Below are 72,089 nucleotides of genomic sequence, written 5' to 3' on the forward strand. Positions count from 1 at the left end.
GAATTTAAGGTAGTGGAGGAATATGGGATACTGAATGCAATATAAATAAAGGAAGTACGAGACATTTTTGGGGTATTCGCAGATATCGTACATAAGCTTTAGAATGAATGACCTTTTATCAGCGTACCTAAATAAAAAAGTGTATAACAACAATATTTTACCTTAACTCACCTATATAGCACAACCTTGGAAATTGATTAAATGGTTCAACTGAACCTGAGGGCAATGTAGCCAGCTAAGGAAAATAGGATAGGTCAACTTTAAATGAGAGTACGTCTTAAAACTAGCTAAGATCGAAGACGCGAGTTAATGATATTCTAGACAAACGTAAGGCGAACAAATGGGCATGGGCATCGAATTCGATGCGAAGGCAGGATAATTGATAGTACATGAGAATAAAAGACTGGATTTCAAGTCAAGGCAACCTTAGCAGAGGCGTACGAATAATAGGCGCGCGGGGAAAATAAGCAAGTTTGCAGGGATTACCTGCTCACAGCTTATGCAGGAGCGGGTTAATTAGAAGCATATGGGAGAGGCCTTTACTCGGTACTGAGTGTAATCACGCTGATGGTGATGATGATGGTGCAGAAAAAGAGATAGCATCAGTGAGTACAGGCCAATGCGCCTACATGCAGCTATGCAAGCATGCAGCTAGGCAGCAAGAGGCTTCTAGAAGACACGAAATTGGCAGTATTGCAAGCTAAACTCACTTTACAGTACTCATATGCGACTTCAGTACCAAAAACGTCGAAAATCAGGCTGGTGAGAAGTGGTGGATGCAGATGGCATAGGTTGTACGAGAAGCAAATAAGATTTATTTGAACAGTTCATGAGAGAAACAGTGCACGTAGCATCAATACCATCTACCACAAACGGGGAGGAGGAATTGCACGTGGAGCCGCCCATGGCCGAGATTAAAGGTAAAGTTTTCAAGGCGTCTTACTGATATCTGTACAGTGAACGAAGCAATCACAAACGAAGTTGCGCACGAGAGTTTCAACCAGCAACCTATATTAAAAACTGTGAAAAGAGTGGCGGAAAATTAGTGGAAAGGCAAATGCGAGCTGGCGGGGGTTAAGTAACTGCAGAATTGTTGAAAGCGGAGGATTGTGATGCAAGAACTATGCTATAAAAGGCTAATGCTCTAATAAATTAGAAGGGAATTTGAAGGACTTCTAGAATTGCAGGTAAGACATCTTACGGCACCTTGCCTAGCTTTATTTGCAGAGATACCCGCTAATAAAGTTACGACACCCGTACACTAAACTGTTCCTATAGGGCACACAACATACTGTCCTAGCAATAAGAGATCTTGTTAAAAACTTGGCCAACCATTCATATCCCTTTATACGTCTACCATCAAAACTGCAAACGAATTTTTCTTTCCCTGAAGGTGTCGATGTCCTCTCTCGTGTGCTAATCAAAAAAGTTTCCTTGCATGAATTTAAAATCTGTTTGTTCTTACTCAAACTAATCTTCTCATTACTATAGTTTCAGTCGCTCTCATCGTGCGAGCAGACGTAAGCACAGAACGTATAGCAGGGAAGGCGTACCGGCTCAAGGAGTTCTCATTTTTGCATCAGCACCTATCTCCTCTGAGGGCATGTTTAAGTGTGCACCGAAAATGGATATAATTTGGTGCCGTTTCATTTAATCGCCACAAAAACAGTGCAGATGGATTCATCTCTTGATTTTTGTGCTCATGACTGCATACTTGCCTAGCCTTAGCAGCGCTCCCACCCGTTTCAACGGAGTATACAGACCGCCCGCATATTCATAGAAAGGGCCGAAACAGCTGATAGATGGCGACTTCAGTCCTGCATTTGGTCCAGGCTTGAAGATATATAGCAAAATTTATCAGCTAACTGGGAAAGGATGTTTACAGGTCTCACCATAAATAATGGTTATACTGTATTTCCAGCATTCATTAAAATACAATCTGGAGTGATTTTCGCTGATCCCTACAAAGTAAACAAAAACTACTCTTTAATTGTTGACGTGGTGGACGAAGACTAGGTTCGCCACTGAATTTCGGGGTGTTAACACAAGGAACTGGATATTCCGCAATGATGTCTCACATTGCCAAATGCCAAAAAACATCCTTGTCTATTTTAAAAATAGACTTTGAATCACGGTGGGATTATTGACGATTGTTTATTTGGTTATTAAAATCAACTGAATAAAGGAAATATTTGATAATATTTGATTTACGAGAGATTTGTGTAATGTGTCTCTATGAAGCGAGTTCGTTTCCTTTACATTAAAAAAAGGAAATGAATGCACAACTGGAAGTCCCACAGCACCACTAACAAAACTTGAAAATCTTCATTGTCCGTCGCTGTCACAGTAAAAGCTTGCTAAAACAGTCTGTAAATGGAAGATCAAGAGCACAACTGAAAACATCTGTACATCTTCACTGTCCGTCGCTGTCACAGTAAAAGCTTGTCAAAAATGGTCTGTAATCCTTCAATGAGAGGTTTATTCTGAAAGGAAGAGAAAAAAGATTTAAAAAAAGCGAATGGGATGCCATGCTCACTGAGTCAGTAAAATTATATAACTCCTGACTATTTAAAGCAATTCGCCGGCGTATGTAGAAAAAAAAAAGCGTTTTGATCCACTGAAAAAAAATGTATATGGGCGGTCAAACACAGGCATCTTTCAGAAATGAAAAAGATGGTTGACGAAATCATATATGTAGCCCGCAAAGAAAAAGGATTGGCATGGGCAATGCCTACAACGCGTGCAAGTGTTTCTCGCGATAGTAATTTGTTAGGTGTGAAGCAAGCCGGCAACATCTTCAAGCCGCTGTGCTAAAGCTTCTGAGGAGCCTCGCCATCACTATATAGCTGCATAGAAGAGGGGGAGAGGTACCACGAGGGGTGGCTGGAAGGAAGTGGACGAACAGTAGAAGGCTCGTTTTGGTGGCCCATTAGGACGCTTCATTTTTGGGCCCTCCTTCGGCTCTATCGAGACGCGACAATATCGTTTCAATTAGGTACAAGCAAAGACGGTCTTTTAAGCTAATCAACAATTGTTGGCAATTAGGTACAGATCAAGCCGGTCACTTAAGATATGTAAAAATTGATGTCTTGCATATAATGCAGAATTAACTTGAGGTCCGGGCATTAACTTGCAATTCATGAATTTTAGAGATCTTTGCAGTCACATCTAAAGCATTTACGAAGTAAAAAAGCCCTGAGACTCTTACACTGTGCGAAAGGTACAGGTAAAACGCACAGTTTAGTGACGGTAGTCGGTAGTTTCTCTGTCTACAGAAGATGTCGATCCCGTATATTATCATTGTAACCAAGCCACTGAAAGCTCACTTACTCCGTGGATGGTGGAATCCCGTAACTGTACAGTACTTCCCACCATACTCCAGATATATCCTGATATTGACGGCAGGCAGCCTTAAAGAAAAAGAGATCGAAGTGCACTTGTATATATCCCTGCTCACAGTCCATGTTATATTAAAGGCTGCGTTCTTCAGACAAAAACCTCTAATTTATCTAAACCGCATCAACTTTCCTTCGTGGCCTAAATGTACATTATCCGAAGATCCTGGGTTCGATTTCTCGTTCTGCTGCCCGCCTGAAAGAAGCGGCCCGAGTTCGAAATCCCTATCAACTCGGTCATGTCGGGTGCTCTTGTGACGTCACACGAGCCGCTGGCCAAGCAATGCCCTGGCATGTCATCTTCTATCCGGAGCCAAAGGTGTGATTGCAATTTTTAATGCGACAGCATTATTGCTCTCATTACCTAAACATCTGGGCGGCTTATCTGTGGGCGAACAATCACTATCAAAGCCCTGGCAAGGAGTAATTTCTGGTGACATAGCCGGCACTGTTTTACTCGGTTGGTCATGTGACGTAAAGTGAATGCATGACATGCAGGTTCAATCACTTAGTGCTTCTTTAAACGTAGAGGGCAAGGCGATATCCAAAGCTGTCAAAGTTTTTCGATCCCTAGGAAGACACGCTAATCCTAGGCTACGGGGGTAAGTTTTAACGTTATCGAATTACCGAATATCTTAATATCCGTTTCGGTGTCGCCGAATATCTGCGTCGACGATAGCGTTGTGAGGAAATTAAAAAACCACGAGTATGGCGCTGGCAGATAGTAATGGCAGCTCACATGGCACAGCACTCACCAGAAGCCAGCTCGGCTCCCTCGTTTCATAAGGGAGGTGACATCAGAATCAGCCTGCCGGGACCCCTGATTTCACGTTACCCCCAGGCCACGCTGGCTAGATCGGTCAAAGCGGGGGTTTAGATGTGGACTGGTAGCGTACGCTACCCCATTTGGCCATTGAATGAGAAGCCTAAGTGTCTGACTTCTATAGTTTTTGCGCTTTAAATTGGGGCTTCGGAGCTGGGCTCGGGTGGTCTTCCGAAAATGCGGTAGTTTAGAGCCAATAGTAATGAATACGCATTATATAATACAGGCACAGATTAGGTAGTTAGTGATTAAGTCAGCAGCAAGCTATTCGGGCGCGAAAGAGCATCCTCAATACAAGCCGCAGACGAGTGCCATTAACGCCATCGTACGTGTCATTAGGCTCCGCCGCTTTCATATTGCTCGCTTAAAACGGCGAAAGCATGGCTCCGCAGGGTCGTGCGTAGCAAAGTCCAAAGCCTTACAGAGGTCAAGGAGGTACGGTAAATGACATTGAACGAAGGCGAACAGCAATATCCGGCGACCATCTCGTCATCTACAGTCGATCTCTTATATATCGAAATAAAAAAGCTCGAATTCAATAGCTAAAAGTTCTCAACATGAGCTTCTCTGTATTCCAAAAGCATTAATGTGTTGTGCACACTCTAGCCGCAATCTGGCCGCAGCGAAGGAATGCCTGCCGACACACTGACAGTCTAGCTCTTCTGCGTGACTCAATTCTCGTTGCTGTTAAGAAGTCACATCATAGCAGCTGCCAGAGATGGTTTTCGAAAAGCAGTTGCTAATAATAAAAGGTCTACATTTCTTTGAGATATACTGCAAACTCAAAAAGCTTGGTTAAATTATGGTAGTTTATTTTTAGCCTTCATCAGCAGCGAAGCAGTCCACGAAAAACCTACCGCAAGCCTTCAGTCTGCTAGGTAGGCTTCACCGTACGACTTCCGTGGCCTAAAATTCTGGTTAGGGACATGTCCCTAAAATAAAACATTAGGAGATAATCATTGGATTTTTTAAAATAGCGAGCAGATTTTAGCATTTTTTCCTTTGCCTGGTGTCCACCGTAGCCCCTCACGTAGCTTAAGAGATAAAAGCTAGTGACCTTTATTTGCTTTATTTACACCTTTTAAAAACACCCGGTTTAGTTAGTACGGCAGCGGCCGCATAAGCAGGTATGTTCTTGTCGCCGGGTGTTTACAATTCACCCAAGACCGGGAAGTGTTTTATTATAGCGAAAGCTACACCAGACTAACAGAAGCGCATTTCGGGCTGCCCAGCCGGAGCCACAAGTGGGAAAGCTTCGTTTGCATGACAACCAAATGCGCCGAGCCGCACCGCTCTCCTCGAGTCACGAGAATATGACGTCAAGCTCCGCTATGCTTATCACCGTCGTGATCACCATGCGTGGTCATCGTGATCGTGATGATCAGGCTCTCTAGATAGCCGCGCAAAGGATGAAGACGCAGACGAGGAGGGAAGTTACTGTGAACTGCATAAGCGGAGGCTACGCGAAGGAACGCCGACGGATCCAGAATAATCGCATGGTGCGAGGTCACCTGACAACTTGCGAATAGCCAGCAACGCTAGCGAGCGTCAGAGACGCCTGAAATGCGAGAAGAACGTCTCGCTAATCGCCAGCGCCAAGTCTCGGATTGCCAAAGACGCCGAGTCGCTGCGCAACTAGAGATAAGACCATCTAGTGGTACTGCAAGAAGTAGAAACTCAGCAAGTGTATGGAGATGAAGTTCGACATAAATTTACGTAGGATCATCACGTTCCCATTACCGAATGGGGAGCCGCCATTGAGCTTGTATACTAATGAGAGATCGTCTCGACTTGATGCTATGTATCCAGATTTGAGTCGGTGGCAGCCTTGTTTAGTGACTATCGGTAGCTCTCTGGAGCTATAAATCTTAGTATTGAATAAATATGCGATTTACACACATTAAAATGACGACATTGTTTCAATTCCTAAACCGTCGCAGTCTAAAGTACAGGATAAGCAAACTCTGCCTTGCCAACTTCTAGCTTTCGCCACGTGTACCCTGGCCCAGCTAAGCTAAGCGTCTGCATTGTTTTTATTTTTATTAGTTCAGCTGCCTACAAGTGTCAGAGGCCAGACAGCTCTGAATCCGCAAACAAAATTCGATATGTCAGAGAGAGGGCTGCGGGATTATCTCGCTAAAGTGGCGTAAGCATTAAAATACACTTTACTTTTCCTCTTCTATTTTGTTTATCTTGAACTGCTTCTAACCTCCGCGTAGCTCTGGTGGTTTAAGGTTTCTTGTTTCGTTTATGCATTCTTATAAGGCACGTCCGTGTCTGCGCTGCAATGCGTCCAAGAAAAGTTCGTATTGTGGCATCCACAGACGGGGCCTTAGGGCGTCACCGCAGGGTATACAGAGTGAACGCAAACATTTGTCAAAAAAGACCCTCGAAGAGTAAACGAGTACAGCGGGTTTGTATGCACAGAAAGAAGCAAGGACGAATAGCACAGGCAGTCACAGAGTAAAGCATGCCACGTATGATAAATTCAGACAGTTAACTCTAATATCTGTCCTGAGATAACCAGGCGAGATATACGGTTTGTAACAAAACCAGAGCGTAGGAAAGGGATAAGGCACAGGACAATTGTGTCTTGACCCTTTGCTAAGCGCTGTTTTTGTCACAATTTGATAAGCAACTTGCCCAAGCTGCTGTTCTGGAGATATGTTGATAGTTCATCATCAGCCGGGATATACCACTGCAGGGCTAAGGCCTCTACCACATCTCTTAATCATCACCGTCATGTGCGAACTCCATTTACTTCACCCTCGTAAGCCTTTTAACCTAATCCGAGCACGCAAAATACTGCCGTCCATTCCTACACTTGCCTACATTCGGGATCCAATTCGTTACCATTAGCGACCATCTGTTATCCTCTCTTCTCAGCATATGTATTTAAAATGCCCATTTGTTCCCGAGTGCCTAGATGTAGCGACAGTATATTTTTGACTCATAATCATCACCACGAGCGAGGCCACGCCCACTGCAGGACGAAATTAAGGTATATACATCATTGTTGTTTAGTTTGGCCCTGTAGGAGCTTGGCGCCTTCTCATATCCGGGAACTTCTTAAGACAGCTCCTCTACCCAGTACGTTTTTCGCAAAACGCTGTATGTTTTCCTACTGAAGTTCTCTTACAATGCAGCCCGTTAGTATTGCATGTTTATCGCTAACCGTGTCTTTCCATTGCATTCCTCGCTCACATCCATCTTTTGTTCATTTCGACAAGCAGGTAAATCATAAAATTCTTCCTTCAAGACCCTCTGCTCTCTTCCTCTCTCTTAAAGCTGCAGATATCGTTTTCCCTTTCTTTGCCAGCTGCACTGCAGTCAATGCATGTAAAGATCTACTGGTAGTCGCTACAGTTTCTGATGTTAGGGGGAATGTCGCCAGACTGCTGTTATGTCTGGAGGACTTCGGTTCCGGTACACCTAAGAGTGTACTTTTACACTTCTCTCTTCAAGAATACTGATAAAGTGCCAGTCATGATCTCAATGTACGTACTACTTTTTGTAGTGCGGAAGAGTACCAGACCAAATATGTCATATTTGAGTATTAGAAAATATTATTAAACAGCATTGAATATCACTTTGGCGATCATGGATTTACAGAGTCGATCCCACTTATCTAGAGAGCTTGAGTAGTCTGCAGTGGAAGCAAATGAAGTGAAGAATTTTCGAAGCGTCTCTACACTTAGTAAAAGATTTGTTCTCTTGCTGTCCTATGGTCAGTTAGCCTCCCCGCGAGCGTAAGCTTCATCAGCGAAAGCCAGTAACCGCCTCAAAATCCAGCCTGATTTCATCCTCAAGATAATGCTCGAACGTTCTAGACAAGTGTGAGCGATTCTATATTTATCTTTTCTGCTTGCGATTGGCACTGTGCTCTTGCGCCTTGAGACTTCTGTGCAACACTACTGCCGGCAATATCACCAGACGTTTTCGAGTGCAAGCCTAGGTATTCTACGTCATTATGATGGCTGGGGTCGTCATGCATCTCCAGGCGTGTCTCTAATGAGTTTAAATCGTGAAATGCGTGAAGCTTGCATAGTCGGCAGTCGCCGTTAACTTTAGATATAGAGCGGAGGTAAACACGGAGGCAAACCGACGACAACGCGAATGCGAATCTAAATAGTGTTATGTGCGTCGCTGAATGGTGGATACGTGCTACTCTAGCTCTGGAGCAGCGCAGCGTGACGGTTGAAGCCAGCACATGAGAGGAGGGAGTTTAGGCTTTACCCCTTCAAATCGACGCACAAACAATCTAGATGGCACATTACGTAGGAGCGGACAGAGCCGGGTGAGTTTCCTTGTTCCAAAGGCCGTTACAGAACGTGCTTCTGGCGAAAACTTTACTCCTCTCGTTCTGTGGTGCCATGTATCCCACTGCCGATAAAGATGTATAACTTGTTTAGCCTGTTTCTACCTTACGGCCTGACGTGAAAACGCTTCGAGTGATGTTGAGCTCAATGCGCCCTATGTTCTGTGCCTGTGATAAACTCATTTCGTGCTTACATCTACCTTGAATTACGAAGGCGGCAATCTTTTTCACTGGGTGCGATAAATGAGGGGGAATTTTCCTGCCCCCAACGCTTCCATTTAGTGTCCAGACTTCAATACATGCTGTAATTCACCACGTGCAGGAACACGAGGATTACAGCTCCGTGCCGGGACTGCAGCATGGGCGACGGAGTCATGCTTTAATACCGATCTTGGCTTCTGCCACCTTCGTTAGTTTGCCTGATCCTGCTCCTCGTATAATACTCGCAACGTCGCTGAGCACCCGCGTTGCCTTCGAATTTATCTGAGAGCTGCTTGTTGATGCATCGAATTACTCTCCCTAATTATCGTTTTGTTCTAGAATTGATAGCGCAGAGTATGTATTTTCTCTTACTTACGGCTGGTTATGTTCAACTGTCATGCTGATTTTCTTCGTGCCATTTGCCTTTTTCACAGTGTCTAATATCACTTTTCTCGGGTTGTGTTTTATGGGTTTATTTTTTCGTTTTTGCGCTGATTTACTCATGCTAAGTTTTGAGGTTATAAATTTTATTGTTGGCTTCTTTTTGAGCTGTTAATTTATTTTAGTGTATCTTCGTTCTGTTGCAGTCTAAAGTGTATGCCTAATTCTAGCATGTATAAATGTACAGTTGTCCCCCCCCCCCCTATTCATTGGTACGAACTGCAGCCTACAAGATATTTGGAACATAATATCTGTAACAGATAAATAAATACTGTCCAACAGTGAAGGCAGAGGTGGCGGTGTTTGCCATTATATTAGTGAGAGCAATGAAACGGGTTTCTCATAAGAGTTTTCCCGAAAACGTACGACAGCTTTCCTCTTGAGCGATTATTCAGGTTTTACGTGTAATGCGACACTCCGCTCTGAACAGTGCGACCTTTTTTTACAAGGTTTACTATAAAAGCCCCATTGCTGCTTCCTTAAACCCAACGCCCTCAATAAAAGTTTAACGGACGATATTTTTTTTTTTCAATTTCGTGAAGCCTCTACGTGCTTCTGCTAAAATAGACTGATTTTGTGGCGGGGGGGGGGGGGCGAGGGGGGGACCTCCTTGCATTTATTGGGACGTATCTCAGTAATCGGTTCTGGTATTCCTTTCGACACCACCTTTATTACCGCACACTCTAAGTGTGACGTCTTTGCGAAGCGAAGTAAAAACCACAGCTCGGTGCGCACTAGATAATGGGGGCTCCATTTTGGAGTCTTTCATTCGTAAGAGGTAGGAAAGACTACTTGTGAAAGCAATTATGTGCGCAGCAAGGCCAAACTGCGAGCTGATTCTAGGTGTACAGCGGCCGTATTAAAGTGGATTGCTTCCACGTGAGTGCATTCAAGTCAAAAATTGCCGAGCAAAGCAAACCAAAGTTAGCATGTGTTGAGATATTTCGCTGCCCACATAGGACAGTAGTTCTTTCTTCTCATGTGGTTGACATATAGTACAATGGAGGCTACCCACCTCCGCAAACAGGATGTACTTCATCCAGTGGCTGTACTGCCGAGGCAAGCCTAGGTCGACTTTCTCGTTTTTCAGGGCTCCGTAATCCTGTTACGTGAAAGGTTGGAGACAAAATGATGTAGATATAGACTTTGTTTGGCATGCCTAAATAAATAGCAGTTGATCACAACTCTAATCAACACAAACATTTGAAGTAATGTTTTGTAATTAAAGCTGCATTTAAGATCGATGATTTAATCATTTTTTGAGCACCGATGTGGGCTTGGTAGTACCTACACCCTTCTATATTTCTAAGTTTACATGTATATTGAATACTTTTGATGAATTTTTGCAGCATAGTTGATATTATTCATCTATAAAATTGATACAAGAAGAGGAACTCACTAAAGCATATTGCACTAAGCTGTCCACGCGTGCCAGCTAACTGCACGCACGCCATTTGCTGGAGAAGTTATGATCGGACAACATATACCATAAAAATGGTGAATGGAATTGGTCGCGCTCTTACCAGCCCGAAAATCCGGAAGAACCACCGGGTGGCCAGCATGTCTGCCCATAACCATCTGTGATCCTAGAAACAATATGAAAGAAAATTGAAAATAAAAGAACTTCTTAGCGCAGCGTTCTGCATAATTTTGTAACAGTTTCAAGGATAATCAAAATAATTTATTTTGCGCTCAATAACGCCAGCTGGAGATTGTTACCACGAGCCAGCGGTATCTGAAGTATATACACTCATACTACTGCTTTTCTATATCCAATAAATTTATGTATCCCATTATTATCTTTCCTGGACGTTTTTTGAAGTACATAGACCGCATATTTCAGCTTCACTGCCTACTTGGACCTAAAGCTACAAAGCCATTTGCTGTATTTCTACATATACGATTTACTTATGCGATCTCTTATGTTGACGACATTATATGAAAAACTGTTAAGGCCGTAGCGCGCTATTTATCTTACAACGACTTCGTTTTAAAACAAAACATCTCAAACAATTCTTTTTGTTTCATGCGAGGATGAACGCAGCTCCGAGTCTAATACGGTTGTCGACCTTTTTTTTTTAACGTTGGCATGAGAACTGTTAATCGTTGAACCATTGATTCAAATTTATTTGTTTATATAATTTCCATCGGCCTCCTAGTTATGCTGTCCGAATGAGAGAACAAATTGGGAGAATCAAAAGGTCTGCCCCTAAGGATATAGAGTGGCTACTCTTTTGGATACTCGTTGGCATGCATTCACTTCGCGAGTAACTTATTCACTAATCTGAAAAATGTTACCTGCCTTATCTCAACCATATGAACAGCACCCACGATAGAGGAATCGTGCGAAGAGAGAAATATCGAACAACACAAAGCAAGATAAACATGGGTTGAATGGAAGGAAGGCGACGGCACGCTAGTCAGCGTTGTCACCAAGGGCTTGCCTTCTTCTGTGCCTTGTCTCCACCCAGTCGGTAACTAGTTCACATCAGGAAACGTTGCTGTTAACATCTAGGCTTTCCTGAACAAATTTTCGTTTTGCTTCCTGGTATTTTGTTTTTTTACTATTAGAGTAAAGTCGTGATTTACAACATTCGCTGAAAGGCATTTATAATAATAAAAGGTCCAATTTAAGCACGCTGTATATGAACGTGCATACGTCCATTAAGATTAGCTACTACGATAAGGGATTCGAGAGTTCCGTAGAGTTGGATTCCCATTTGAGTAGCCCACCGGAAATGAAGAGCTCGAACTGACAGCATCTGCAAACTTTGACATGTCATGCAGTATAGGGACGTCACACAGCATGCCGACCATTTCAACTCAACTGAAACCTTCCAGAAGCAGGTTAATAATTTTTCCTTTGTAATGCTGACACCGACAACAACAACAATTATTTTTCTTGAGAAAAGGGGTAAAAACAATCACATCACTAAGGTAGCCCCGCATTGGACAAACTCGAAAGCACCAATTTCCTTATCAGTGATTTATTTATCACTAAATTTTTTACAGCTCATTTTGTACCCCTAATTTCTTTCACATTTTCATATTCCTAATTTCCATATCACTCACTTTCTTTCCACTAATTTCCCTATCGCCATATTTCTTTTCAATAATCCTGTAATCCGTGATATTCCTTTCACTCTTTTCCGTCCCACTAATTTTTCTCGTTACAACATACCACTACGCCACACAAAATTGTTTCTCGTTCCGACACAGCAGTATGGCACACGAATTTGGATTTCATTATAACATACTGTTATACCATTCTAAACTCTCTCATTACGATGTACTACTAAAATACAGTAATGGATTCATAATAAGACACGCTGTTCTAACACACTAAGTTTCCACACACAGTCATGGCTTTACTTTTCTTGTCCACTTTTTAGCTGCGCTGTTTGGCCTCACCAGGATGCCGAATAATGCTTTCAAATAACATTGCCTAGTTAACATAAAATCGTTTCATTTATGGTGGCCTTTGGCTCCGGCTCAGTGGTTAGGCCGCACATTCCCGCATTCATGAACGCAAGTTCGCCCACGTTCGTGTTGGCTGCTATTCGATGGAGGCGAAATACAAGACATCAGTGTTGCTTTAGAAGGTCAGCGAAGGGTAAAAGATATCAAGCAGCGTAAATGGCTGAAGTGGTCTGCTAAGGCGTGCATCAGGGCAGGTTCTCTTTAGAATGGTACACCCTATTATCCAAAACATTGCTTAGCAAAAGTGCTTAACTCGTGTGCCGTTGTCACGATCGTGCCTAGGAGAAGAAAGCATCGTCTAATGGTCAACATTATAGAAGAAAAAAGGAAATATAGACGGGCGAAAACGTGACGTGTTAACCAAATTTCTCGTTATGGTGCTTGTACCCGCACTATGACAAATAATTAGGGGCTTTTGATGTTCTAAGGTAACATATTAGAGTGACCGAGTAATGCCTCCGGCCTGTATCTTTTCATTCTTATCCTCATTTGCGTAAATAGGTTTAGGCTGCTTACTTTTCCACTAATCACTTAATTTGCTTCTGCGCGGCGTCATCCGAACTCACTTTGGTACAGTTGTGAATTACTAATGTTTGTGCAAACCAGCCAAAATAAACATAACCCAACACTTTAAAGGGCCACTGTTCACCCTCCGTTCGAAAATATTTCCTCTCCTGGTGACTGGCAGCCTTCGCCCCAAGAACGCAAAGCCGCACAAAGTTCTTGAAAAGAGTAATTAATAAGGCAGTTACAGCCAACGCAATAAAACAATTTCAAGTTTCGCTCTCCTTCCACTCCCTCTCCGAGTTTTTCACTGTCCTGCCTGGTGATCTAGCCTCCGCAAGACAAATTCCCTTCTTCCTCCGCTCCACGTTTGGCGGAAGGTGAGGGCGTGGTACTCTGCGTGCGCGAAAACGAAACGGGCGAGGGAGCGCTCGCTGCTGCATTCACTCCGGCTGTGGCGAGAAAAAAGCGCGCAGTGAGTGGCGGACACAATTAGTCGTGTACGCCCACCTTTTACCCATCAGTCAAAGAAACGGACCAATGGATGTTGTAGCGACTCTGACGTCGAAGACGTGAGAGCTTTCATTTGTATCTTTGCTGCTTTACGGCGCGCGTACCGCTGTAGCATTTTGCAAGGACTGTCTCCGGTACCTGATCAACGCAGTGGGCTCCTTTGCTTAAAAGGCAATGCCTTGAACAGTGGTCGTTTAATGAAACCGAACGAACGTACCAGCGAAGCCTAGGGGTAGTGCGCGTGGTTTAGGATTCAAGGGTTCTGGTAGAATCAATTCTCACCACATTGCAACAAACCGTGTTTGCAGCTACTGCACATTCGCTCATTTAAGTCTACTTCGCACTAATAATTGCAAAGCAGTGTTTTTGCTCATTTTGGCTTCTTGACTTCTCTGATCAGAAAATCATGGCAACAGCCTAATGTGACGGCGAAGCGATATCGAAAGTACAAACGACGGGAGTTTGCGCTCCAATCTCCTTTGGCTGCGCCCCCACAGAATTCTGTGTTTCGTGAAAATCTCCAATGGCGTTTGATTCCCGTCCACAGTGGATGATCCGTCCTTTACTGCTTTATTCCTACAGCTCCGTTCAAACTGTAGTAAAGCAATTAGGCACGCATCACGTGTCAGCTTAATTATCACAAGTTAAAAGCAAACCATACGTGTGTACTAAAGCTGAGGTATTGACAAAAGGCCCAGTTGGCCTGGGCTAACTGCATTATCTATTTGCACCTATCTGAAGGTCAATCAGCCGGGCAGGCTGATCTTGGCTGATACATGGACGTTGTATAGGTTTGGCTTCAAAAAAGGTTGCGATGGCAATGATGTCTTAAAGCAGATAGAATTGGAACGAAATACATGTGATGAAAATGAGAAAAGCAGCCTTGTAGCACGCAATTTAGAATCAGAGGTCTACTCTACACACTGCGACTGCAAACGTAATGTGGCGCCACAAATTTAACCTGGCCGAGAGACGCCGTAGTGGTGGGCATCAGGAAGCTTTGAACGTTGTACTGCAACTCCGGTCATTTTCTCGTGTGTTTGACCTGGAGCCAAAAGGCGCTGTAGTGGAGGACTCAGATAGTTCGAAGCACCTGTATTCAAGGTCACTCTCACATTACAATTGAGTTAAGGGACGCAGTAGCGAATGGCTCCGGAACTATCGATTCCCTGGGGATGAATGTGCAGCGACCATGCGACTATGTGGTGTTTAATAACTGCTTCGAGAGCACTTCTCACGACTTTATACCATCGCCTGAATTTATACTGGCCTCATGATTGTGTTAATTTTTTGCACCAGTTTTAAGAAATCCTAAATTTTTCTTTTTTTTTTTTTTTTTTTTGTTCCGGAATCAAGCGCTGCACACGTGCTCTTGTACCTCCGTATTCGGTAACGCTCCACAGCAGTGTTTCCCACGCCGAGGAGTTTGCGCTTCAGAGGATCAACGTCGGGATTGGCCTAATTCGTTTGTCGCTCGAACGGGGCCTCATTTTCGATACTTATAACAACGCCCAGGGTGTCCTATCTGTATCTTCCAGAATACTGAGTTATATATTCACCACTGATTGTGCGCTTGGCCTACGCAAAAGCGGACGAGAATTTGGCACCTGACAGCAGTGGGTCACTCGCCAAATAACCCGTCATCTTTTATTGCTTCTGCGTAGTGGAATGTAATAGATCGACCAAATTTTTTATTATATTTAATGCCCCTTTTTCATTTTTGCGTGTTTAAGATTGTTTATTGCCAGAGGCAATAAACAATCTTAACAAAAATACTCTGACATTAAATGTTTATCTTAGCACGCCTCTTTTAGATAAATGTAGAAGCTTTCAGGCCCTCTAGATATCTTTTTCTTAGCCTGTACGAATAAAACAATTTCAGGGAACACGCAGTGGTGAAATGGTTAACGTTGTATATTAGAAATCAGCTAATAATTTAACAGTTAACCTGTTGACGCATTCGTTTTTGTTTTGTTTTCGAAAAGGCTTTTCTAAAACGCGCTAGGCATTGAGGCATTATCAATATTTCCTTTCTTTACACAAGTCGTAGAATGTTGAGCTCTGTGAACTACGCTATAAACGCAAAATTCATTCCAGATCGCTTCCGATAAAAAAATATATTACAGTCATCAGCATAGATAACAAAGCGATATGATTTATTAATTAGCCCCAAATCATTAATATAAAATAAACAAAGGACCGGACACAGAATGCTACCCTGTGGTACCCCAGATTTTATGGACCTTATATGCGATTTGTGTTCATTAATCTCGACGTATTAAGAGCGCGAGGATAAATATGACCGGATGAGTTGCGAGCACGTTCCGCAGAAACCATATTGTTCTAATTTATGTATTAACAGGTCGTGATTAACGCGATCAAAGGCCTTACTGAAATCTAAGTAGATTCCTAAAGTCATGTTTCTTTTCTATATTCTCTAAAATAATTTCCTTTTGGGTAAGCAATGCTCCTTCAGTAGACCGTCTTTTCCTAAAGCCGTACTGACATTCAGTTATTAACATGTGTTTTTGGGAAAACGTTTCAATTCGCTTATTAATAATTTTTTCCAGACCTTTAGAAAATATTGGTAGAATAGATATTGGACGGAAGTTGTTTTTGTCCCCTTCCTTGTATGTTAGTATAACACGTGCTATGTGCATATTCTTTGGGAAAATACCAGTCGATGGGCAACATTATATATATGGGTTAGCAGTGGTGAAATAAGATCGATTACATGCTTAATAGGCCTGACTTCTAGGCCGTCTGCATCTATGCTACGACTATTTTTAAGGCTGTGAAAGAAAAAACTTATTTCGGTGGGACAGGTAGGTTGAAGGAACATGCTATTAGGCGTGATTGGAATGTGAGCAATGGATTCATTATGGCACTGGCCGTTTCCGCTTTCACTGAAAACGTCGTTAAAACGGTCTGCTAGCTCCGAGCCTTGCTTGACTTTGCCGTCTATGACAAGGTTATCAATGAGGGTGGTACTATTTCTTGCATTTTGAATTTCGTTTAATTTCTTCCATACTTTATCACTCCTCTGAAGGCAATCCGCGTGAAAAATACGGTGATAATAATCTCTCTTAGATTTCTCTTTTTCGCTATTCAGTTTATTCCGAAATGCTTTGTACTGTAGCCACTTATTCGAATCGCGTGTTTTAAGAAATTCATGGTATATCTTATCCTTCTCGTTTATGTTTCTAATAAAATTCTAGGTAATCCATGGTTTTCGAGCTTTTTTGGGTTGATGATGGCTTCTAAAAGGAAAGCAACCAAAATACAATGCTTGAAACCTAGATATAAATTTATCGTATGCGGTGTTCACGTCTGAAATGTGACAGATATCCGCCCAGTTAGTTCGGATAATTGTTTCCCTGAAATTTTCTGTTTCAGGAGATATAAAGCGATGCATTTTCTGTTGTATATTTTTATGTTGAGTGGTTTTGTTCTGTAAGAACAAAAATATTGGAAGATGATCACTTATATCGCAGCTCAGTGTCCCTGATTGTATATTTTCATTAGATGACTTTGTAATGAACAAGTCAAGTAAGGATGACGATGATGCAGCGATGCGTCTTGGTTCGGAAATAGCATTGTAAAAGCCATTGCACTCAAGTATTGATAGTAACTCTGTTCCTTGGAGGGATGCTTACTTTAGATCGATATTGAAATCACCCCTGATAGTTAATATGTATTTTCTCTCATTTGCGTATGAGAGAAAGTGATCAAAGAATTCAAAAAAAGATGTGATGCTTCCCCTTGGAGGAGGGTATAAACTGGAGAAAAGATTACCGCCATTTTTAATGCACAGTATTTCGTAGTCTTGGGTAATAAGGCTATGGTCATTTAATATTTCACACTGTGATGACAAGGTCTGTATGGCCACGCCTCCTCCTCTTTTTTCTTTGCGATTTTGCGATTTAAATAAAAGTGCTGAGAACCAGGAAGCACAAAATATTCTGAGTATTTATTATACCAGGTTTCAGTAAAATAAATGACATCAAAAGGTAAGTTGCAACTTCTCAGTAACGCAAGTATATCATCCCTTTTTGATTCGACTGATCTTGCATTTAAGTGCAGTAGTTTCAAACACGTGTCTATGTTTTTTCGTCCAACAAGACTAATAATGTATTTTACCCCATGCAAGCTCAGTTTGTTTTAAAGTACAAGAATGGGCCCAGAATAGTAACGTATTATTGAATGAGTCAAAAACAAAATGCGTTCTATTTCGTGCACTAGGTAAATCAGTTGAAGTGCCTGATAGAATTATTGTTGGTCCATATCTTATTGATACAGCGAAATCTGTGAAAACACTTGGCGTTGTTTTTTCTGAATACATGCTTTGGAACGCACACATTGCTCCAAAGTGCAAAAACTGGTAGGTATCCTGAATAGAAATCGCTATTTATTTCCAGCAAAAATTAAAAAGCCATTGTATAAAGCCTTGTTCGAGTCCCACCTTACCTACTGCACCCTGGTATGGGGAGAAACGACTTCACAAAATTTGAACAGACTAATCTTGTTGCAAAAAAAAAAAGCCGTTCGAGCAATAGAAAATGTACCGTTTTATGATCATAATGAAGTTCTTTTTCAGAAAAATAAAGTAGTAAAAGCTGACAATATTTACAAATACAAACTCATAAGAAATTACTCTAGAGCGGTACAAGGAAAGCTCGATTCTTTTCTCACACTAGCCAATCTAGAGAAACAGCATTATACTTACCCTCACCGACATCAACTGCCATGGAAAATTCCTTTCTCGCGGACTAACTATGGCCGTCAACGAATTGCTCGCACACTTGCAAACACACTAAACGACTTCACAAAAAAAAAGAACATAACCGCAATGAAACTGAGTAAAAAGCATATTTTAGAAATATTCCTGTAAAGAACTTGCCTCAAAGATTAAAAATGTATTTCTATCCTGTATGTTTTTTTCTCATTGTGAATCAGCCTATAATATTTACTTTACTCATTGTATAATATTAAATGTGTTTGCGTACAATTTTGTGTTTGTGTTTGCGTAGTTCTGCGTGCAATTATATATTATTTGTATATTGCATCTGTATGTGACAGTGTAATGAATTTTAATCTCTGCAATCATTGAAGAAAATGTTATGCCAAACAGTGTGTCCCTGTTGCCTGGGTGGCCGGAGCATTGTCAAGCTGCTGCTGTGCAGCTTTTTCTCCTGTCCCCCTTTTTCGCCATGTATCCCTTCGTTGGCGCAAATAAAATGTGCGTGAAAAAAAAATAAATAAGATTAAGAAGCCGTTTTGCAAGATATTCGTCGTCGACTTTGTAGCGGTCGATGCAGGGAGCTCGAAATAACAATTATTCGTCTAGAAGGTAAGTGGCAGGTGCCATGGCCAGAACTTGTTTGTTTTGTGGGCTTTGTGACGTGCCCACACCACGTGACAAAGCTTCCAGTTGGCAGGAGGTGTAATCCCGGGCTATCCTAAGAGATGAGCGTGTGAGATCGAACTCAAACCAAACCTTATCTCGGCCATCATATACGGTACACATAAAATGCGCAGGAATGCTCGTTTGGCTTGGTGAAAGCTACGTTTTATACCAATATGTCGGGCTGTCTTGCCCCGTAATGTGGGAGCATACCACTCTATGATAAGGAGTATGAGAGATAAATTCAGGGCTAAAACATAAGAGGTCACTCCAGAGACCTACCTGGGAGAGTACGAAGCAGTAGCACTGTCGCGACGTTTTCTAATATTTGCATTTTTTTGTCGCGTTTATTTTATTTTACGTTATATTATTTGCATACTTTATTTTTATGTCATTTTCGTTTGTTGTTATTTTTAAACTTTATTGTGCTGTTTTCATGTGCCACTGATTATTGTCCCTTCCTTACTTCTTGTCAATATTTTATTGCTACGAATGTTAGTTAACATAAGCACTAATTACCATTATTTATTCTTACATAGCCACTGAAGGCTCTCGTAGTAATTTTGTGAAAGCATTAGTAGGGTGGGTATAGTAGCATTTGAACAGAAGTAGAAAAGGACCAGTAATTGCCACACTTGCCAGTGGATACCTTAATCGCGCCTAAAGGAAACCTCATACCACTACACGGCACTAAGACTCGTGGCTCCAGTTTTTGGGTCAATGGTTTAGCCTCACCAGCATAGTCTATAACGGCTTTCTCATAATGAACAATATGGTGGTCATTAAGCGGCTAAGAGAGTGCATGTACAAGAACGACCATTCGCTGAGGCAGGTGCAGAAGGGTGCCGTGTGCGCTTTGAAGGCGTTTCCTAATAGGAGGATCTTCAGTGTCTGTCATATTTTTATAGGACGATTAGGAATTATATAAGGAGGCCTAATCGTTCCTTTTTCGTTGGCTGTCGATGTTACCACGGAAGTGTGACCTCACCACTTCAAGTGCTTCAGTTAAATTCAGAGCCGCCCGGTATTCCATTTCCAGTGCCGTTGCGTTCTGCCACACAATGTCGATGATTGGCACACCACGATGAATTCTCGTGGCGTCGTTCGCGCCTATAAAGAGAAGTACGAGAGCGGCAATTATTCATATCAGATATAAAACACCTGCCATTGATCGGCTGCTACTGCATCACATCTTCCATGCTAGTCAGGCGTTCAATGCGAAGACGGGAATAAAATGATTTCTGTGCAATTATTTAGTTTCTCTAAGCTTTGTTTGAAGATAGTAGTGCAGAATAAGCGTGAGCAATATGGTAATAGAGAACAGCACAATTCTAAACGACGTAAAAGTAAAGGACCTTGTGCACACATAGAACAGAAAGCCGTGGAATATCGTGTCCGCCGATAAGGGATAGGCGCAAATAAATGTCCACAGGTAGGGATATTGTTCCTTAAAAAGCATTAGGTACACGGTATCACCCAGTGCAAGGTGCGCCAGAAAAACCTCCCACGTTTCAAGAATGCATAATTTTGCGCATGAAAAATGACATGGCCAGTAAAAATCTACCTAAACACACCTTATTAATCCTTGCTGCCGACGCTCAAAAGATCAAGATTACTTTTCAACTAAATCTTAATTATTGTCAGCTGGAAATTGCATTGATAGCAATTATTCCGAACTGAAGGCTTTACAAATTTCGAACGTTTTTGATGGGCGCTCAAATTTGGAAGAAACACGCTTTCTTCTCTAACCGACATGGACCTCAAGGATTGCAAAGGTTTTCAGTAAGAACTGTTGATCCGATTGAAAACCTAATACGGAATTCCGAACGGAGACAGTGGAAAATGCGATAAATCATATTGCATGTTTTCACCCACTCGAAGTGGTATTTGCGCAACTGAAATACAAATTTGTCTTTCATTTCAACACTGCTTTCAGCTCACCTCTTTAGAACTGCTCTAGGCAATGAATTTCCACCAGTGAATCTGGCTGGCACACGCAATTGAGGCCAAAGATGTTTTGAACGTATAGAGGCACACCGCTTTCTAACACGGCAATAGCTATGCTGCAAAAATTCCTTCAGTGAAACGCAGCTATTCATCCACTCGAATAAGCTATATAAACTTATCTGCAAGATCGACCAGCACTCCTACATTACTGTAGACTATAAAATTAATCAAGGCCAGTGGAGGCAATAAACAGAATTTATTATTTCTGATATCTCGGTGTAACATTCAGTGTTTCGTTTTTGTATTATTTGGTGCATAATTCCTTATCGTCTCACAAAAGTACGTGGTGTTCACTTATATTCAACATTGTTACCATTTTCGCATATGATAAGACGGCTGCTTCCAATCCTCCCAATTCACGTCTGTATTTGCATCCTGCTTATACCAGTAAGTTTGTGCCAGTATTTCTTGAATCGTGTACTTTGCACACTTAAGAAGTAGATGTGGCGGCTTTGTGCTAGCAGAAACAACAAACGCTTGAGTACTAGCGGCCCAAATGGTGCTCGCATATTGGTTTCAAATGGAGTGCTCAAGTAAGGATAGGAATGATACAATAAATTCCCGAAAGCAATAAAGCGAACACACAGATACGCTCACCAGCACCGACAGATTTCTTCTTTGTGTCATTGCTTTCAGGCTGAGAAAACCCGTCGGAATGAGTACGAACCAGCCGTGTTTTACCTTCCACAGCTGACTTCAATATCCGACCATCTGCGCCACCGCACCAGGTGCTTTTGCTCACTATATCCACGTTTAATTATGCATAAACATCCACCACTTTTAATTCCTGGCCCTATGGGCTAAAAGCCGCATACTATATTTGTCGGGCAAAGCAATTCAATTTAATTTTCAGGTGTTGTCGGTAAAATATGCATAAATCAAATAGGATAAAGAAATTAGTTTGGCTTCCACTCTGGCGCCAAAACAGAAAGATAACGAAGTATGAAATTCGTTATAAAAAACACCGCAATTTATATGCCGGGCAGACCAAAGCTGCTTCCTTTTAACCACTGCTATATGATATGCAAAAAGCAATTTTCATATTTTTATTCATCCAAGAAATGCACGCGTTTCAGTATTCTACAAAATGCCCCATTTCCACTTCCTCCAGCATTCTTCAATAAAAGGGATCGGTGAGTTCACATACAAGTATTGACGCACACATGATCCTAAATTATACTTACGTTGATTGAACAAGTGCCGCATTAGGCCTTTTAGTGCGTCTCCTAGCGACATAATTACGAACGTCTCCCTGCGATGGTCAAGACAGGATTGGGAATTGGTCGCATAACATAGAAGCTTTCTTTATAGAGCAAAAATTCAACACAAGGCCAAATATAATTGAATAAATTCTACAAATATTCCTTCATTGTTTTAGTATTTATATTTATATTCAGAGGTATATTTCCCTCTACTGAGGTCGTTTTGTCCTTTTATGCAAAATACCTTGTAACAGATACCAGAGCCCCATTTTATAAACAGTGTGTACGCTTGGCGTATGCATGAATAATTGACAGCTGCAAACAAGAGTTCAATTTCCTCGGTTGAGCAGTTCGCATTGTTAACATTCCAGAAGCCCTGAAAATCAGTCACCTTAGCAGTGCGAGAGACAAGCAAGTTGTGTGTTATTTGCCCAGACGCCTGCTCGAATATCACTGCTAGCTGATAAAAAACTAATTTTTATCCTAAGAGGGCGTCCAGAGGAAGAGAGTAATCGCAGTCCCAAGACCAGTTATGTTTCCACTCAAATGTCTTTTGTGTGTTGGGCAAATATGTCGGCACATATAGTGACCCTCCCCTTTGCGAGATAAAATGGAGTTTTCTCGGAAACAATTGCATATCTAAGAGGTGGAAGACGTTGTTTTTTTGCCATTTATTAAAATGCAAGTTTGATTCTCTGATGAGTGCACCAACAAATTGTTTTGAATACGAGCGTTCACTCAACAAATATGTGCGCCATGTAATTCCAGTCACTACAGAACAATTTTGATGCTGTATTCTAGAAGAAATATTTGGTATACCCGCGGCAGAACAAGTAAATTTTGGTCTCTACCTGCTGAGAAGGTTCATAAGCTTCTAGCGATGAATAATGTTCACAGTATTCCGCAGTTTCAAATATTGAAAACGATCAGAATGAACCATTTTCCTTCATGAAAAATAAAACATTTGATTTTTATTACAATCTGGAATACAGGGGGGTGGCAGAACGCACGTCTCTGCACACTGACGCATACGGATTCAGAGGTCTCGCTCCATCGCTCGACTTACGCATTTCTGAAAGCGACACCATCTGCTACGCCACACGCCCCGCTGAAATGACACGCCTGCACGTGCCGACTTTGAGGATGCCTATACGCACGGCATAAACGCAGGGAAGACCTTCAGCAAACCACAGGGTAAAACACAACATGTGTTTAGTACTGATGCATTTGCTTGGCGAGCTCAGACTTTCAAAGACAAACCACACGATCATCCGCGCTGACCCATGTCGTGCCGGACATTTGACATCCACCAAGCCTCAAGTTACCGACATTCTAGCCGAAGTTAAGAAGAAATGGACATGGGCCGGACATGTAGTGCGAAGAGAGGATAACCGATGGTCGCTTAGGGTAACAAACTAGAGTCCAAGGGAAGGAAAGCATAGCAGGGGGCGGCAGAAAGTTAGGTGGGCGAATGGAGTTAAGTTCACAGGGGTCAAGTGGTTGCAGCTAGCACAGAACCGGGTTAATTGGAGAAATATGAGAGAGGCCTTCGCCCTGCAGTGGGTATAGTCAGGCTGATGATGATGATGATGAAGCCTCAAGATTCAGCCATCATTGGTTTGGTGCTCATGCATATGCATCTTAAGGTCAAACTTTCAATGCCAAACTTCAGTAACTAAAGTGTTGTTCCGCAACCTTGACCGCTGAACCTAAGGCACTTCATCTGAACAAACACTGCATCTTGTTGATAGATAATATGGCCGAGCACCAATTCATGTTTTAAACTATCATAACGTTGCGAGGAGCTGCCAACTCAGGTTGTTCCTTTTAGGGGGGAGAGGGGGCAGAAACAAATCTAGGCATCTTGGATAATAAGTTAGGCTTGCAACTTCTATGTCCTGCAGAAACGTCAATATGGCTTGGTTAAAGGAAGAATTTATATCTATGTAATGTGGCAAATTCAGCATCGAGGCGTCTAATATATTACCAAAGAACACAAGCATATATCATAACTCCGAAGTTACATCCTTCTACGTTAAGTTTAGTTAAGTTTCACCGCTGCCTGTTTTTGCTCCCTTATGATCATTCAGAGAGTGAGAAAGAGGTATTAATGAGAAAGAAGTTCTTGCATCATGCCTCGTCTCACCAGAATGTGTGACCAGAAAACATTCTTCGCACCGACACTAAATAAAAAACAATCATGACAGCGCAAAGGATTAAACCGCCATCATAGTAGATTATTTCGATGACCTAGGCTCAAAATGATGTTGGGAAAGGTTGAGGGTCCCCGGAGAAGGGGTAGGCAGCGAACGCGATGGTTAGATGGCATTCTCGAGGCATTGCAGATGAAGCTATGTGATGGTAAGAAGATAGTGAGAGACCGGAAAGCGTGGCGTGACATGGTCCATAGGGTCACGAAGAGTCGGACACGACTGAACGCCTGAACTGAACTGAGGCTCAAAAACACTATATATCATAGCAGCCGGTGACGCCCCGTGTAAACCTGCAACACACTCTCGCGCTGCGCATAAAACATTGTCACCTTCATCAAGTTCTAACTGTAAAACACTTTCGCACTCTTCCGTGTACATCGTCGCCTTGAACTTTCAAACGCTCCTTCATTTAGGCTAGGCAAAAAGGCCCCATTCCCAGACTGTACAAGGTCATTGCGGAAAACATGAAGTAGTACTGTTAGCCGTGATATTAAAAGAAATGCATTCACATTACAGAGATTAAGCAGACACAGATTGAGTCATGCTTGTTCTAAAAATAAAATATAATCCTTCTGTTCCAACCAAATTTGTCGGTGTGTTGGTGTTCTCAAAGTTTGGGAATTTTCGAAGCACTCTAGAGGAAGTAGGTTTAGTGTCCTGGAGCCATACACTCGGCCTGAAAACAATGAATGAAAATACTTACAAGAATATTCAGCAGCTATATCGCAATGCACTTTCCTGAACATGAGACTGAGAATTTACTCTTCTGTACCGCGCAACCCAAAGAGAAAAGTTGGCGATTATTTCTCTAACAAGTGGAATAATAAACATTGTTGTGTAGCGTTTCCAAGGCTCAGACTTTCCCGGATCTAATGACCAAATTCTAGTATACTACAACAGTTTAATGTGCATGCAGCAGGCATTTACACTGTGCAAATGTAAGAAATTTCAGAAACGATGTTTTCCGCCTTCTTCTCTGTGCAAAAGACCAAATGTTTCCAGCAATAACTACTGCAAATCTTGCAAACACAAACTTAATGCTTTTTTCGTTTCCGCACAATTGCCCGCAACATAGAAATTTCACAGAGGACAGACATTAAATGATAATTGTATCTCTATTACTGTCTTTTCCTGATTGCCATTCTTCGCCTTCTTGTGCTGCGACCACTTCGATTCTTCGCCTTCTTGTGCTGCGACCACTTCGATTTGCCCTCCCCCCCCCCCCCCTTTTCCGTGCTCCGTCATTTAGATTCGTTGAGGTTATTGCACTGGGGAGCTAATTTTGTTTATATTCCCCGATCAACCCTGATGTAAAGCTTCGCCCCCATACTGGTTATCTAAAAACAGCTTTTTTCCGCGGACAACTCAACATTGGAACTCCATTCCAGACACAAAGCGGTTTCTTCAGTTGTGCGCCATTTTACACCTATTATTGCCAGTTAAGTTTTATATAATTTGTTCCTTGTTTAATGTGTATCGCTTAATTTTGTTTCATTCATAGCGTCTGTACCGCATTATATCTACTGTTCATGATTGTATCTCTATTACTGTCCCTTCCTGATTGCCATTCTTCGCCTTCTTGTGCTGCGACCACTTCGATTTGCCCTCCCCCCCCCCCCCCTTCTCCGTGCTCCGTCATTTAGATTCGTTGAGGTTATTGCACTGGGGCGCTAATTTTGTTTATATTCCCCGATCAACCCTGATGTAAAGCTTCGCCCCCATACTGGTTATCTAAAAACAGCTTTTTCCTGGAACTCCATTCCAGACACAAAGCGGTTTGTTCAGTTGTGCGCCATTTTACACCTATTATTGCCAGTTAAGTTTTATATAATTTGTGCCTTGTTTAATGTGTATCGCTTAATTTTATGTTTCATTTCATAGCGTCTGTACCGCATTTTATCTACTGTTCATGAAACAGTTGATTATTTTGGTTTTCTACCTTGTCGTTCAAAATTGTAATTTTATCATGCACACTCCTTGCAATACCCCAGCAGGGGCTGCAATATGTGTAACTGAATAAGTAAATGCACCCATAACATATGTGGCACAGGCAGCGTACTAAAAATGAATAATCATCTTAAAGCAGCGCGAAAACACAGGACTAAAAGGAACAGGAGACGACACAAGCGCTTTCTAACAAGAAAGCGCTTGTGTTGTTAGAAAGTTGTTAGAAAGCGCTTGTGTCGTCTCCTGTTCCTTTTAGTCCTGTGTTTTCGCGCTGCTTTAAGATGAATCCAATCCAACTCGCCCAGTTTTCTATACTTGTGAAATGAATAATGTTTTTTTTTTTTCAACGTTACATAAGAAAAACAATAGAGAATCGTTATTTTAAACTTACTTGAATAATGGGTACTGAAGAATACCGGCGGCATAAACCAAAGGCACAACTGCAGAATGAATCAGCAGAAATGCTCATAAAAAATACTCATTTTGCCCCAAATATACACGATTACTAAGAACTCCGAGGGATCTGTACTTACAAATGTGGTCATCAAAGTAGTGTACGTTGAACTCAAAACTGCTCGCTGTTGACTTGCTTTTGGAATAAAGAAAATAAATATAGAAAGCACAATTTCAGGTTTAGTCACCAAAGTAATTATTAAAAACATTGTGTCAACAACGTAGGCGGGTGAAAACTAAACCTCAATGAAAGCACGAAATAAACAAACCGGAAGTCAACGTTATGAATGTTCAGCAAGTTCTGATTATTCTCATTTGCAAAGCGCGAAGTCTATTTACCAAGTGACTGAGCGTACTTAAAACACCAGAAACAAAACTCCACTAATTCTTCCTCCGTCTTCTAATGCATACTGGAGCCGTGACCGTATTGATGTCTGAATATATTACTATGACGTCAGTTTGTCACGGCGCGAAATGTAACCATGGCAACCTTTTGTGCTTAGTCCGCTGCCCCCGCTTTGGAATGATTTAGCTCTTATCTGTATTAAAGGTCCTGATGGTCAAGCTAAAGTGCAATACAAAGCATGTTTTACCCAGATGGATATGAGTTATCAGGAAAAAGCCCAATTTGTGTGTAGTGAATCAGGTCATGTACTGTCCTGCTTTGGAGTCTGTAATGCATTTTCCATACTCAGTATACTAAATACATCGTCTGCGTACAACCTCACAGCAGTGCGCTGTCACTCTGAGTGATATGAAGCTGATTCACCTTGAATTCTACCGACCTTCGTTAGGTGCGCCTAAAACCAATTGCTTAACTTTCAATCGTTAACTACCGCAACAGCTAGACAGGGCTAACATTGGGAACTAGGGATGCTGAATTCGCGACACGTACTCGTATTCTGATGAAGCTTGAGTGAATCGCGAGTTCCATGATATCGACATTTGCTGCTTTACTGCGTCCACAAAATGGTAGAGGACGACGTCGTCAGTCGCCAACTTAGTGGCACTTCTTATTCGCACCTGTAAACATAAAATGCTATGTAAATGGAAAGCATATATAAAAAAAACTGCATTCTCGGCTCGCTTGCTTATTACTTCAGTGCATGTGTTCGTGGAGGTTGCTGAAATACTAGCAGCACCTCCATACTGGGCAGCTGAATATTACATTGCTTTCATCCAATTGGCAAAGACGTACGAAATAATAAATAACGAGAAATCAAAAGGTTATGCTCATCTTGTGTTCTGGAAGGATCACTGACTCGACATGAGCAGAGTTGAGGTATTTGAAAATAAATGCACCTATTTGTGCTCGAGCACTGAGAACAGATATGCTGTTTTTTACTGGGCGTGAGCACAAAACAAGGTGATGCAAAAATAATGATGTAAATGAGATAAATGGAGCCGCATAAACAAATGGTTTGCAATTACACAAGGCGAAAAAATCTATTTTGCCGTCGCCCCCCATTTTCGGCGTCACTTTGAACAAGACACGTCATCCCATACAGACGCCATGCTCTCGCGATATCTTCAATATGTAATATCTGTACATACCATAGTATTATTGTGTAATGCCTGTAGCGGATAAAGGAATCAATGTTCACGCAGCCTGTCGAATTGAACGCCTTTTATAGTAACCTGGCCGAGCCTGCGATGCATGAAACGGGCTTGAAATTCTGTAGCCAGGCGTCGATATGAACAGAGTTCATGCCATTAACTCTGTGTACATTTAGGGTGAATTGCGTGTGTCCATTTCAAGCGGCAGTACCTGCCTTGTGCTTGTGCAGTGCTTGTTGAACAGGTGTGTCACGGTTGCACAGAGGTATCGAGGTTTCGTAGAGCTTTGTTTGTTATCCCATCTACTCCCTGGGCGGACACAGTGCAGAATTTATGCATCGCTGCTAGAACGTCCTATGTCTCTATGTCTCCATCGAGATCGGGATTCGGCTTGCCCGTGTATGAAGGGAGGATAGTTTGTGGCGTAGTGGTCAGATAGTTGGCTTTTAGGGTTTGTATTAAAATGCAATCATCCATGTTAAACTGTGGATGAGACGAGTTACGTTACGGTGTTCAGAGATTGTTGTGTGAGTAGGCTCTTGAAGGCACCTCAGAAGCTTCCACGTGTCTCGAAGTCTGATGTTTCCTTCCATGCGGTCGCACACCTGTCCCCAATGTTGAAGAGTTAGTTGCGCTGCATGTGGCTCCATGTCCTTAATCAAGGATGAGATCCTTCTTTTCAGGGATCGGTTATGCTTGTTTTTGAGTCATCGCTTTGGAAAGGTGTTGTGTGCCTCGCACATATGTAGAAGGCGACTATCCGTCACGTCCAGCAGTTTGGTGTTCTGGATCTCCGACGTGGCCGTGGCTATGTCACGGGCTAGGCCATGGACCCAATTGACGAGGTGATTCATTTGAGTGAGGCATCATTTCGGAGGTTTCGGAACTTATACCAGTCTTATTTTGAGGCACTGTCCGCATGTGGAACGATTGAGCTGATATAGAATGAAGTTTGAAAATGTAGCGGTCGCTGCATAATTAAGCTTGCGTGTTGGACCCTAGAATTGTGTGAGATTTTTCGTAACTTTAAGATAAGGAGTAGTGTTTCGCTGCACGCTGTTGCCAATACGGGTATATTGTTGCGGTTTCTTGAGCACTGTAAAGCCCTCGTTTTTTAGGAGCGCCCAGAGATGGGATCCCTTTCAGGAATTTGATGTGTAGCCTCAGCTGACGTGTTGACAGTTTAACTATACTACCACGATCAGCGGGTGGCTTGTGCTATCTGTAATGATATGCGTAGTGCTGCAATTAGGGGATCTGTTAAACTTTTAGGGTGGCTATAAATGTTTAGGATAAAGAGACTAGGGCTCATTATGGTTCGGGGGAGGACAGTCGATGTCTTCTAATTCCATAGGGTGATATTTAGCGGTGTAGTTGCGGTGTACCAATGTAGCTAGGTTATGCACCTTTGTGTTTGTTCGTATGTGGGAGTGTAGTTGAGGTGTTGAAAAGCAGCATTGGGTTCCCTGTAGCGCAATGACTGTAGGTAATCTACCTTGGTTAGATATGAATGTGAATTGCAGGTTGCTGGGCAATCTACATTCAAACCTCCTACAATTACACTACCACACTAATTTCCTTGCGGTTGCCTGCCATCGTTAGGTAAGCTGCCTGTGAAAGTGACGAAGTTTTGGGGGGAGTGACTATGATGTGATTGAGCTTAGACAAGTGTTGGGCTAAGAGTTTCGCTTGGGAAGATTGCCGATGCTCGACCACTGTCAACCGAGTGCTGTGGTCAGTGGCCCATGAATGTGTACCTTAGTCCATTGCTGCGACTGTTTAGGCCACCGTTTGTTCTAGAAGAGCCAGAGAAGTGGGGACGCCTGATTAATTTTGGGTTGTCGTTTGCCGTGGACTCTGTTCCATAGTCTTACGCTTAGTCGGGGCGTTGTGCGATGCAGAAGGTGTGGGGCTTGCTGCGGGGCAGGAGATGGTGAAGGTGGTAGAGGGGGGAGGGTTTGACCTCTATTCGCTCTGTGAGGGGGGGGGGGGGCAATTTTTTCAGTAAAAGGTTGTTGATAAGCTTGGCTATTTTTGCGCTATGTAGTTGAAGTAGGTGGTCCTGTTTCTATAACCGGGCCTGAAATACGTCATTCTCACGGATGAGGGAGGACGGTCTCGGGCCCCAGCTCACCTGTTTGTCGGGCGAGGCGAGAAGGACGGCGACCGGTTCTGATGGTGGTTTGGCATCTGTCCTCGCTAATATTTCAGAGCAGTTGTTGGGGCAGCTGCGAGTAGCAGCGTTGCACCAGAGCCTGATGCGGGACTTCCGGGCAGTCGACTGGTCCGCCACGTCATTGGAAAACATGGGCTGTTGATGAAATTGCCTTGGCGGTTGAAGCGCTTTTTGCAATCCTTAGATCCTGCGAAATGGGGACCATTGCAGAGAATGCATTTCTGCGCAATTGTAGGTGGTTCCAAGTGTGTTTGAGCTTCTCCACATCGCTGGCATTAATTTCTCTTGTGCTTGCTGCACACATCACTTCTATAGCCACCCTGGCTGCAATTAATGCAGGTTTCCGCCTTCGCCAAGAAAGGGTAGCAATTTTATACATCGTCGCTGAAGTGGAGTTGGCGGGGGACCGTCTTGGTATTGATGAACACAGCCAGGATTGATTTAGTATTCAGCTATTGGGCGTGACGGCGAAGGATTGACTTCGGTTGACCATCTGCAGTGCCTTGAAAATGTCTTACGGTGTCTGGTCGTAAATGGCGTTGTAGATTATCCCTCTGATGGCGGTGTCAGGTTGAGCGATGTATGCCTTCATCGGGCATTCTTTATCTGCCACTTGGAGCGATGCGAGTTGAACGCAGCATTTTACTCTACCTTCAGAGGGAGGAGTACTTATGATAAAAGAGTAGTCTCGCGGATTGATTCGGATGACTCTTGTTGACGGACTGCTTCCATTGAGAGTTTCCGAGTAACATTTAATATGGAGAAATATCATCCGTTATGCTTGCTGAGGTCGAGACCTACATTTGGCGGTAGATAATCTTCAAATCATTGAGAGGTAGCTTGGGTAACGGCGCTTGACGGTTCATAGTGGTGGATGAATACTTGCCTCGGTGTAGTTGTGCCTGTGTGGCCTAGCCGACCGGTTGCGAACACGTGCTGGGCTGCCCGGACACGAGTGGCTTCGGGTCAATCAGCGTTCGGTCTTCAATAGCCTTAATACATCTTGGATCGGTATCGAGTACCTCCAGAGTGATCGCGTTCCAGTCGGCTTGATAGACCATGCTGCGGCGGGCAGGTTCACGTAACGGGAGAGGGTCCGGTTATACGAGGCAGGCGAGGCGCAGCCGCGCCTGAATTCGGCGAAATCGCTAGATGCAACGAGGACTAGCGGGCGGCCTCCGCGTCGGGATGTAATGTGATGTTTTCCACCAAGTTCGCGCTCGAAAGTCCTACAATTAGTAGTGGGGAGGTATAAACCAGTTTCACTAGCCGTTTCCAGCACTTGAGTTTATATGCAGTCAATCAGACCGTATACATCAATTGAAAAAGTGCGGAGTCGATGCGAACACTTCCGCTCATTACACGGGCATAGTGAAAAAAACTAAGCCCCACGTAGTGCGCGGACACTGTTACGACCAAGCATCCGCATTTGCGCGCTCTATTGTTCGCCTGTGGGCATGGATAAGTGCTGTGAATATGTGGTGATGGTCCAATGGCTCTAAGTGAGCCTGTTTCCAGGAATCCTGTTTTGTAAGCCTGTTTTGCTTTGTGGACACTCTGCAAATGCCAAATTGACCCTGCCAAGAGAACGTCTGGAAAAACACAAAGAAACGTCCCCCTGCGGGAAATGCAGGAAGTGCTTTCTTTCTTTTGTTCACCCTTCCAGTCGATAAGCCCTATCGTCCAGTGAGGAATGTCTACTTTCCAAAGGAGACGACAGAGTGACATGTCCGCTGACGTGCAGGACAAGAAAGGAGCATGACGCATACAGCCATTAAGTGATTTCCCGGGAATGCAGGAAAGATTTGCAATTGTCGAAAAGGGACAATGTAGGGAGCCCTATGCGGCGCGCACGTGTACTTGGGTTTCTGAGAAGTAAATCCTCTTGCCGGAACCAGCTGCCTATCGATTCTTGGCTGAAGAATAGAAATGTACCTCCTCTCCTCGCCGTTCCCAAGCTTTTCCCGCCAACAAGTGATCACGCCCAACGAAACAATGCCGGACCAGTCAGTGCTTCAGACCATCAGTGCAGTGATGTGTTCGATTGGATGCCGATATCTGAGGGGCGTGCCCTGGATTTGGTTGGTCAGCATCTTCAGAGAGGGGCTGGACATAGGGGGGGTTTTAAGGACGCTGCAGAGCACGAAATGTCGCTCTGGGCCCTGGGTAAACGGCTCATCCAGTCGCTTCTCGCTATGAACTCTTAACGCTTGTCATTTTGCTGATGTACCCTTCTTTTTCATGTAAATATTCTTGTAAATACGTTTTCTCAAAGTGCCAGTAAACCTGCTTGTACATATTTTACCAACTTCGAAGATTCAGTCCTTCTTCAACCCCGAGTCTCTGCACGCTACCAAGTGAAGGCCGGGTCGACATAGCCCCAGCGTCACGACAACTGGTGGCAGCGGTGGGATAAAGCCCCGACAACTGGTGACCAGCGTTGGGATCTGAATCTACAAGCCACAACATCTGATGACTGGAGGTGGGATCTGGATCTACAAGCTACAACATCTGGTGATTCGAGGTGGATCAGAATCTACAAGCCACATCTTGTGATCGGAGGTGGCATCTCAAGCAACAAGCAGGCGCAACAATCGGCCAACAAGACAGCAGCTCGGAACATCGATCGCATGTGTGGGTGAGTGCTTGGCTTTTCTTCTGATGTGGACCAGGTTCTAGAACAGGGTTAGATTTTAAGAACTGGTAAAAAGTGTTGAAACGCCTTTAGGTTTGGTAGTTTGCACTGTTGTTTTGGAAGTAGCCGACACTCGGAGCGATCATGGACCTACAAAAGCTGCAGAAACCGGAACTGTTGCTATTGTGTGAGGAATTGGGAATTAATACAAGTGGTTTGGCACGAAAACCCTTGATTATAAAGGCAATCACTGATCTGGGAACCGATGATGAGGAGCTCAGTGAAGCATGGAACCTCATCGGGCAAAAAAAGGAACAGCTCAGACAGCAGAAAGAGGAAAGGGAGCGTGAACTTGAGAGGGAAAAAGAGGAAAGGGAGCACGAACGTGAGAAGCTTGAAAGAGAAGCAAAAAAGCTGGACCAAGAAATTGAGCTCCGGAAATTAGAACTAGAGTTGAGCAAGAGGTCGGGCGATTGTCCCCAGCTAGCGGTACCTCGTCTCAACAAGGAGGCAGATTTCAAGATGTCAAAGTACATGCAGCCATATGTGATATCAGGGGATATCGGTCTGTATCTGGCTAACTTTGAGCGAACCTGCGAAAAACTGTCCTTCCAGCGAGACACTTGGTCACAGAGATTATTGACGGTTCTGCCCAGCGAGGCAGCGGAGGTTGTCGCGCGGCTAAGCAAGGAGGACGCGGACAACTACGAGAAGGTCAAAGCTTGCCTTCTGAGAAAGTATAGGCTTAGCGCCGAGGCGTTCAGACAACGTTTTCGGAACGCTACTAAGTCCAGGGACGAGAGTTACCCTGAATTCCTGTACAATTTAAGAGTAAATTTGGGCGAGTGGCTAAAGAGCACTGATTCCTACAGTGATAGGGACGCTGTAGTCGAGCGAATTCTTTTGGAGCAGTTTTATAACTGCCTCCCAGAAAAAGAAAGAAATTGGTTACAGGACCGAGGCGAAATTAAGTCGGCAACTGAAGCTGCCGAACTTATTGAGGAGTATGCTTCGCGCCGACAATTCAGCAACCCAGCAGTGGATAGGCCCCGCAATCCCAAGTTGAGTGTGAATAACCGTCAGGAAAAGCACTTTGCTAGAGTTGGAAACGAAGAAATGAAGGTTTCTTCAGGCAAACTCCCTAGAAAGGACGGCAGTGAGAAAAGGGAGGAAGTGACCAACGCGCAGAACACAAAGAGTAAGTTTGAGGCTAGGAAGCCGCTCACATGCTTTAGGTGTAATGAGCCGGGTCACATTGCCGTCAACTGCCGGAAAGAAAAGTTTGCTTTCTCGTATGTCAGTGACTGCGATGAAAATATGCAGCTTTTAGAACCCTACCTGCATGACCTAGTAGTCAACGGGAAGCCTTGCAAGGTACTGCGCGATTCGGCCGCAACGATGGATGTTGTCCATCCGGCGTATGTATCGCCTTCCGACTATACAGGACAGTGTGCATGGATCCGACAGGTAGTTGAGGAACAGAGTGTGTGCTTGCCGATCGCGAACGTGGTCATCGAGGGCCCTTTCGGCGAATTAACAACCGAGGCTGCCGTTTCAGGAAAGCTTCCTAAGTGCTATCCGTATTTGTTCTCCAACAAATCGGACATGCTGCTGCGAAAGAGGGGCATCCTTTTCGGAGACAGAGTTGTGCAAGCCTTAACACGTTCAAAGGCGCGAGAACTAGCTACACTGCTCATTCCAGAAAAATCCACAGCGGAGGAAACGGCAGTTAAAACAGTGGTAAATGCGGAAGATAGCAGGTCAGAAAACTTTGAGAGCGAGGCATCTCAGATAAGTCAACTAGAAAGTGAGCTTGATAAGACACGGAATGAGGACGTTCTTGAGAGTAACATCTTGCCGCCGGTGTCTAGTAATCTCACGAGACTTCTAAGTGGAACCCGAGAGGACTTAGCTATGGAGCAAGCCAATGATCCCAAGAATAAGCTCGAAGTACAGTGGGAAGGACCTGCTAAAGTCGTTGCAGAGCTTTCTGACACTAACTACGCAGTGAAAATCCCCGATAGGCGTAAAGCAGTGCGCATTTATCATTGCAATCTTATGAAGCCTTATGAGCAGAGGGAAGCCGTGGTAAATCTAACGTTAAACCTTCCCGAGGAGATGGGGGACAACTTGATTTGCCTCAGCGGAAAAGGAAGCAACGCTCAGGAGCTTCTCAAAAAGACGGAGCAGAGAGGAGAACTGAAAAAATCCCAGCTGTCCGATCTGGGCGAGATAATACCAGAGTTTGAGGCCTGCTTCGTGGACAGGCCAGGCAGAACTGATTTGACTGAGCACGATATTGAGCTGACTTCAGACGTGCCAGTGCGATCAAGGTGCTACCGATTTTCTCCAAGGCAAAGAGAAATTCTGGATAGGGAAGTAAATCGCATGCTGGAATTGGGAGTAATAAAACCCTCGGAAAGCGATTATGATTCGCCTATGATCTTAGTAGAAGCTCCAGGTAAAGACCCTAGGCCTGTGGTAGACTACCGAAAGCTAAATTCTCTCACCAGGGATCAAGTGTATCCTATTCCGAATATTGAGGAGAGAGTAGAACAGGTCAGTAGAGCGGCATATGTGACTACGCTGGACCTTACTCGAGGATACTGGCAAGTACCGCTCACTGAACGCGCCAGCAGATACGCGGCTTTCGTCACTCCGACGGGCAGCTACCAGCCAACAATGATGAGTTTCGGGCTCAAAAATGCTCCATTTTGTTTTTCCCGACTCATGGATAGGGTTTTAAAGGGGTGTGAAACATTCGCAGTGCCTTATTTAGACGACATTGCGGTTTTTTCCGACTCATGGGCGGACCATATGGTACATCTAAGAGCTGTACTGAGCCTTTTGCGTCAAGCTGGACTAACCGTAAAGGCCGAGAAATGTTGCCTGGCAAGGGCGACCGTGGACTACTTGGGTCACAATGTAGGTCAAGGTTTCAGGAAACCCAGCGAGATTAAGATTTCTGCGGTAGCAGACTATCCGCGGCCGAGCACGAAGACGGAAATTCGAGCATTCCTAGGTCTGACTGGGTACTACAATCACTACATCCCTAACTATTCAGCTTTGGCCAGCCCTCTGACCGACGCTCTCCGCAAGACAGAACCGACAAATGTAGTCTGGGACGAACAAAAGGAAGCCTCCTTCGTAAACCTGAAGGCTGTGCTGATTAGCCGTCCGGTATTGCGAGCTCCAGACTATGACCGAGAATTCACGGTCCAGTGTGATGCCAGTGATCGAGGGCTAGGTGCTGTTCTCTGCCAGAGAGATGACGACGGTAATGAGCACCCTGTGCTCTACCTGAGCAGAAAACTAAGTTCTAGAGAGAGGGCTTATTGCGCGTCAGAGAAAGAGTGCGCTTGCATTGTATGGGCCATTCAAAAATTGCTGTGCTATCTTGGAGGGGCCAAATTCACCGTAGAGACGGACCATTGTCCCCTGGCTTGGCTGCAAACTGCGACATCGAAGAACAGTCGCCTTCTTAGGTGGAGCTTGATTTTACAGCAGTACAATTTTGAAATAAGATACAAAAAGGGGAAGTTAAATGGGAATGCGGACGCGCTTAGCCGCTCTTTCTAAGCGGTCCGAGATGTTCCTCACCATGTATCCAAATTGATAATCAGGTTTTTTTTTTTTTTTTTCGTGCGCTTGTATATGTGTGACTATGTAAAGCAGCACGTTTGGTTTTCTAGGAATACGTGGGTCCTGAACGTCTTGAGAGTGGGCTTTTCTCGAACAACAATGGCAGTTTTCTTTTAACCTGGTCTCTTCAGACGGGAGCCGAGTGCTTGCTTCGACATGTGGTTGAGTTTCAGACAGCTCGAGCAATTTGGCCTACAACAATCAAGACAACGCGACAAGCAACAGCGAGCTTCAAGCGTTCACGTGCAGGCCATTAAGTCGTCTCTTCATGCAGCAGCTGGGACTGCTGCCCTCCGAGACTCTTCTGGCGGGGGAGGAGGCTGTTACGACCAAGCATCCGCATTTGCGCGCTCTATTGTTCGCCTGTGGGCATGGATAAGTGCTGTGAATATGTGGTGATGGTCCAATGGCTCTAAGTGAGCCTGTTTCCAGGAATCCTGTTTTGTAAGCCTGTTTTGCTTTGTGGACACTCTGCAAATGCCAAATTGACCCTGCCAAGAGAACGTCTGGAAAAACACAAAGAAACGTCCCCCTGCGGGAAATGCAGGAAGTGCTTTCTTTCTTTTGTTCACCCTTCCAGTCGATAAGCCCTATCGTCCAGTGAGGAATGTCTACTTTCCAAAGGAGACGACAGAGTGACATGTCCGCTGACGTGCAGGACAAGAAAGGAGCATGACGCATACAGCCATTAAGTGATTTCCCGGGAATGCAGGAAAGATTTGCAATTGTCGAAAAGGGACAATGTTGGGAGCCCTATGCGGCGCGCACGTGTACTTGGGTTTCTGAGAAGTAAATCCTCTTGCCGGAACCAGCTGCCTATCGATTCTTGGCTGAAGAATAGAAATGTACCTCCTCTCCTCGCCGTTCCCAAGCTTTTCCCGCCAACAAGTGATCACGCCCAACGAAACAATGCCGGACCAGTCAGTGCTTCAGACCATCAGTGCAGTGATGTGTTCGATTGGATGCCGACATCTGAGGGGCGTGCCCTGGATTTGGTTGGTCAGCATCTTCAGAGAGGGGCTGGACATAGGGGGGGTTTTAAGGACGCTGCAGAGCACGAAATGTCGCTCTGGGCCCTGGGTAAACGGCTCATCCAGTCGCTTCTCGCTATGAACTCTTAACGCTTGTCATTTTGCTGATGTACCCTTCTTTTTCATGTAAATATTCTTGTAAATACGTTTTCTCAAAGTGCCAGTAAACCTGCTTGTACATATTTTACCAACTTCGAAGATTCAGTCCTTCTTCAACCCCGAGTCTCTGCACGCTACCAAGTGAAGGCCGGGTCGACATAGCCCCAGCGTCACGACAACACGTTCCCAACTCCGCACTTTGCGTACTTCTCTTTTCTAGCGTAGAGAAGAGTCTACAAAAAATGCTTTGGCACCACCGTGGCGGTGGGTTGCAGTAATTTCAGAAGCATATTGAAAAGAGACAACGATAAAACGAGATGGGCTGAAACGCTATTGTATCAAATACTTTTAACGCTTTAGTGAATGCAATCCAGTATACTGTGTGTAGTAATCGTGGCTATGTAACCCACGTGGCAAATGAGCGTATACGTGACGTTCATTTAAATGCCAGTGTGTTCCCAAAAACCTTCTAGTCATAGCCCATCGTTGCTGAGCGTTCGTCTGGCCAGAGTTTTTCTTCGTTTCTTCCCAGAATTTCTATGCGGGCAACCCCGTAAAATTACCAGAAAGCGCCCAGCTCTCCCCTGAATCGCGCGTGAATCGAAATTATCACACAGTAAGCGAGAGTAGGAGGTGCAGGAGGTAGGGATAAGAGGTATCCTGAAACGTCCGCAAAATTGATAATGGCAATGACAAACATTTGCCGCCAGGAATTCAATGAGTGCAGTGCACACATATTTTATTCTTGTTAACACCTGATACAGCTGATCGGACACAGAGGTGTCGGCGCCGTCAAGTATTCTTGCCACGCCGCCGCAATCAATGCAAAGTGATTAGAGCGCCGCCGCCGCTGTTTTTTCTCTAGGAGTCATTTAGATACGTTAGATATCATCATATTTTATTCGGGCAATACCAACCGCTAGAAAGCGGTCATCTGCTCTTTGGATCTCATCGGATGTCTCGCACGTGCTCGTAACCCCACACACTCCGCCAGGTATCCGCATCACGGCTAGTCGGAGCCATGAGAGTGGCGTTTTTGTTTAAGATTTTTTTAGAGTTAAGTTTGAGTGAATATTCGAACTGGATGAGGTTGGCAGTGTTTTCTGGGTACGTTGCGTGAAGATAGCGCGGATCGATGGGGGGACACTTTTCCGGTATTGTGCGGAAATGTGAAATTGGCAGTTAAGTAGGGGAAGGGACGGAGGCGCTCTTTACACTATGTCCACTGCTCACAGCCCCTAGCACATCAAAGAGGCCTGAATTGCGGTAATTTGATGTACATAATAATACCGGTCAGAAGCGGGACCGTTTCCTTTCTTTTTTTGCTGCCGAGATTTAAGTAGCATGCCTAAATATAAGGAAAGTAATTTTCGTTCCGAGAAAACCGCGGCTTATGTAGCAGCGACCTACTAATTGTGAAAAAGAGTAATCTTTCTCAATGGAAAATACTTACGTCACATTTTAGCTCGCTCACATCTTTGTCGAACTGTTCCGGGATAGCAACACGAATTTTCTTCTGGGCCTAAAAGCACACCAAAAATAACAAACTTGTACCAATAAGTAAAACTGGGCTATGCCACACTCGGCAAATATATACACGAAACACTAACCTAAGCTACATTTTCCTACACTTTACCCCCCTAGGACAGAAAATGTTTCCTTTCGTGGCTAAATGTGACCAGAAGCTAATAAATATAAAGTTGAATAGCGCGTGAGCGCGATTGCTGCAGCAGCAAATTTGGGAAGCTTTGCTGTGTATATAACAAAACACATGTATGTTGGTTAGGTTTCTATTATCGCCATCCACAGCTCCTTAGTAAAAAGCTTTAAATCTCCACAAATCATACGAGCTGCTGACTTGTTACTTTAGGTAAATTTCAGCAGTACTTGGGTTCATGGATATAATTATTTCAAACCTACGTCATCAGCCTAATTCTGAAGAATGTGAAGGTTTTCTAATAAATACAGTCAGCATGATTGCATGCTGTTTGAAAATCTGGTAAGCTTGGCAGGCTTATAAAAATGACATTTGCAATAAAAGCATCGAGTGAACTCTAGCAGCTGATTTTTCCGAGAAAAAAGCACATTTCCCGGAATGCTCAAGCGTATCAGATGCGAGCTTAACAAAGCCATTACTACAGTACGAAAGCATGTCACTGGTACCCACTGTACGTTCCCCTCCACTCCGATAAAATGCCGGACTCTTTGTAACTGCGCAGCCAAGTTCAACGCCAGCCGTGGTTTCTTCCTTTCGTGCTGCATAATGACAGTACAGTTTAGAAATCATGGCGGCCTAAATGATTATAAAGTGCTCCTCTGCCCGTTCGAGGATTCCTTGGACGTTAAAACCAGGCATTATATTGCCGCAATATATTATAATATTTATTAGTTGCTGCGAACAACCACTGGAATGAAGCCTTATCAGTTTGCATGTAATGCGAAAAACGATTTTGCAATCTTCGTTTGCTCCCGCTCATTTTATCCGATTGATTGATTGATAACACGTTTATTCCACTTTTTGTGCGCCGAAGTCACTACGGTGGAAGGGGGGGGGGGGGTATTGTAGAGGAGGAGGGGTAAGGCTGCCTCCGGTTTATTCAAATTTTCTAGAAGCAGCTAAGTAAAGGTTGCGTGCCTCTCGTGAGCACTGCGGAGCCGGACGCCCACCAGTGGCGCCTTCGAGTCCTGGACGAACATGAGGAGTGCTCGCCAGAGCTCGATGGCACTATCTCGAGATCTGCCTGGACCTGGGCCTGCCCCGGTACCTCGTCTCGAGATCATTTTATCCGGGAATGGCTTTACCGCTTTCTTTGCAGCTCAAGAGGCGCAGAGATTGATGTGAAATTATTACAACTAGCTCGACACCTCCCATATTGTTACGCAATGCTCTAGATTTGTTAGGCCGGTTTATTACACGTTCAATGTAAACTCAGTACCGCCAAATGCAGTGGAGTCTTCGCAGTTCGACGATCGGCAAGTGCGTTTCCAGATGTTCCCATCGCCCAGTTCCTTAGTTATTTTGCTACCGCTTCTCAGCTGAATAGAAAGTTTCTGTACATCTCCAGTTGCATCACTTGTTGCCGTTGGCGTTTTCACCACCACGGGTAGATATTATAATTATATGCACCTAGCGCGACTTGCCATTGGCGATATGTGCGTGTTGTTTATAGGTACCACGTGGTAGGTGCAATCAATTATACTTTAGCCAACGTGACTGAGTTTTTTTTTTACGGCGGCGGCTTACTCAGAAGAAAGCTTTGCATTTATAGCAATCTCGACGTACTACTCCGAGTGAGGACAACATGCTTTCTTTGTACACTGGAGATAGAGGTATATAGAAGCTGCCCCCTTAGGGCATTGAGGTATAGCATCAATGGTACCCACCTACAGCATCCCTTGCTGGTCCTCATTACCTTATATGTACTTTAATACTCGTTTAAAAATTATCCTTTATTGTTTGCCTTTATTATCTTACACACACTGATTATTATGCTGTTACAAATGACCGATTTAATGAAGGAGCACCCAATATAAATATTAGGACCCGTTAAAACAAAGCTTTGAGAATATGCCTGCGTAAAATAGGAGGTCAGCGTCCCATTCGCAATCCAAAGCTCCAGGTTGTGATTCACATTTGAACCTACAATCTCAAAGAGCTGTCCTATTTAGGAGATGCCATCTCATGCGCTTTCGTGACGTCACCTAACCCACCCATCAACCAATTCCCGCCCATGTCACCTGCCACAACTTTCGCTACCAGCATGCATGTGGGTTTTGCTTTTACAACTTTAAAGCCGACCATGTCATCGCTGACGGGAACAATGCTAACATGCAGGCTGGATTCGACAATACGGCCTTTAAGGCTAACGCATAAAACATCGCGAAATATTTGCCACGCGTACCGCTAGTGCCCCAAAGCATAATATACAATGAGAAGATCGTGCCATTCTCCGATTCTGAACAAAAGTTCCGTACCTGTTTCAAGCCTCCATTTGACGGGCATACATAACACACGCATTGGCCGCTTCACTTCACTCAGAGACGAAAAAATATAGCTGGCTGTACAGTCCCCAATAATGCAAACACGGGGGCCAGTTGGTTGATCATTCTGTGGAATACTGCGCTACTTGATATACAGAGACAAATGGACGACGACACACGAATGAAGCGCAAACTTACAACTATTTATTTTTATCGACAAAACACGTACATATATACAAAAAGCAGATGCGGAGTTGTGGTCGAAATGATAACGTGCGTGATCACATGCATGAATGATGTGTCTGTGATTTGACAAGGATGCTTTTTGTATATATGTACGTGTTTTGTCGATAAAAATAAATAGTTGTAAGTTTGCGCTTCATTCGTGTGTCGTCGTCCATTTGTCTCTGTATATCAAGTAGCGCAGTATTCCACAGACTGTACAGTCCCATCGATCCAAATAATATGCATCAGTATTTGCAAGCACTAACAGCGGGATCGAAAGCGACCGAAGAGGTGACTATATCGTAGCCAATAGTAATTTCTACACAAAGAATAATATACCAGTACTATTTGAAACAGGAAACCAAATACTTTGAACGGCAATTTTTTTTTCCTATCGGCTCATGCTTGGCATATGTTATTTCTTTTTAAGCGTCTTAGTGATTTCACATTTTTTAAAGAAGAATATTCGGTGTCATGATACTTACAAAATGATCCCGCTGCTGCTTGAAATAATTGTTCTTTTCTTCCATGCTGGTCGCATTGCCTGGAATTATGAGGTTGCTCAGGCCTTGTAGAAAACGACCGATGTAATGCCGGTAAATATCGCCTATTTCCTTCTCCTGCATGGAAGTATAAAGGCAACCTTGTTACGGTGTGTAAGTAGCTCCGTGTTCAAAGAATCTGTCTCAACTTTACCGTTTGTTATAATTCTACGCTCCTCTTTCTCACTAATCACTATTTCGAAGCCGAAAGTAATTTTTTTATATATGAATCAAATTTTAACCACTTTGGGTAATAACATTTCAACGAAGTGACAGAAAGCCACGCTATTTTTAAACGTCAATAAATGCCTGTAACAAGTTATTTGCTGAAAAAATAGCACTTTCTAGGATGCTTGAAACCAGATAAGCAGGTTTTAACGTATTGTGTATCAGCGTATGCACTATTGTTAGGAAAATTGAACGTCCACGGTCATTCTAGAAAGTCTCTGGGGCACAGAATTTTTGTTAGTGTGTAGACAGTCTCCTCTGCAGTTCTAACTCCAAAACTTCGATTGAACAGGGAGGTAATAGAGTTGATTTTCGAAAAGTCAGATTGCTGATTTTTCCCACCCTGTGGCTTTGTGCGACTCACCAACAATGATAGTGACCTTCGAGCTTAAAAAGAATGTGGTGACAAGTTTATATAGGCCATTTTTACACACGAATAAAATGCATTGCTCAGTGCTCTTTGCCTCCTTAATATGTGCCAATCAGCTCCTCTTCCCAAATATGAGGCAGGAAAGCCTGAAAGAAGAACGAAATATTTACCCAAGCTGTCGCTGCTTGCTTGTCTGGAAATTTGAGTACTTTTTCCCTGCGATGATAAGAACATATCTTAGTGCTTTTGCAAGTTCAGCAAGCGCTTCTTCCGTATTTCAGTCTATCAACCAATAAAACAAACAAACAACCTATAAATCAGTGAATGAATCAAACCGCCTTTTACTTTCACTAAATTAGAGAAGTGAACTACAATAAAAATACTCAAGCTTGATAAAGCTTCTGCCCGTTTCCAACATGGCAGCGCAGCAAACTGGATGCTATATCATCCTTTCCTCAGAAAAATTTGAGGGAAAGTATACGACCATATTCATTTAACTCCTAAAATTATAAGATACTGGCTAAAAGGAACTATGCAATTAAAAATGCAGTATGATAACGTAAATTTGTACAACAAATATTTCTTAATAATTTAACAATTTATTATTAATTTTTATGTATAACTTTGGATAAGATAGGAGAAGCCTTTGATGACGTAAAAACCTGCCTTATTTTCTGTGTTTGCAGAGTTTTTAGTGCAAAGTATTGAATACAATATGCCCTCTTATGATCAATTTGTCTTCATGGTATTTTGTACTGTAGCTTTTTTTGCATTATTAGTAACATTCTTTCCTTCTTTTGTCATTTCTTGCCAATGCAATTATTTTGGTATTATCGTTTACATTTCTTTTGTATAATTGCTTTGCGTATCTGCTGACACCGAATTTTTCTCATATATGCTTGCATGTTTTTTTTTCTTTTTATGATTCAATTTATCTCTGTGTACTTGTCTTGTTTTGCAGCTTTTATTTCTGCTTTAATTACTGTACTTAATCACAGGAAGCCCCCCGACGTTTTTTACCCTCGGGCCTCCTTCTGTAGAAATTCATTCATATGCTTCATATGTACTGCATCAAGACAAATAAAAATCGAATCAAATCAAATACATATATATAATGACCTGGAATTCATGTGAACTGCGCTTTTACAAAAACTGCGATTCAAAGCTTCGTTTCTGCAGAGGCTTTAAATTCTTGATTTTTGTTTTTTATTTGGCGCCTCGTAAACAAGAATGAGCGGTTTTCTTTTGAAGACGACAAGCTCTGTACGCAATCATTTCATGTTTAGCGTATCATAATCATAAAAAATGATCTAAAGAATTTGCAACTTCCCTTTAAAATAAAAGAACTGTCTGACGAATAAAATGTTTTTTTTTTTCGCATATTCTCTCATAACGTTAACGCACTTCTGCAATGGTTGTTAATGGCTTTGAATTCCTCAGAAAGAAATTCCTTCCTCGCTGTCGAACCACTCTGTTATGGCAGTTTTAAGTGAGCTCATTATTCGAACACTGTTTATGTGTCTCTTCAGTTTAAATAACAAAAAGAATCCTAGGGCTAGGCTAAGACTGAAACGATTCTTAGGGTGGATCAGGTCTTTTAAGCTACACTTACAGTGATGCGCTCAGCAAATATAGAGCCTCGTAAACTGGGGCATTGTCTTGCACAAGCAGAGCATTGTTGTTTCTAATTCTCTATGCTTCTCATTTAGGACACATCGTGTGTTCAAACAACGCTCACACAATACTGCCACTTTATTAGCCCGCTTTCTTCAGACAATCATTAAGCAAGACGCTTATTCCTTTATTGAAATTAGTCACAATCGCATATGTCCGAGATTTTGCATGTGCAAATCTTAAGCAAACGAGAACACGTACTACCTCTACAACGTAGGCTTCTGGTTTGTTTCTCGCTCCTGTTGGTAAGGCTACGTGTCCTTCCTATCCATACGATGGGAGAAAATATAGTCTGCATCGCTTTACAAACGAGTAACATTCATTTCATAAAATCTAGCGGAGATGTCAACATACTTAAGGGTTTCTGGAATCCATCTGTCCAGTGTCAAGATGCCGCATATTTATCATTTGGTGCTATAACAGCTGTTATAAAGAAATGCTGAATTCTCCGGCATCTTCGCGTTCTCAATCACAACAGTTCTAAGTAGAGGTTTAGAAATACAAATGTGCTGAGCTGCTGAGTCGTTCTGACCATGGGTCTTCCTGCAGGCCCACAAGGCCGCATTTACATTCCCTGGATTGATTATACTGAATTATGTGAAGGAAGTTCACATCCATTCCACGGGAATGTCTATGACAGAAATATGTTTTTGCGACAAAACATTATCAGGCTCCCGTACGAAACTGCAAAATTCAAATAGGGAGCTCGCTTTGACTGATGCAGCTCACGAAACACCGAAAAGCTATTATGAAAGCTTTGTTGCCATGAAAGACGATCTAAATGCAATGTTTACAGACATCAGTTTCAGATATTCGTTAAAACCCCGGTGTCGAAACAACTTTTATCTCACGTCGTACTCTGAACTGGAAGGCTCCCTTCTGCGGCCACTAGGCTATAGCCGCTTGTTGGGTTTGATCCCTTGAATCTCAGCGACCTGGTCAGCTGTTTCTATGAGCAACTATTCTTGTGACTGGCCCGAGGTGTTTCCCTGTTCTCATGTAGGTTATTCGGCTAAATGTGGTCTAAATGGATGCCCACAAGAAAGTGGTTCACGCCTTCATATTCTGTGCAGTGTTTGCATTCTGGGTCAAACTTTTAGCTAATGATGCCGGGTTTGCATTGTTGCTTGCTGCTTCGTTTTGCGTGACCGCGAGTCTGGAATGCCTTACTTTGTTCTCCACATTTGGTAGAAGGTGGTGTGATTTGGAAACATATATCAGCTTCATCCCTCCTAATATGTGTTAAAGCTTTTATATTGAAGCATGCCGGATATATTGGCTACTGGTTTTCATCTTGAAATGTACAATTCTTTTTAAAACCTCCTTTCAGCTCTTTGGGAAAGATTGAGACCACTAGTTATTTCCATAATATAGTGTCACCAAATGATGCACCTAAATCCTTCGTGATGAAAAAAACGAAAACATTTGCGACTCTTGGCTATTTACTGAAATATAGTTTTGCCCAAATGATGCAGTCAAATCCTTCATGAAGGAGGGAAAAAATATGGTTCACTATATGCAGCCAGAAAAATCTTGTGTCACGCGTTATTCTCGTCTATCGATGCTAGAACAGTCGTGACAATCCCGGCTTGTTGGCATGCCACCTCTTTCCGCGGCAGGGCTTTCGTTTTGCTTGTGTAATAATGGATTAAAAAAATTCATACCACAGGCACTGCTCAGTAAAGCGTCACTGTGATCTAAATTTCGATATTTTACCTTGTCGCCATTTGTATGACGTGGCCGCTAAAAAGGGGAGGCTTTTAAAGAGCCACTGTCCAGGCTATGACCTTTTAAGCAAATGATGGTTGGTTGGTTGGTTTGAAGGCTTTAACATTCCAAAGCGACTCAGGCTGTGAGACGCCGTAGTGGTGGACTCCGGAAATTTCGACCCCCTGGGGTTCTTTAACGTGCACTGACGTCGCACATTACAGTACAATACACAGTACAGTACACATTACAGTCCAATACTTCGATTACATACCGGAGATATGCTACAGCGATACGCGCGCCGCAAAGAAGCAAGAATGCAGATCAAAGCGCTCGCATCCTCTCCTTCGGTAAACCAGCGTACCCGTTCTATACGCTGGCCCGTCGAGCCGCTAGCCTGACTTCGGACTAGCAACGACATCCAGTGGTCCGTCTCGCTGACTGATGGGTAAAGGTTGGGCGTACACCCCTAATTGTGTCCACCTATCGCTACGCGCTTTTCCCTCGCCAGGGCCTGACTGAAAGCAGCAGTGAGTGGTCCCTCGCCCGTTCTTTTTTTTTTCGTGCACGCAGAGTACCACGCCCCACTTCCCACCAAACAAGGAGGAGGAAGGAGAATTCAGCTTGCTGCGGCTAGGCGACCAGGCAGTAGAGTGAAAAACCTTTGCGAGTGAAGGGGAGGGAAGAAACATGACAGAATCAAGTAATGGCGGTGGCTATAACTGCGTCCTTAATTCCTCTTTTCAAAAACATTTTGCGGCTTTGCGTTCTGGAGGCTAAGTCTCCCAGTCACCGGGCAAGAAAACATGTTCGAAAGGAAGGTGGACAGTGACCCTTTAAAGAAAAGATGCGCAACAACTTAACGAAACGGCCATGACACATTGTTAGCATCCTGTATTTCCTAAACCCTCACGGGTCCTGCAATCAGCCACTGATGCAACAAGCAATGGCCTGGGTGGGTATGCCCCTCTCGTCGAATATAGCTCGGGGTGACAACATACGCGCTCGCCCACCAAATCGTTTCAAATGCAGGAAAAACGCGGGTAGGAAGTATATATTGCTCTCGTGCACTGCTGACGTTTCGGTTAACTGGGCGCCGGCAATCTTGATCGCAGTGCAGCCACCTTCCTTTAAATTTGGGACGAGCATCTTCCCCGGCTATCGCGCCATACAAATGCCCAAAGCCCCTGTATTGCGAGCGATAACGTTCCGGGGTGTCATCTGATCCTGTTCTCTTTCTGGAACATTTAGGGTGAACTGAAATAGATGGGTGCACCTAATAATACTCTTTCGATAGAGGAAAGTAAGCACGACTATACGAAAACCGTTTTCTTCTCTTACGCTACCTGAAAACACGACTGCGCTGTACTTTTACGTACCTGTACCTGCAGTCACTCAGAATAATCTGTACGAAACACCTTTAAGATATGCACTACACACGCATGCTTCATGTCAATAAAAAATGTGTACTGTCTTCCTTCTTCCATCGCAATAGCGCGACTATAGACGAAAAGAATCAGATTTTGTTCTTGAGGGAGTCCGATGTACAAACACGTGACTCTGCCGAGGTTTCCTTATACAATCCAGCATCTGAGGTATGACGTCATAGCAGATCTAAGTCGTGGCAGCATGCAATGTTGCCAGGATAGCTCGAAAGGATCTCTGCCAAAGTGGCGCTCCTCCTTCAATTGATTTCAGTCGCGAAATGAAGCACCTTTTCTCATTTGTAAAGTAAAAAAATAATGGTGTCCTGCCGTATTTTTTGTTGTGAGGTGCCTGCTCTTTGACGTTTAAAACTAATGTTTATTGTACTTTCAAAAACAGTGTTGAAAGCGTAAGCAATCAGCAGCGCTTTATCTTCAAGCATTACCACAACTACCAGAAGATTTTTACAAAGTATTTATCCCACGTGGAAGCATGCAGGCGTGGCCGACTTGCCTAAGGAGCAAGCATCAGCAAGTACTACTTTTTCGCGCACGATAACTAAGGTTTTTGCCACACTTCAAGAGGACCTTCACCGGCCTGTAAAAAAGGAATTGGCGCTAGCGTCCTAAATGGACGACAATAGCTACTTGGAAATTTCCTACCGCTGAAACCAATCTCAACGCAACTGATGCATCGTAGACTGCCGTGGCGAATTGCTCTGTCCTAACGGTCGTCAATTCCGTTTTCTTTAGAGCTGCTTCAGCACTGTAGAGAAAAATCCCAATAATAAAATCGAGAAATATGAAAAGTCATTAAAGAATTTGCAAGGCTTCGCATTTTACAGCAAAACGTGTTAAGTTCCAGAGCAGTAGATTCAGATCAGTCTGAATTCTCTGATAGGCTGATTTACTTTCAGTATAAGTGGAAGCGGACTTTGCATTTTCTCATACCTCACGCGCCATGAGTTGTCTGAGCATATGAATTTGACAAATAGCCACAGGATGACGCAAATCCTTGTTACATGCAGTGAATAAAAGCCTCAGCGTATCCACCGGGATGAGGACGATCGCTAACTTTGGAGAACGTTCATTTTTACTTGTACTTATACTTAATATTTTGTGAGGCGACAAACTTTCGGCTGACACTAAATAACACTGAACCTAGCCCCGCTCCAAATGTTTCTAGAGCACCTTCTGCAGCACTGATCTGAATTGCTACTGGAAATTTCGTTTGGTTTGTCTTGGCCTATAGGGTATATGTCCCTATTTGACTCAGGCTTTTGGGCTGCCGTACCGGAGGGTTTCAGAAATTTCTACCACCGGATGTTTTTTCCAGTGCGCTGACACCGCGCAGCACCCAGACGCCGTGATGTGCCCCGCAATTGAAATGCGGCCCCTACGACCGGTATCAAAAACGTGTCCTTGGCTTCAGAAGTCAGCATCGTAATCACGGATCCACCCTGCCAGTGCAAGGAATGAAGTTCATGGTTCGCCTGGCTCTTTTCACGTTACAATAGCACATAGCTTCTGCATAATATGTGCTCTTTACGCTGCTTGTCGACCATGAGAGACGTCAAAATGTTAAGAGCTGCGTTGCAATTTTTCCACTAGAAATATGAACCGCTGTGGATACATAGCGCTCGCAAGCCTTCAGAAGCATGCGCAACGGATGTTTGCTACCCAGTTTACGCGTAGATTGCTCTTTTATGCCAGTATTCCTACATCGCTTATTAGCCAGGATAGAAGGCGTGGACATTAGAACGTGTTGGCCCCACCATTTGCATATTAGTTTAATGTGATGCTTGCTTTGAAGCTGACAAAAGATGGGCACTCACCGGATGACTGCGGCCATGCCAGCCGGACAGAACTGTTCAGCCAACTTGAAGCATTGGGGGCGAATATGAGGTTCCCCCAACGCAACGTAATCGCTACCAGGAAGGTACAGCAGCTTGTGCACGTATTCCTTCGGAAGCAGCGGTGTTATCAGAGACCAGACTGCTAAAGTGATGTAATTCAGCACGGTGACCCTGCGGATAGACAAGTAGCAGAAATGTACTTTTTCGATTTCGATGTACTGGTGAACATTATTCATGACCAAAATTGGAAATGTACTACTGCGTTGCTTGTGTTTTGCTTCTTGCCATTCTGCCTTTGTCAACGACCCTGTGAGGGTTAAATGTCTGGCTACACTGATATATCACACATAGCTAGTTCAGGAGGAAAGAACTAAATGATCGTGTGAAGAAATGTTTGCATAACCTAGGAGATTGATATGTGCTACAGCTTGTTTTTCTGATACAGCAATTGCAATACTACGTGAATAAACCAGGATGAATAGAGACTCTAAGACACATACAAAAATGCGAAAGACAATCACAGTTAAGCCTAGTTATACAAGTGAGCGGAACATCTATGAAGCGTTGCAACACATCGCTTTGACTTAGTAACGATTTGCTCCCCACCGGCGAACTATATCGGCAGGATGTTAATGCTCAGCCTGGCGTCTGCGCTAAAGAAATGCACCTGGACCGACGTGCGCCTGATCTACGCTGAGTCTGAAGGACCAAGCGCAGTAGGCCGGCTGGATTACGCCTGCCTAGTTACGTGGTATACAGCGGTAAGTCTCCCAGCAAGCGCAGCTGTGGTGCTTGTCCGAAACGGATCACGTGACGCGACATCATGCCGATAGGCGGCATAAGGTCAAAATTGTGCCAAATGCAGCGCAATAAGTGGAGCTCCAGCGCTAAAACGCCGAACTTTCAAATTTTTTATTTCAATAATGCAATGTATTTACGAGGGTTTCCAAAAACAGTTTAAGCTCAAATTAAGAGTGCAATGGCTGTTGCAGAGTAAAAGTAGTTCGAGGCCACATGTGCATCAGGAGCGCTGGTAAGTCGCGATGTGTGCATTTAAAAATTAATCGCTTTCTTTGTTATTCACAGACAATAAGCTAATGCAACTGTCATTCATTTTGTGTTGTAAATGTATAGACAACTTCTCTGTTGCGTTTAGTTATTGCCTTCGATAGATGTTTTTATTTTCAGATATAGTGAACAGGCTTTGCTGCCGCTGCTCACACGGAAGGACGTTTTTCAATGTTGCCAGTCGGATTCCTATTTGAAGGTAGGAACTATAACTCGCGCGTTGGTTTCCCTTTCTATGTCCGTTCAAATTAATTAGTTATTGCGATATTTCATACCTTTTCTAGATGCTTGTAGGGCGAAAGGAACATGGAAATTCAAATTCAATATCTGGCACCGAATGCGTGAGGTAACATAATATTAAAAAATAGATAGGGAGCCGGGGAAATGGTGGACTACTATAATTGTACTTACTCTATTGCTGAACTTTGCGTTAGAAGAAATATTCCTGAACAGACAGTGTAGAAAGACGTGCTTTTGCGTAGCAGTACGGTGGTGGTGAAATAAGACCAAATATTGAGCTCTTTGAACATAAGTAGGCTGCTGACGACATGGCGATCAAGGAGCTGCAATTGCATGAACAGGATCATGCGCTTGGACAAACACAAAACAAGCCTGGACAGCAAACAACTGCATCAATACTCATGGCTGCTGTTACACGCATCAGTTGTTAGCTGTGTCGAAAACGTATTTATTAAGGTGAAAGCCTTTAGTGGCTCATGCTGTCTTGGATAAAATGTATGCCGCTTTTGCGGTGTTCTGATTGGCCGAGGCGGGATGACGTCATAGTGGTCTTGACCAATCACAAAAGAACCATAGTATGCACGAATGCCTGCCTTGTATGGCCATATGTCAATCAATGTTCAATTACTAATGAAATAATAAATATTTTAAAAATATAGTAGTTATTCACTCATTAAATTATTCATATAATAAAAATTTATTATTATTTGTCTAACCAATTATTTATTACCTATTTTAAACTTAATTAGTCAATTTAATAATTATTTACCAATTAGTGCCAGTTGCACCGCAGAATGTGGCATTCAGGCTTTCGCCATCCACTACTTTATTCGCTAAAGTCCCTCGTAATTTTTTTTATGTGATATCTCAAAGGCCCCTGGTTCAAGGCATTACATGAGGGATGGGAATAAGAGTTAAACAACAATGGTCTTGATAACGTTCTTATAATTAATGGCGTTGATATGATGCACGGCGTTTTATGTAGTTGATACCAGTCCCGGGATCACTTTGCGAAAAGAAAGATCGAGAATTAGTGGTAGTTCTTGCGGTGGGGCATAGACGGTCTTATGGTGATTAACACAGCTTGAGACACGATAAGCAGGTGATATGACTGATTCTCCTAAAGGTGAACGATAAAACACATGAGAGAGGCACAATCAAAAAATGTTTCTTCCCTCGAGTTTCAAGACTGGGCAAGTTGGCTCAAGATTTTAAAGCAGACACACTAGTGTAGTATGAGTAATCAGAACAAATGACGCGGATAGCTTGATTTTGCATTTTTATAGGGTTACAGAAAGGTTAGACTGGTGAGGATCTCATATTGCCGAAGCGTATTCTGGTTTATGACGGATAAAAGTTACATTTGCAAATGATTTAAAGGATGGTGTGGCAAATTGTAGACTGTGCCGTATGACGAAGAATACGATTAGCTTCGTTAGCGATGTTCAGATCTAAGATTGCACATGTTAGGTCTTGCTTTACAATAATACCCAAGGACTTACAGGCAGAGACGAACGACACTTCAAAATCAGAATCAGGGTGCATTTAGAATTAATAGATATCTACCGACGACGCAACGAAATGAAACATGTTTTAGAAATATTAAGAGACATTAACCAACGTTTGACCAAAGGTTTAGTTATGCTAAGGTCTTGAAGAATTCAAACGTCAGTACTGTTAGTGATTTGGCAGTAAATTACGCAATCGTCAGCAATTAGGCGGATAGTAGATGAAATATTGAAAGGAAGATCGTTAATATATATATGAGGAAAAACAAAGGCCCTTAGACTTTATCTTGGGGAACACTTTAAATGACCGGACACCGAGGAGAAGAACGATTTCTACCATAGACAAAGTGCTATCTGTTAGTCAAAAAGGTAAAAAGCCATTCGAATATTAACGGGTTAAGATTTTGGCACGATAGCTTTAGTAGCAGTCTTTTATGCGGTACTGTATCGAAAGCTTTTTCGAAATCAAAGAAGAGAGCGTCAGTACGAACGTTTCGGTCAATGTTGGGGCTTTGGTCGTTAATAAAGAGTGCCAATTGGTAGTCACATGAACGTCCTTTCAAAGGTTAGTATCAAAACAATTTATGGAGACAAGGAATTTCACTATGTGCGAATAAATAATATGTTCCGTTATTTTTGAACAGGTGCTTGTGAGGGAAATGGGACTGTGATTTTTGCATGAAACAAGTGAGCCATTTTTGCAGACTGGAATAATGTTACCAAGTTTTTAATATTGTAGAAGGACACCTGTTGATATGAACTGCTGACAGAGGTCGCACAATATTTCACTTACAATGTTTTGGCATTTTTTCTAGATTTTAGGAATTATGCCTTCAACACCGGATGAAGATCTAAGTTTCGATGATTCAATGAGTTTTATGATGCTATTACAATCTGTGGCATAACTGGTTGACCGAGAGCTGAGAATTCCGGTAATTCCTTGTCTGATTCACTTGAAAAAACTGAAGAAAAAGAGTTAAGAGCGTGACTAGAGTCGTGTTCTTGGACAAGATTGTTGACATCGTCATGTCATCTTAGAGGCTTAGAATGCGATAGGTTTTCAGTTTAAAAAAGAGGTTTCGGGGTTGGTGTGCAACATGGAAGGCAGACAAGACGACAAAAATCCACGTTTCAGTTTTGCCTGATAAGGATAAGTATGTTTGTTCTGCGTAACAATATCTTTCCTACGCTTAAGGTGTGTCACAACGTTTTGCGGATCAAAAGAGGTATTTGTTTTTGTTCCGGAGGCGTTTCATCACGGTGTTGAACCATGGCGATGGTGGGTTTTCAGCGACGATGATAGTTACACGCGTTTATAAGTTGATGCATCTTTTGTCTGAAAAGAGAGCGGTTATCTTCGATTTATCGCTCTTATACATTTTGCAGAAACCATCTGCATAAATCAGCTAGTTCGGAATGGCTAAATAATTGCCTCTGTCTTAAAGTGTTAACGTTTTACACTTTTTTCTTTTATGCGTGATAAGTGGCAGGAGTACGTGGATTGGATTACGATATGATCCCTGAGTCCTGGTAAATAAAGAAGCGGAGGGACGTTATCAGGGTGGGAAGTTATTACGAGGTCGAGTATGTTGGATGAATGATTGCTTTGTCTTGTCGGCTTTGATACGAGCTGGGACCCACCAAAGGTTGCACACGTTTGACAAAATCGCTTTTAATGTTATTTTCGCATGTTGTGGTGGAAAGGTCGGAACAGTTCATTTCAGGAAAGTTAATGTCGCCGAAAATAGCAATGGTATTGGTGAGCTACGGTCATCACGCAAAGTGCTTTGTGGAAATGAGCAACAAAAGAATCGGTTAAATCAGGTGGGCGATAACAAATACCAATGATTACGAAGCAAAATGAAGCATGGCAATGAAGGCACAATATTTCTTGAGGGGATAGAATTTTAATTTCAGAACAACCAATCGAATCATGGGTTCCCATTAGCAGACGTGCTCCCCGCCTATCTGTTCTATCCCGACGGAAAATAGCGTTGTTGAGAAACGGAAAGTATTTCAGAGTCATGTACGGATGATATTAGCCAGTTTTCAGTGAGTATGAGTATGTTGGGGGGGGGGGGGGGGCTATCAACTGTGCGCGAAAGACTTTCAAGAGCGTCAAGTTTGGGTAGGAGGCTTCGGATATTGCTTCGGCTTCGGCGTACGGATGCAGGGGGGCGGGGAGTGGCGGGGAATGACTTTCTGTGAGGAATGGTCGAATATATGAGCAGTGTTATCAATGATGACGTTATTACAGCGGAGTTTGTACGTTCCTGGTTGCAGTTTCACGACTTATAGTAACAGTTTTCTGACAAAGAAAGTATGCTTTGAGCAGTCTTCTAAGATTCAGTAGTCACTGCTTCTTAGTTTCTTATTGAAAGAAAGAACTTTCTCGCCAATTTTAAAGTCGGCGAATTTAACGACGATCGGCCATTTCCAGTCGCTTTGAAGTTTTGCAAGCCTGTACGGTCTTTCAACATCCATGGGCTTATTGTGACGTATCATACGAAAGCACCTTTGGTTGCTTTTATTGGTATGTCACCACCTTTGAAAAGACATTTTTTTGTAAAAATGACATTTTCTCTTTTTTATATTTAGAGAGTCCCCAAACATTCAAGAATGTTTTGCAGCAAGAATCATGTTCGTATCTTGTTTAGTTCAAAAGTTATAGCTAACTTTCCAACAGATGATGAACAGTTCCGAAACCGAAACTGATGTGGTTTGGTAACAGAAACTGATAACTCAATGATAATCTACGACGCATATTGAAACTTTTCTGTTATGTTTTAGTCTCATACCTAAAAGATTTTGAAAGGCAATTTGTAAGGCTTTGTTTTTTTTAATATTTCTTTAAATTTTCGCAAGGGGGGTGCATGACGCTATTAACGTCTCTACAAGGATTGAAAAACTTTAATCGTGTTTTTCACAAAACTTGATTTCTAGCACTTCCTTGTTGTGCAAACAGTTGTAACTTTGAACTGAAGGAACATTTTTCAATGAAACTTTGCCCGCTCGTCTACTAACCTGTGCAATGAACTAGGATGAATGAAATCGAATGGTAAGTTTTGATGTAATCATGTTTTATGCCAAGGAATGCAAACAAAAATGACACATTTGTTTGTTTTCTTTGGAATTTTTTGTATAACATGATTCCCAATTATCGGATGGCAAAGATCCTAGTTAGTTGCACAGCCTGGTTATTTGGCTAACTCTGTGCCAAAAAGTTTAGAATTTCTGCACTCCATTGGCTAGTTATGAATGTTTGCGTAACAGCTATGTTTGGACCATTTTTTTGTCAATAACAAATTCTAGCATAATTTTTAAACTCTTTTTTGCTTTTGAATATCATATAAAACCATGCTTTATAAGGTCAGTGTGAAATAAAAATGTAAAGGTCAAAATTCACAAATATTTTCAAAAAGGTGGTGACATACCTTATGTCAAGAAAAAAATAGTTGCTTAAAATGGAAGCCCCCAACTGATGCAGCAATTTATATTTTTGCGTAAGACGCGGCTGGAGATTTCTAATCACATTCCTAAATTAGTATTGTTTCCAGCTTCTCTTTTTCAGCGTCGTGTTTTGTGCTGGATAGTCCCATTTTTTATGACCCTCTAAAACCAACACACCACGAGACAAACTTCATCTCTTCTTTAAGAGCGTTAGCCCTTATTACTACTTACATTTGTACATTTCGTGTTAGCCCTGGATTCAAGATGGAGGATGAGTATGTGATCAGTTGCCGTAGCTTTGCAGTCTAGTGCCGTCATTTCAACCCCGTTACCAACCTCAGGTAAGCTCAGGTGGCTAGCAAGTTGTGTCCACCAAGGTTGCGCGCGATCATATATGTACGACGTAATCACAAGTGAACACCGGGGCAACTGGACGCAGTGACGTCATCACAACTCGTGTAGGCCAAAGTGATGGAACATCAAAACTGTGACGTCGATAATCAAACCACGTGACTGCCAAGCAATACCACCAGACGGCTTGATAATAAGGTATCACGTCACCATACATTTCCCCCTTGAGCGCGCACAGCCGCCGGGCCAGCAGTTATCCACTATATTGTCGCTATTGTTGTTGGAAGAGGAAAAAGAATCTGCACATGCCTGCTACTGGATCTGTATTTGAGTCACCTCCGTTACCTCGTGCGGACAATGAAAAATAGAGAAAAAAGAAAAAGAGAGAGAGAGCGAAAGACGCGTTTCGCAACGGCCGCCATCCGCCAATGAAGTGGCGGGTGCAATGACGGCATACCGCTATGCTGTCGTCACGCTACATGCTGTCGTGTTGTTACATGGCATCCTTGATGAGTGCCGAGATTGGGCCATTTCAACCATCATTGCTGCCAACAATGTTTGCCAGCCTTTTGGCGCAGGAGATGCGGAGTAAACAATATGGCGCACAGAAGTGTATAGCCAAGTTGAGACCCTTGTCTGAGCCGAACCAGCAGCGATAGAGAGAAGCCACTTCCCCACTTTGTGCTGAACACATTCGCCCCAGAACATGTGACCTACGATTGAAATTTTTATATAACGAATTAAGCCCATCGGATATAAGGAAAGTGGTTGCCGAAGTGAGTTCGTAAAATGCACGACAGGCGCTTTAGATGGATAGCCGAGGCGTATAGAAGAAGACTCCGGACCGCGCGCTCGCACACACGGCGATGGACGAGAAGGGGAGACCTGGCTCTGGTCGGGTGATAATATACCAACGCTATGTCAAGCATTTCAAGTTCCAGCGTGGAGAAATTGAATCAGATTGCAAAACATGTTGCAAGTATCATCGTAATAATATGACGCATAATAAAAAGTCATTGCCAAACATGAAAAAAAAACGCTCTACAGTAGATTGCATGCAAAGGTGGTGTGGCAATTTTTTTAAATTAATAATATTTATTAAGTAAAAAATTACTCCCCTGCATAAAAAGTAGCCCTGCATCTCTTACACTTTTTCCACTTCACCGTAAAACAGCTGTTCAAAATAAACTTGATTGTGTTTTGTCGAAAATGCTATACAAATGATATTGATCTATAGCTCAGCGGAATCAATAGCAGTTAAGAATAATTCTGCAAAAGATTAAACAACGCACATTTCCACGAGAGATGCGAATGCGAAGGTCGACAGCTTTTTCTCGCATTCACAACCGATTGCGTATCATTTCCAACCAAAACGCTTTCATTATACGCTCAAACTCTATAACGTAAAAGATCGCCCGATGCAAGAAGGCAAGGAGGTTGCAAGTAATAATTTTTTCCCCTCACAATGGACGCCAGCAATGCCCTGCGGCCGCAGTGGCGAGCGTGCTAGAATAACGGAGAAGGTTACGTCCATAAAAAGGTTTTCTGTGTTCTGGCTGTGTTCACAAAGTACACAGCTATTAAGCATTGGCAGCATCAACAAGCGCGGTGGGTGATTGCAACGAATGAGAGTTATAGGGCTAATGTCACCGCGCAGCTCAGAGTTGATAAAAAGAACTATGTAGATGAGAACGAAAAGAACCACCATGGAACATCTAAAAAAAAAAACAATATCGACGAAGGTACACATCTTCCGCGCAGTTGCGATTATTGGAGATATATATGGTCACATCTCGGATCAGGACCAAAACTATATTGCAGAGTGCATTTAACATTCGGCATGAACAACTACATGGCTTATCGACATAAAGACCTGTTCTTTAAGTGTGCAACGCTAACGAGAGCAGCATAAGAAACATTAGGACTGATATATTAACAGCCGGGGAAGCGCTAAAGAGTGCAGCGAACAGTTTGGTGGCATGCAGCATCCGCCTAAACCAGTTACCCGAAGTCCAGAAGATCAAGTCAACATATAGCGTAAGGGTCCAAATAAACTCAAACCGGGTGAAGAAATTCCGGTAAAGGGGGTATATACTTGTAAATAAAGCGAACCGCTTTATTACGTTTGGAACCGAACACAGGCCATGTGTGCGCCGAAGGAGCACGCTACACATAGACCGAGAGAATGGGTTCTGGAGTTGTGTCTCTGACGTAATAGCATGGGTATGAGTATTGCGAAGGTGTACAATAAAAAACGGGTAAAAAAGGAAAAGGCACTGTAGAGTTTCAGTCTTCAGGCGAAGCTTCAGTCACCTCCGAGATGTTTGTTCATGAAAGTATTTACGTTTTGCACGGACAATTGTAAATATGGCCACAAATAATTGATAGATGATTATTGTAGATGATTGATGTAGATAAATGAAGGAAAGCGTAGCAGGGGGCGGCAGAAAGTTAGGTGGGCGGATGAGGTTAAGAAGTTCGCGGGGTCAAGTGGATGCAGCTAGCACAGAACCGGGTTAAGTGGAGAAATATGGGAGAGGCCTTCGCCCTGCGGTGGGTATAGTCAGGCTGATGATGATGATGATGATGATGATGATGATGATGATGATGATGATGATGATGATGATGAATGTAGATAAACTCATCCCACATCTCAAGCGATGATAAGTGAGAGAACTATAGTCTCAGCTCACGGATATCAAGTTAGCATCTCATCACCTTGCATTAAACCTGTCGTATTATATTTGGAGGCTGTGTTATAGCAATAAGAACGCCGCCCCACAAATGAACTGCCTCGTCACATGAACACTTTTTTTGGTGAAAAGCAATCGCAGAAAATGCCCTATGGCGCAATAGTTACACCGGCTGCCGCGGTTCTTGTCTAAGGAAATTACTATTTGCCTTACTCTAAATTCGGTATATATATATATATATATATATATATATATATATATATATATATATATATATATATATATATATATATATATATATATATATATATATATATACACACCGAAGCTTCAGCTTCAGCTCGAGTGAAGATTGGTGGAAAACGTATCAACAACCTTAGATATGCGGATGATACCACTTTAATGGCAGAAAGTGAAGTGGAACTCAAGAGACTTCTGATGCACGTACAAGAAGAGAGTGAGAAGTTTGGGCTTAAACTGAACATTAAAAAGACAAAGATCATGGCGTCTTGCCCTATCAAGTCCTGGAGCATCAATGGACAAGAAGTGGAAGCTGTGACAGATTTTCTCTTCTTGGGCTCCAAGATTACCTCGGAAGGAGACTGCAGCCATTAGGAGACGCCTGCTTCTGGGAAAGAGAGCAATGGTTAGCCTTGACCGCCTAGTAAAGAGCAGAGACATTAGTCCGCCAACCAAGATCCGTATAACTCGTGCTATCGTCTTTCCAGTTGTGATGTATGTATGCGAGAGTTGGACTGTGCAAAAGGCTGACCGGCGAAGAATTGACGCATTTGAATTGTGGTGCTGGCGAAGACTCTTGAGAGTTCCTTGGACTGCCAGAAGATCAAATCAGTCGATATTGTCGACCATAAACCCTGACTGCTCATTGGAGGGTGAAATTCTAAAGTTCAAGCTCAGCTACTTTGGTCATCTGATGAGAAGAGAGGAGTCGCTGGAAAAAGATTTGATCTTGGTAAAGGTTGAGGGTCGCCGGAGAAGGGGTAGGCAGCGAACGCGATGGTTAGATGGCATCCTCGAGGCACTGCAGATGAAGTTATGTGATGTTAGGAAGATAGTGAGAGACAGGAAAGCGTGGCGTGACATGGTCCATAGGGTCACGAAGAGTCGGACACGACTGAACGACTGAACTGATATATATATATATATATATATATATAGGGGGGGGTTGAAGTTTGAATGGGTCCGGTAGGGCATAAACTTGAAGTAGATAACAAACGGTGGAAAAGACAACACTTTAATGCGACGTTTCGGCCGGGGTCCGGCCTTTGTCAAGGAATGTCCTTGGCAAAGGCCGGACCCCGGCCGAAACGTCGGATTAAAGTGTTGTCTCTTTCCACCGTGTGTCACCTACTTCAAGTTTTATATATATATATATATATATGTGTGTGTGTGTGTGTGTGTGTGTGTGTGTGTGTGTGTGTGTGTGTGTGTGTGTGTGTGTGTGTGTGTGTGTGTGTGTGTGTGTGTGTGTGTGTGTGTGTGTGTGTGTGTGTGTGTGTGTGTGTGTGTGTGTGTGTGTGTGTGTGTGTGTGTGTGTGTGTGTGTGTGTGTGTGTGTGTGTGTGTGTGTGTGTGTGTGTGTGTGTGTGTGTGTGTGTGTGTGTGTGTGTGTGTGTGTGTGTGTGTGTGTGTGTGTGTGTGTGTGTGTGTGTGTGTGTGTGTGTGTGTGTGTGTGTGTGTGTGTGTGTGTGTGTGTGTGTGTGTGTGTGTGTGTGTGTGTGTGTGTGTGTGTGTGTGTGTGTGTGTGTGTGTGTGTGTGTGTGTGTGTGTGTGTGTGTGTGTGTGTGTGTGTGTGTGTGTGTGTGTGTGTGTGTGTGTGTGTGTGTGTGTGTGTGTGTGTGTGTGTGTGTGTGTGTGTGTGTGTGTGTGTGTGTGAAGATGGACCTCTTTGCGGGACACTGACGAAGAAGAAACAGTTGTGGAATCGTCATCGCGCAGATCGTGTTAGTCTTGATCGCCCCGCTTCCTCGCCAATTTCGACGCCGAACTCGACGCCGTCCTCAAGTTCCCTGTTCTACATTTGATTGAGGTGCGGCCTGATATCCTTGCCTCACGCTGGAGCTTCGCACCGCCCGCAAGCTCGCGGTGACTCGTACGCTGAACACGAACATCCACCGGCCACCCCGATGATCCCGTCGGTTGTCTCCTCTGGCTCCTTACGCCAGCGAGACCCTGCGCTCTTCAGTGGGACCAACGACCCAGACTGCGATGACTGGCTTGCTTCGTACGAGCGAGTGAGTTCCTACAATAAGTGGGACAACGCCATGAAATTAACAAACGTCACATTTTATTTGACCGACATTGCCAACTTGTGGTATCGTAACCACAAAGCCGATATCCCGACATGGGAATCATTCAAAGCTAATCTCACAACCGTGTTTGGTCGTAATGCTGTATGCAAGTTCCGCGCCGAGCAACGCCGGCACGATCGATCACAGTGGCTTGGCAAAACATTTACAAGCTACATAGAGAATGTGGTTCATCTGTGCAGTCGCGTCAACGCACAGGTGTCTGAGAAAGTCAAGATAAAGCACATCCTGAAGAGCGTCGCACATGATGCCTTCCAAATGTTAACACTCCGGAATTTGACTACTGTTGCCCATGTTGTCAACCTTTGCCAGAGGTGAAACCACTTTCTGGTCTCTCCTCTACATCCGGGAGCTCTACACTGCTGCAGCAGCTCAAACGCTTCATCCAAGAGGAAGTTGCTCGCCAGATATTATTACTTCCCCTGGATTGCGAGCTGTCCTAAAATACGGCGCCCCTTCGACAGGTCATCGCCGAACACGTGCCGGAGGTTCGTCCATCTGTCGCTTCGCCAGTGCCCATGCTTCAGCCTGCCCCAGCGGTTGAGCCCCTCGCATACGTCGACGTTCCTGTCGCTTCTCCAATGACGCCCACTCTTGTTGAACCCCAGGCGTACGCTGCCGTCGCTGAGCGACCGCGGCCATCTAGCTACCCTTTGGTCTGCGCTAAGCCTCCAGGTCCTGTACAGAAAATTCTTCAGGCGCCGCAGCCTCTATTCCACCACGTCCGCAGCGCCGCAGCCTTTTATTCTACCTTGTCCGCAGCACCGCCACCCATGGCGGACAAGTGACAACCGTCCCGTCTGTTATTCCTGCGGGTTTGCAGGCCATATTGTCCGGTACTGCCGAAATCGCACTCCCGACGATTTTGTACCGCACCGAATGTCAGCTTCTTAGCAGCCGCCCCGAAGTCAGTACGCAGGCGCCGATCCATCTGCAAGTTCCGTCGCGAATGACCATGCTACTTCTCGCCGCTCAACCTCGCCACGTCGCCGCTCCCTATTTCCTCTGCGACGGCGTCCCAATCTTGCGCAAGAGGAAAACTGAATGCCGCAGTTTCTGAGACAAGAACTGCGCAATGAGCGAACTGTCAAATGCTTTACGCATCTTCCGCAAATCTGCTTGAAGTTTCTCCCATTTCCGGTGCTCCTGTTCCTGCCATGGCTACAAGTCTGCCGTTCATTGCGCAAAGTAACGACACCTATTTCAGTATTCTCGCTATGCACGGTCAGTGGCCAGCCTGTAGAGCCTATAGCGGTGTGCACAACACGAGTCGTCATTCAAGAAGTTGTGTATGCTATAGAGTTCGTCGTTCTGCCTTTTCGCTCTCATGATGTTATCTTGGGCTGGAATTTGCGGTCGCGTAATAATGCAGTGATCAACTGTGCTCGTGCCGCACTGGAGTGTTTTGCGCTTAACGAAAATAGAAAAGGAGTGCTGGGCCATTGTCTGGCCACTCAAAAAGTTTCGTCCTTACCTTTACGGCCGTACTTTTGATTTAGTTAATGATCATTGTGCCCTCTGCTGGCTTTCATCACTCAAAGACCTCTCCGGCCGGTTGGCACGATGGGCTCTTCGTCTCCAAGAATATGATAACCGTGTCGTTTATCGATCTCGTCGCAAGCATAAAGACGCCGACGCTGTCTCGCTCGCCGCTCCCAGCCGACCTTGCCAGCCTCTCCGTCTTGTGCCCTGTGGCGCCTACGCTCGGCGTCAGTGACATGCCCGCCGAATAACGAAAATACCCATGGATCGCCTCTTATTGACTACCTCTCCAACCGTTTGGAGATTACCCCTTCACGCGCCCTTCGCCGCCAAGCTTCCCACTGTGAGATTCGGGATAACCTCCTGTACCGGCGTAACTACAATTTAAGTGGACGGAAATGGCTCATCGTGATTTTGAGTCGCGCCATTTACGGACTGAGATATGTACAGATTTCAAGCTGATCCACAGTGCGGTCACAATGGAGTTTTAAAGACGTACCCTAGAATCCGTCTTCGCTACTATTGGCGCAGTATGTACAACTCAGTTCTCAGGTACGTTCGATCGTGCCTGGCTTGTCAACGCCGCAAACCTGCCTCTCACCGTTCGGCTGGTGAGTTACAGCCTCTACCACGTCCGCGTAGACCTTTCGACCGCATTGGAATTGTCCTCTAGGGCCCTCTTCTGTACACAGCTGACGACAATCGCTGGGTCATTGTCGCGGTCGACCATTTTACGAGGTATGCCGAAACCGCTGCACTACCAGCTGCAACCGCCCGAGATGTGGCCGGTTTCTTATTGACGAACGTCATTCTCCGTCACGGTATTCCTCGCGAATTGCTCAGCGACAGAGGTCGCGCTTTCTTATATGAAGTCGATCAGGTCCTGCTCGCTCAGTGCAAATGCATCCACCGCACTAGGCCCACCTACCATCCGCAAACAAACGGTCTTACAGAAACATTTATTCGCACCCTCGTCGACATGCTCGTGAAGTGCGTCAGATCCAATCCCACCAATTGGGACATTGTCCTTTCGTTAATCACCTATGCACACAACACTGCTACGCAATCAAGCACGGGTTTCGCTCCGTTCGTTTTGCTTTATGAGCGGCATCCATCTGCTCCCTTTGATACTGTGCTCGCCTACAACACTGATACATCTGAATGTACCACAGTTACCGAAGCTGCAAGGCGCGCCGAAGAATGATGCCAGATTGCCCGGTCATTCACGACCGGCTCTCAATGGTGCCAAAAACATTACCATTACATCAACCAGGCAAATGCACCAAACTTCGAGCCCGGCCCACTCGTGCGGCTATGGATTCTATCCGGCAGCCCCGGCCTCTCAATAAAACTGGTCTCCAAGTACCGTGGACCCTACCACGTTGTCGAGTGCATTTGCCAGTCAATTATATTGTTGAGCCTTTTACGCCATCTTCTGAACTTCGGCGCCGTGGCCGTGAAACTGTACATGTGCAGAGCCTTAAGCCGTTTTACGACCCCAGTGTATCTTCTTCCCCTAAGCCACCGGGATGGCTTCCTTTTCTCGGGGGGGGGGGGGGGGGGGGGGGGCATTGTGAAGAAGATGGACCTCTTCGCTGGACACTGACCAAGAAGAAGCAGTTGTGGAATTGCTATCGCGCAAATCGTGTTGGTCTTGATCGCCCCACTTCCTCGCCGACCTCGACGTCCTTCTTCTAGATTATATATATATATATATATATATATATATATATATATATATATATATATATATATATATATATATATATATATATATATATATATATATATATATATATATATATATATATATATATATATTGTAAGGTAACGTGAAGGACGGACTTGGGAGATCAGGCTTTATTACAGACCTGAAGCCTTGGTCGCACACTGCAGCCAAACACACTCCGCGATGACGATGGGTATCTACAAGAGGGAGCAGGATAAAGATGAAGCGCCACACAGTGCTCACACTATTCACTCCGCTTCGATGCTTCATCTTCATCCTGCTCCCTCTTGTAGATGCCCATCGTCATCGCGGAGTGTGTTTGGTTGCAGTGTGCGACCAAGGCTTCAGGTCTGCAATAGAGCCTGATCTCCCAAGTCCGACCTTCGCGTTACCTTACAATATATATATATATTCCCTCGACGAAAACGATTATGTAGGCACTGTATTGGTCATTAAAACATTTCGAAATTTCTGGCATTCGAAGCATATTTTCTTTAGATGTAAGCATTATTTCAGTGTTCATGGGCTGCATGCAGAAGTATCGATCACTTCCTATTCTTTTCTTCATACCTACTGACAAAAAAACCTGCAGCGTCGCTTGATTATCGAAGGTCGCTGATATTGCCACCATCGCCCATTGTTCGGTTTTGCTTATTTGTTCAGTCTCTCCACAACACTTTATCATTAATTTAAGTGATGCATCAAACTATGTTGTTCTTACGTAAGGCTAAATTAGGCACAAAGTTTTACTCACACTGAGCTGTTTTGCACCATTTGCATAACCTTGACGATGGAATCGTAGTCTTCTACATTCACCTTCGTAGAATCTTTGAATTCGAAAGATGTGTTCTGCAGCAAAGTGTTGAAAAACAGCGTCCAGTCAAAGCCCTGTAGAAGAAAAACGATAAAAGAGATGCAGTTCGATGAACTGTGACATATTTCACGAAAGCATAAAGCAGCCTGATGGCACTCGCAAAAAAGCAATTACAGTCGATTTGCATAGTTAATCAAATGCGAAATAGGTGCATAGCACTGCTTATGCCAGCTTTATTTTGCATCCACTTTACACTTTGTTATGCTTCGTTTTCTTTTAACACACTCGGCACCTTTGCTCATTTTTTGTGTTTTTAGGTTCTTGCGCCGTTTAGCTGAAACATCAGAATCAGTAGAGTCGCGTTCCCGCTGGCCATCGTAACTGTTGTAGTTCAGCACGTTGAGCACGGCAAACCTGCGCCGCAGTGCCCGAAGGCACGGCTTCATCCACTGCGATGCGAAAGAAACGTGCTGCGCAATCGCGTCGTCAGCTCTTCTTATACCATTTTCAGTGGTTCCTAATACAAATAAGCGAAAATAGGCACGATGTATTTCATCCCTCCTTGCAATGTACGGCTCTGAGCCTGAAAGGGCTGGGGTGGCATCAAAGGGGTAGAGAAAGAGAGATTTGAGGTGTTGTAGAGAATGAGCAAAACAGATGCTCCAGAGTTTCTCCATCAACACATTCGGAGCATGAAAGAAGGCCTCCAGGACGAAGAAAGGTAATCCAAGATCAGGGAAATGCGTTTGAAGCCGAGCTACAGTTAAGGCAAACAGGTAAGCCCAAGCTGCTTCAAGAACGCGGCGAGCGGCTCGGCGACCTTCTCGCAGCCGAGGTTCAGGGAGCACCATGCGTACACGTCTGCTGTCCGTGAAGGCTGAGGAGTCACTGATTCGAGGGGAGAAATGGCGAAGTTGAGGACGCGCGAAAGACACATGACTGTTCATTCCGGAGTAACACACGCTAGTACAACATTGCCCGGAGAAGGCCTCGACGTCCACAAATGTGACTAGCCCTACTCTCTCACTTATTGGAGCTGTGCGGCTGCTTTCCCCTTCAGTGTTAAGTCGCATAATGCGGGCGTCGCCAGTTTCTCTTTCCCTTCAAGTTCAAGGCGAAACGGCAGAGAACGAAGGACCGGATTGTGCTGCAGCTGCGCGGCCGCTCCGCCTCCTCAATGCCGACACGCGCGACGCCAGTTTCTCTTTCTCCACTTCAAGTTCGCGAAGAGAACGGGAGTGAACGGCTTCGGACAGACGTCGGGGAAATCCGTGATTGCGACTAGTAGTTCTGCGCACTAAAAGCAATGATAATTGCAAGTGACAAGTCGCGTGGAAAATACCGCACACGTTTGCGTCTATCACGCTCATTACGACAAGACAGGACAGGAACGATCCCACCATGCAAACTTCTGCAGGCATAGCATTAACCCCGCTTCTATTGGTGAGTATTTTGACCGGAAATACAGCCAGAAGCCGGAACAATCGATCTCCAAGTGGCAAACTTTTGACAGGTTTGTGATTTCGTTGCGTAACGTACATAACCCCTGGTCGCGCAACTACGATCGATCTTGAATTGCACAAGCACCAGTTACTCCTACATTTCTTCACATCAAATATAGAAAGAAAAAGTAGTCGACATTTAACTGAAGAAAGGAGTAATAAGACAGTCTAGATAGACTGTCTGTAAAGTCCAAATCGCTGCCTACGTGTGATCATCTGCGGCGTTCCAGGACCTCAGTCACTGCCCTGTTTATGCACTCTTATGCATCCGAAAGTATGTTAGTTTCGCTTTTTTAAATTGTTTGACAAGAGGGCTTGTTTTAGCTGAAACAATTATAGGTCCACTTTTATTAACGTTGCCTAACGCACTAACGCTTCACCTCAAACACTGCCAACATTCATATTTGCTTTATGCACGTAACTAGGGCACCGTTCTACCCTGCACTCTCAACAAAGCTGCACAGCCTATAGCGGCAGATATAATAAACCGTTTTTTATATTAAGTGCTCCGTGCAGTATGACTATTGTGGCCACAGCGACAACCTTCTATGTCCTTATTATATCAGTACTGCTTGAACAGATAAAGCAAATAAAAGCAAGTTATCCGCATCTTTGTATCTTATGTTATTTTCTCCTTGAACCTGCGATTTAGTTCGCAATAATCCTGTCATCGTAGACATCCTCCTATACACAAATACATAATACAAAGCAGAACTATCACGATAAGGTGACCAAAGAAATATCTCAAAATAGCGTGGTAAATTATGGAATCTTGCTTCACAGCATAATATATTACTGTATAGGGCTAGAGAAAGCAGGCTTTTTGTATTCAAAGTGTAGTGTCGTTTGCTATGAAACTCTATTGATTTGGGAGTGGGCGCGAGACGTGCTGTAACGGAAGGCTCTGGAATACTTTATGCCAACTCTTTTATTAAGAGAATAGATATATCAAATGTTTCTCTGAGCCCTTCTTGTGGATTTGAGCATTGAACTCCGCGACCATAGTTAACTTTTTTATGCCTCACGTGGACTAATCTAATCTTTTACGCTGCAGAAACACTTTACCTGTTCAAACCGATGGAGCAAGAGCAAAAAAGATACCTTTTTTCGTAACCTGCTAAGAAAATTGTGTGCCTACTCCTTTACAAGAATCCCACAAAATAATTCACATCAGGTTGTTTTCAATATCCGGATGTACAAATGCCGCCGCAACGACAAAATGAGTCACAATTGCGCTAGAAGCGGGAACGTTGAAGTACATGTGCTGTAGCAAGTGTTTATTCCATGGCGTCAAAGCCGGTGGGAGCGACGGAGTGATGCAGTCTGCGCTTAAGGTCTACAGCCTCCCGTCCTCAGCGATATCGATGTGGCTTTTCAAAAAATTGAGTCTTTGCCACATCTCGAGCTGTAGGAGCCGGGAGTTCAGCGCGGCGTTCCGAAGATATTCTCGCCTCTCAGCTTGGTGTAAGGAAATAAGCCTGTTATTACCTACAGCGCGGTTTAATATTTTTAGAGAGAAACGACGAAATAAAGTGCATGACACGTCACAGTATAGCAGGTGGTTCGAATTTGGCGCCGTTCTTTCTGCTGATGTCACCACCGGACTTCGCTTCTGTACCGAGCTCCCTGTTCGTGTCTTGCCGGTTCCGGATTCGCCTGGGAAAGCTGTCGATATCTGGCCCAGGAGGTCTTTGGAAATTTCCGGCATATTGAACCTGCCTTGGCAGAGATCTCACCCTCTAGTGTGTTTTCTATTTGGAACCCATTATTTTTAGGCAAAAATTTTGAAGTGTTTGCTGAAACACCAGTTATAGGTGCGCGTGAATGTGCTTGATTATTGACATAGTGGTCAGCGAGGCCAAAAAAGCGCACAACAGTTTTGTAGGAAGAAGCCTGCCTAGGCTCCTGGATCGCAATCCCGTGTGCGAGATCTGTGCATCATATCTGGGCTCTGATGTGTCACTTGTCAAATAATCCTGATGACGTCACCAGATGAACAAAATTTTGTCCCTAGCGGAAACCGAACCTCGTTCTCTCTGATCCCCAGCAGAGCACATGGACGAACCTGTGCCTTGCACGGGATTGTGAAACACAGATAATAATTCTCCTAGTCTACCGTGAGGTTAATAGTTAAAACAAATAAATGCATCCTGTCTCCACCCGGAATTCAACCTCCCTCCCTCGGATACGCAGCCGAGCACTTTAACCTACCGCGCCATGCCCTAGATGGTGGCATGCACATCATAATTATCCTTTTCTAGCGTCATGATGATAGTAGCGATGACATTGACGCTGCAATTAGTGATAGTAAAAATGATTACAGTAGCAATGATAGTGACGGTGCATTTAGTTGCAAATGAGAGCAAACGTTATGCGCCCTGCGCAGCAGCAACACTGCGGCTTTCATATTTCTACGGTACACATCCCAGTGGTCTCAAAATTTTAAGGCGAAAGCCGTTCTAGGCTTATGGAACAAAATCCCGTGCGTGAGAGCTATGCGCGAGATCTGTCAAATTCTCGAGATTCCACGAGATATATTCTCGTCTATTGTTCCAGCCAGGTGGAATCTCAACTTGAACTCTCGCCTAGGAACACTTCGCGACAAGAGTGATGGTGTACCATCCAAGCATACTTGCTAGATAAAGTGCGACAAATACTGCACTTTTCCTGTAAACAAATTATAGCCAAATGAAGCCCTGTAACGAACTTCAATAAGAGACAAACTATGAAATGCAAATGATAAGAGAGGAAGGGTAGGCTTTCGCCATTCTCTTCTTAAGAGACATGTAAGAGACCCTCTAACTTTTTAATTTTGTTTTGCTGCTGACTTGAATCAGTAATGTTTGGCTTGGTTTATTGGGTTTAACGCCTCAAAGCGACTCAGACTGTAAAAGACTGTAATAACTGACCTCGTGAAACGTGGGTAAATACAAAGGAAAAAAATCAATCCGCCACTGGTGGGATTCAGCCACAAGTCTTCTGAATTTCCCATCAGGTGCTCTTACCAAATACGCAGCAGTGACGGCAGTCGAGCCTTCAATTTGTTTGAGTATGAATGTTAGAATTTTGAAAACGCCCTTCGTATTATACTTGAACATGGCTTCGCCATCTCAGGCCAGAAAACGATTGCTTTCTGAAAAGTTAGGGTGTTAAGCACAGACTTTAATCAATATCACATGTCACCTTCTCTGTTCCTCGTGGGCTAGAGCAGTAAGTGGCGGAGAGCATTGCAATGCGGCCGGGACATAGCAAGTGATGAGGCCATCCACCATTTACTGATAGCGCAGGGCGCGGTGCATCTAGCACGATTTGTTTTTTTTTTTTCAGTACTGGTCATTTTTTCTCGAGATACCCAAAACATGTTAACCCACAGCGCCGAGAGAAATTACGAAATTCAAAATTACGAAAACTGACATTGTGATTCCTAACAGATTGCTGTAAATCTCTAATGGGAACCAGGTGCCGAATCTTATCATTTAAAAACTTATTTATGACAAATTAGTCCACAACCATTGTAGTGACGTTATTCCCCTGTCTACTGACATATGCTAACACTGTTGTTATTTTAGACCAAAAGTTGTCATCCTATTTTAACAGCATATTTCAGATATCGGGCGATACACTAAAGACAGCTTACGGCTATGAATGGAGGCATTCTACAACCATGAATGAAATAATTTCGAACGAGGTTTTTCCTTTTGGTTTTAGATTTTGTGTATGCGTGTTTGCAAATTCAATGCAGGCTGTCATGCTTTACGTGGCGTCTGGGAACCGCAATCTTCGGAAGCACGGTTTGATGTTATTCGATTAGAACACAACTTTTTCGAGTGCTTGATGTGATCTAGCCTCCAACCTCATTAAGAGATTAGGAACACGAGCAGATGCAACGACAAATTATGTGACACTACTTTGCTCTCTGAACAACAAGCGCTTGCGACACGGTTTTTGTACCAACGTAGGGAAACGTGACGCCTAACGAAGGGGATCCGTGTATTGAGCATAGGCAGACGACAAATGCAGCGCGATGTGAAGCGACACTGGCCTCGGTTGCGAATGGGATCGAATGCATCTAGTGATGCACCGTTGATGCTCCGCTTGCTATGTGAGTCATATGGACGCTTGCTCACGTCTCCATATTAGAACGTGAACTCTACAATGCGCACTGCAACACGCAGGTAATGTGGCGCCGCAAAATTTGACTTTGAGCGGTGCGACGCCATTGTGGAGGACAAAGGAAATTTCGACCCACTGATGTTATTTAGCGACCATCGCATACGTGAGAAGGCGGGAGTTCTTTACTTGCTTCACCTGCGCTTGGTTGCCATGCCTGAGGTGCCTGTTGGTCTGTGTGCATCAGAGCATCGCCACAGGTGTCCGACGGATGTAAACCTTACGCGTGGATAACTCGGTTTTGAGAGAACAACTTCCGCAATGTTTTAGCTTCAGGTCGGTGGGATCTTTATGACTGCTTAGTGAGCACAGGCAACAACAAATGCCTGCGCGTTTTCTCTTAATAGAACATACATTGCTTTTGCTTAACATAAGTGGCGAGACGGTATAGCAAAATAGACAACAGATCGCAATGGCATAGGTTGCTTCGCGGATGGCGTCACGAAAGCTACAGGTAGCTAGCGGAGACCGCGGAAAAAAACCATTGCTGATGGCTGAGAGTAACACAGAGGACAGTTTTGTACTATTGCTTTTTGTATATCTGCTTAGCGAAATGCAGCCGATTAGTGGCGCCAAGTTTGCAGGCGAGTAAACAAAGTGATTAGTGATCACTAATTGTGATTTGAAGACCATTCGAATTGTTTTCTTGATAAAGACTAGCAGGTAGTCTATAGCGAAAGTAAAAAACTATTTCCGTGTAAACTA

General features: G+C 43.8%; 1 protein-coding gene across 1 annotated transcript; it reads right to left on the bottom strand.

Moving 5' to 3' along the window:
• Positions 1–2,148: 2,148 nt before the first annotated feature.
• LOC146177071 (uncharacterized) lies at positions 2,149–42,857 on the bottom strand. Its single transcript, XM_084581455.1, has 11 exons — positions 42,733–42,857; positions 39,495–39,563; positions 27,797–27,924; positions 26,982–27,037; positions 26,840–26,888; positions 22,271–22,338; positions 20,068–20,189; positions 10,702–10,764; positions 10,194–10,280; positions 3,331–3,410; positions 2,149–2,483 (listed from the first exon to the last, which is right to left on the bottom strand). The coding sequence occupies exons 1-11, from the start codon at positions 42,775–42,777 to the stop codon at positions 2,414–2,416; spliced, it is 837 nt and encodes a 278-aa protein (XP_084437581.1). The 5' UTR covers positions 42,778–42,857; the 3' UTR covers positions 2,149–2,413.
• Between the last annotated feature and the right edge of the window lie 29,232 nt (positions 42,858–72,089).

The sequence above is a fragment of the Amblyomma maculatum genome, chromosome 10, assembly GCF_055883805.1.
Source record: "Amblyomma maculatum isolate TAMU_Amacu chromosome 10, ASM5588380v1, whole genome shotgun sequence".
NCBI classification, from domain to species: domain Eukaryota; kingdom Metazoa; phylum Arthropoda; class Arachnida; order Ixodida; family Ixodidae; genus Amblyomma; species Amblyomma maculatum.

Excerpts from the sequence above, each read along its gene's own strand:
- LOC146177071 (XM_084581455.1), bottom strand. The coding sequence starts at position 42,777 with ATGGAAGAAAAGAACAATTATTTCAAGCAGCAGCGGGATCATTTT. Across the intron at positions 26,889-26,981 it reads CTACTTTGATGACCACATTT|TTGTGCCTTTGGTTTATGCC; the intron begins GTAAGTACAGAT and ends TTCATTCTGCAG. Across the intron at positions 2,484-3,330 it reads GGGATTCCACCATCCACGGA|AATAAACCTCTCATTGAAGG; the intron begins GTAAGTGAGCTT and ends TCTTCCTTTCAG.